This window comes from Acomys minous, assembly GCF_964271855.1.
Source record: "Acomys minous genome assembly, chromosome: 20".
Lineage (NCBI taxonomy): Eukaryota > Metazoa > Chordata > Mammalia > Rodentia > Muridae > Acomys > Acomys minous.
In genome coordinates this window covers 8,303,024-8,373,144 of record NC_140502.1, presented here as the reverse complement: position 1 = coordinate 8,373,144, position 70,121 = coordinate 8,303,024, and the positions used below count along the sequence as shown (strand labels likewise).

The following is a 70,121-nucleotide window of genomic DNA, read 5'->3' as shown; positions in this document are numbered from 1 at the left end:
TATCTACATAATAATAAATAAAATCTTTAAAAAAAAAAAAAAAAAGAACCAGAGCCAGAAGGATGGAAGACTCCAGAGTCCTCGAGAGACTGTGTTACTTACACTGATGAAGGAATGGAGGCCCCCAGGGGTCAGTTAGTTACTTGGCCCGGATTATAGAGCAAAAAGGGGGACAAGGGCAAGTCAGGGATACCGGAATAAGTAGCCCCTACCTATCCTTTGGTCATCGCTGGGTTACAGATGATGAAGTTGAGGGAACAGTGGTAAAGGCGATTCATTATCTTGTAGCCATCTAGGTTGCAATGCTCCAACAACTACTTCCTGCCTGGGAAAACTAGTAAGGCCCTTACACCTCTGTCAGTCTTAGGCCCTCTCTGGAGACTCTGGATTAGAAGTCCCATCGAGGGCCCAGTGTGGTGCTCAGCACACAGTAGGTGGTCCATATGAGCGCAGCAGGGGATTTTTACCATCTCAGAGGTGCACAGTGACCTGACCTAGCTCCCAGGAGAAAGGAGAAGGTAAGGGGCCTGTGTGTGCACTGGAACTCACGTGTTTTGCTGCCTCACTTCACTAAATCCTTACTTAAAAACAAAACAAAAAAGTGAGAGACATGAAATGATCCTTTGTGGAGACGCTGGGGCACTGGAGTGATGGGACAGAAGCTGGACTGGGGGTAGGAAGGACAAAGTCCTCAGAGTCGCATTGCTGGGAACAGTAGTAGCTACCAGACACCATTTTAAGTTCACTTAAGTTAAAATTAAAAACACATCCCCCCCACCCCATTACATCAGCCACCTTCTGAGTACTAGCAGTTACACGTGGCTGAACGCCGTCCCACGGACCAGTATACACACGTAATGTTTTCATGTTTCGCGTATGATTCCATAGATTCATGTATATTTGCACTGGGATCTTGCCTCTGCCCTTTTGTAGGAAAAGGATAGTAATTCTCTCATGGACTCACTTTGTAGACCGAGTTGATCTCGAACTCACAGAGATCCGCTTGCCTCTGCCTCCCGAGTGCTGGGATTAAAGGTGTGCACCACCACCACCCGGCTTCTCAATCATTTCTGATTGCTTTTTTTTCACCTGGGCAATGAAGCTGAAGGCCCAGCCTTGCAGGGTTATAGCAAGAAGTAGGCTGTGCTAACGGACTTTGGGTGCTGGGATTTAGCATGTAAAATGTGCTTATAGTAAGCCGGGCGTGGTGGCGCACGCCTTTAATCCCAGCACTCGGGAGGCAGAGGCAGGCGGATCGCTGGGAGTTCGAGGCCAGCCTGGTCTACAAAGCGAGTCCAGGACAGCCAAGGCTACACAGAGAAACCCTGTCTCAAAAAACCAAAAAAAAAAAAAATGTGCTTATAGTGTTCACTGCAGAGAAGAAATATGATTCGCCCAAGACACACAGCACAGGCGGAGTTAGCGGCCAGAGTGCTGGGCACCAAAGGTCTGCTGATCACCCTCCAAATTTGGGACATCCACAGAAGCTGATCCCACCCTGAGCACAGGCTGTCAGTCACTCCTTCAGAGCAGCCCTCTTAGCGCCAGCCCTCCTCCCTTGTCGCAATGTGAGCCGGCCTCACCTTTCTTGGTAGTTCGCTGGAAGATGCGTGTGTTCTCCCCCGTGGTGAAGAATTTGAAGTAGGTGCAGTTTGCTTCTGTGGGGTTGCAGGAGAGAAAAAGGGGGGGGGGGGGAGGAAGGTGACGACGTGAAGATTTGTGTAAGCTTGAGGCTGGATAGTTCCCAGATACTACAGAGGACTGAAAACAGTGTTAGTATGGCTGACACACAGGCTGGGAAAATGGTTCTGCGTATAAAGGGGCTGTTGCTGAGCTTCATGACCTGAGCTCAATCCTTAGAATCCACATGGTAGAAGATTCCTGTGGGTTGTCCTCTGCCCTGAGCGCGCGCACACACACGCACGCACGCACGCACGCACGCACGCACACACGCACACGCACACGCACACGCACACACACACACACAGAGTTTTAAGAGCGGAGTAAATAAAGAAATGCACAAAGATGGAAAATGACACCAAGATGTCAGTACCACTTGCCACATCACTAATGACGCGAGACTGAGATTTTAATCCCAAACCCTATAGTCTTAAGTCTTTGGCACAAATGAGCCATTAACCTCTCTGGCCCCTCTGATTCTTCCTCTTTAAATAGGGTTGAGAATCTCTCTCTCTCCTGGCTCCTTCAGGTGGGTCTGAGGAGCAAGCAGACTGGAAATGAGTTATCCTTTTATTCAACAAAGGACACCGAGATGCAGGTACCAGGAGGCTAAGAGACTCAGGGGGGAAGATTCCTCTGCCCTATGCTGCGTACACAAAGGGCTCCTGCAGGTTAGCAAGTGGGGAGAGAATAACTCCATCGAGAAACAGGGCAAAGGATATGAATAGTTATTCACGGGAGGGCAAGGTCTGGATAGTTCACAAGTGCGCGACGAGAGAGACTCTGCTGCAGCGGGAGTCAGAGAAGCGCAACTTGAAACCAGCAGGGAGGCTACCACTTCAGACCAATTAGATGGGCAAATATTGAGAGGGCGGCGTCGAGCGTTGGAAGGATAAGAGGGAGCAGCTGGGAGTGCAAACCGTTGCTATCTATGTGTGAAGGACTTTGACATACTCAGAATGTGAAGTACAGGTGTAGAGCAGGTGACAACGGTCCCGTCAGGAGTGGGGCGTGTGGACGGATGAGGGACAGTAGGAGCTGGGGAGATGGCTCAGTGGTTAGGAGCACATACCACCCCTGCTGAGGACCTGGGTTAGGTGCCCATGTCAGGCGACCTACAAGCAACTAAGTACTAGAGGACCCAGTGCCCCTTTCTGGACTCTGTAGGGACCTGCACACACAGGCACCCATCGTCCCCACATACACACGTAATTTAAAAGTGAAAAGAAAGTGAGTCAAGATTTTTGTCATATAGAAGCCATCCTAATCTAAACATACAGAACACATCTCGGCCACTAAGTGATGTATGTCTATGTCCTATGACACAATCATTTCACTTCTGGATATTCCAAGAAGGAAAAAAAAACTCATATAGGAATATAGATATGATTTTTCTCTATGGCGTTGTTTACTAAGCTGGAATAGGAATTAACCTTGTGTCCGTCCCTTGGGCACAAGGCGACTGAGACAGATGCCCTCCTGAACATTTTTGGGGCCTAGAATTGCTATGAACTACAAAACCATAAAGCAAACAAAAGAGATTTTGAAAGCACAGCGCTGAGCAAGAAAAATCACATTGAAGGCAGCATAAAAACCACATGATGCCATTTCTTCAAAACACACATATATAAACTCAAACTCTCTATGTATTTCCAAGTCAAAATATCTGTGCATGGATGGAATGTCAAACACATCAGAAGACTGAATTAGAAAAGAATTTTTTTTTTCAAGACAGGGTCTCCTTGTGTAGCCTTGGCTGGCCTGGAACTGGCTATGTAGATCAGGCTGACTTCTTCTACCTCCCAAGTGCTGGGACTAAAGGTGTGTACCACCATGCACAGATTGGGAAATAATTACTTTATTTATTTATTTTGGTTTCTCGAGACAGGGTTTCTCTGTGTAGCCCTGGCTATCCTGGACTCGCTTTGTAGACCAGGCTGGCCTTGAACTCACAGTGATCCACCTGCCTCTGCCTCCCGAGTGCTGGGATTAAAGGGGTGCGCCACCACCGCCCAGCAGGAAATACTTATTTTAAATAGGCAGATGTGGTGCTACTTGGGGCTACATGAGACCTTGTCTTTTAAAAAGAAATTCTTTAAGACAGAGTATAAGAGCCGGGCATAGTGGCGCACGCCTTTAATCCCAGTACTCAGGAGGCAGAGGCTGGTGGGTCGCTGTAAATTCAAGGCCAGCCTGGTCTACAAAGTAAGCCAGGACAGCCATGGCTACACAGAGAAACTCTGTCTCGAAATGCCAGAAAAAAACAAAAACAAAAACAAAACAAAACAAAAAAAGACAGAGTATAAGGACCTTGCAAAAGTGGACAATAATTTTATGTAAATATTTTATGTAAGCATATGTAAGATTCACACAACCTCTTTGTTAGTTTAGATATGAAAAGACTGAGACTTAAAAACAGACGTTCTAACTTCCTAAGCTGACTTTGAACCTGCTGTGAAGCTAAGGATGGCCTTCAACTTCTGAGCCTCCTGCCTCCACCTCCCAAGTGTTAGGACTGCAGGTGTGCACCACCATGCCTGGTACATGTGGTGCTGGGGACCAAACTCTGGGCTTTGTGCAGACAAGGCAAGCACTCTACCCATTACCCACATCCCGCTCCTAAAGTGCATTCTACAGTCCGACCTGTCCTTTTATTCTACATATAGGGAGACTGAGATACAAAACAGCAGAAGGGACGGTGCGGAACCACAGGGAATAGAGAACATTGGAGAAGGAGCCAGCCAGTTTGGGGAAGTGGAAATCGGACTTTAGACATCGGAGGGGACAAGTGGATAAGTTCACGTCAAGTGAGGGTATGGGGCATGCTGGGTACCAGCTCGTGGAAGTTTGCGGCTTCCAGGTCAAAGCAGCAGCAAGTGTCAGCCTGTCCTATTACATCAAGAGGCTGAAAGAAAGATGCTCTTTGAAGCCTCTAGTAGGGCATACAGTCTATACCCATGAAAGAACTACAGAGTCCCTTCTGGGGCTGGGTGTGGTGTCTGGCATCCTATTTGGCTGCTAGTAACAGGACTTTGTGTCCATGTCCCCTGGAGGATAGGGCAAACTCACTTGGGAAGCAACAGGGTGAGTCATTCTCTGCTGGCCAAGGGACATAGCGGCTTTCTTTTAGTTTTCAAAGGAAGTTACTTCTTTGAGACAATGGAGTCAGAAGGAGGTCTTCTCATGAGGCAGAACTGTGGGGAGCTGGTAATGGCTTTGCAAGAAAGGCGAAGTCCTCTTGTTTTGTTTTTGATATAAGGTGTTATGTAGCCTGGTCTGGCCTACAACTCAGTATGTAGCCGAGCTGGCTTTGAACCCCTGGTCTTCCTACTTCCAACTCCTGAGTGCTGGTGTGTGTCACCATGTGAAGTGGCAGAAGGCAGCCTCTCCCAAAGAGTGAGGTCTCTGAGACCATCTTAAGCTCTAGTGACAGACAGTAACAGAGACCCCTGAGTCAAAGCCCATAGAACTAACCGGAGTCTCAGGCTGAGAACTAAGAGGTATGGTGGCAATCCATCACTGAGTCCCTCACTGGGGGATTCCAGGCAGGTGCTGTACCACTGAGCCACATCCCAGCCCTTCGCTGGGGGATTCTAGGCAGGGGCTCTACCACTGAGCCATACCCCAGCCCCTCACTGGGGGATTCTAGGCAGGGGCTCTACCACTGAGCCACACCCCAGCCCCTCACTGGGGGATTCTAGGCAGGGGCTCTACCACTGAGCCACACCCCAACCCCTCACTGGGGGATTCTAGGCAGGGGCTCTACCACTGAGCCACACCCCAGCCCCTCACTGGGGGATTCTAGGCAGGGGCTCTACCACTGAGCCACACCCCCAGCCCCTCACTGGGGGATTCTAGGCAGGGGCTCTACCACTGAGCCACACCCCAGCCCCTCACTGGGGATTCTAGGCAGGGGCTCTACCACTGAGCCACACCCACAGCCCCTCACTGGGGGATTCTAGGCAGGGGCTCTACCACTGAGCCACACCCACAGCCCCTCACTGGGGGATTCTAGGCAGGGGCTCTACCACTGAGCCACACCCCAGTCCCTCACTCGGGGATTCTAGGCAGGGGCTCTACCACTGAGCCACACCCACAGCCCCTCACTGGGGGATTCTAGGCAGGGGCTCTACCACTGAGCCACACCCACAGCCCCTCACTGGGGGATTCTAGGCAGGGGCTCTACCACTGAGCCACACCCCAGCCCCTCACTCGGGGATTCTAGGCAGGGACTCTACCACTGAGCCACACCCACAGCCCCTCACTGGGGGATTCTAGGCAGGGGCTCTACCACTGAGCCACACCCACAGCCCCTCACTGGGGGATTCTAGGCAGGGGCTCTACCACTGAGCCACATCCCAGCCCCTCACTGGAGGATTCTAGGCAGGGACACGACCACTGAGATATGACCCCAGCTCCCTTTTTGCTTTTGGAGAAAGGATCTCACAAAGCTGCCCAGGCAGTCTCTGAAATCCCTCTGTATCCCCAGGCTGCCCTTGAACTCACCATCCTCCTGCCTCAACTCCTGTGATTACAGAATTGTACCACCAAGCCCAGCTAGCATCCTGTCTTTGTTTTCATTATCTCGTTTTTGCAAAGGTTTGGGATCACCTTGATCGTGGTCCCAAACAGTGAGCAACAGCAGAAGGGGACTGTTTAAGATAGCCGATCGGGACAGACAGGTAGCTCAAGACACAGTGTCTGGCATTCCCACTCCACTGTCAAAGGCTTAGAGCATCCCATTCTGGCTTCCATATCACATCAGGGAAAGTAGAGGTTGAGGAATGAAAGAAAACCCAGCCAGAGCTCTTGAGGGGTCCTGAGACTCTCAGTACACAATTGGGGGGGGCGGGGAACAGCATAGCAGGGACCTCATCAAACAAATGATATCCCAAGTGGGTTTTGATGGGTGTCAAATACTGCCCTTGAGTCAAAAGAGGTAAAATAAGCACCTCTCCAGTTCCTGGGGGGAGGGGAGGAGGTATGGAATGTCCCGCTTGTCTAAGCAAAGGGCATAGCATGTTCTGTCGGAGAGTGAGAGGCACAGCTGAGAGCAAGGGAACCACCATGAGGGGAAATTAAGGGTGTGGGGGTGTTTGCAAAGCAAGGGAGACGGGTTGGGATGTCCACACTGACCATATAGAGGTGAGAGGGACTGGAAATAAGCATTTCTAAGGAGGTACAAGATGCACCCACAATTTTGAGCGGCACCTGGCACCTGGCAAGAACTTCATTTGACTGTATCCGCTAACGGGGAATCGGCACAGATTTTTTTTTTTACTTCCTGGTGGGCGTAGGGTGGTCTGTCTCCACAGAGGCTCGTAGAGTGGCAATGTGGGATGTCTCCCCAGGCTTCTAGTTAAGGGCACAGGCTGTCTGTGGGTGCATGGCTGTCTGGTGGGGAATGCAGGCAGTTCTAGGGGATCCGGGTTGGCGGGGGTGGGTACAGGCTGTTCTGAGGGTACCAGCTGGGTCTAGGAGGCACAGGCTGTCTGTGGGGGTACAGGCTGGTATGGGGCACAGGCCATAGCTAGAAGACAGACGTTAAGAAACCAGTTTCTTTAGGGGATATGCTACTTAGGGACATGGGCTATGCCTGAGCATCTTTCCTCCTCCTCATAGCCCCTCCCGCCTCCCCTGCCTCCTACCCCCCCACCCCTGCCCCGCCGTTTTCTCCAGTTTCTGTGAGCACAGACTGATTTGGGCACAAACCCTTTCTCGGGTATAAAACTTGTTGATTTTCCTAGAACAGGGTTTTTCCCCCAGACATAAATTTCTTTCTCCCTGACTGTGGGACACAGGCCTGGGCTCAGGACACAGCCTCTCACCTCCTGGCAGCTCAGCTGGGCCACAGGTCTCCCTGCCCGCAGGCACGTCCGCCTGCCACAGTCGCTTGACGCACACCTTCCACAGCCCCAAATGGGCAGCCTCACAGACGGCGCTGCCGTTGGTCTTGTACGTATTGAGTTCCACCCAGAACTCGGTGCCCACCGACAGCACAGCCAGGGTGGCACCCACGGCAGCCAGCAGCAACACCAGCTTGATCTTGCCCTCACGCTCCGGAGTCAAGCCGAGATTCTGTTGTCCCTGGGCACGACGCCGGCCCACAGCTGCCCTACGGCGGTCCTCCTCTTGCATGAAGAAGTTAGACCACATCATGATGCTGGGAGGGATTGGGGCTCAAGCGAGCTTCAAGGAGTCAGACAGACCTGTCCGTGCAGGGGAGGGGGGGGGGCTGAGGGGCAGGGCACAAGGCCTGGACTTTCAACCGAAGTAGGGGGCTGAGTGTGTCAATTAGATTGGGAATAAGCTGAACTTCAAATGTGAGAGTGGAGGGCTCTGACTCTCAGAAGAGAAAAAAAAAACCCAAAAAACAAACAAAACCCTAAAAACTAAAAACTATATTCTTGGCCTAAGGATGCCACCTGGACGTATGCGCGTGAATTTGGCATGGGTTAAGTCTAGAGGAAAAGCCAGGCTCTCTCTGAGGTTCACCTATCCAAGCGGGGACTGGGGAGCTCCAGGGGGAACACCTGCTGTTGATGGGGGTCTCCAGAAAGCCTCAGAATTTTCCCAAAGAGGGCAAGGTGAGGTCTTTCGTGTATTTAAAAAGAGATGGTCTAAGTTTCTTCAGGCTCAGAGTTTGCGAAGGGAGGAATCGGAACAGTTTTGGGTTATACAGAGATAAGAGTTGGGGTTTCACAGAAAAAGGTACAAATCTCTCCAAGTCCCAGAGAGGGAAGGAGGATCCTCTAGTATTCACAGCAGATCGGGAGTGGGGGTGGGACTGGAATTCTCGCGGGGGGTGGGGAGGAATGGGCAAGCCAGGACTATTCAGAAAAGAGCCCAGGTCTCCACAGTGGCTGAGAATCACGGTGAGGTCCAGAAAAAAAAAGCTGGGAGTACTCTCTGGGGGCCCAGGAGAAAGCCCTGGGGCCCCAACAAGGCTCAGACCAAGGCACTGTGGTCCACACTCTGGCTCAGAAAACCAGAGCAAAGTATCCTGGGGGTGGGGTATAGGACCTGGAAAGGACTCTCAGTCTGTCGGTCTGGAGTCCCTCGGCTCCCCCTCCCCCAGGCTCCCAGGGCCTGCCCGGCCAGGATCGCTCCAGACTCAGCTCGGGGCCCCGCGCTCCCCTCGGTCTTCCCACCCAGGTCTCCCGGGCACGGGCCCCTTGCGCTCTCCTGCCTCCGCACCGCGCCGGCCCCAGCTCCGCGATGCCTCCGAAGCGTCCGGTTTTGCTCGCCTCCGCCCCGTCGGCCCTCCGGACCCGCTGCGCTCGCTCCCTGCCTCGCCCCATCCGCCCACCCCCTCACCCCACCGGCTATTTCGGGCTCGACCCGTAAATAACACCCGCACCTGTCGCGGGCGCCTGTTGCCATAGGGATCCCGGGTATTTTAAGGGGACAAGGGACGGGGGAGGGAAGCCTCTAAGAAGGAGGGGCTGGGGGCCGGGTCTTCAACTAGCCGAACCTAGGGAAATTTGTTTCCCTAAGGGTCGGGGTGGTGGGGGTGGTGGGGTGGGAGCATTGCAAAGTTCATACGCCAAAATCTGGAAACCGTAGAGCTGGTAAAGTGCAGAGAACTTGTGTCTTGAGCAGTCCAGGCTGGACGCTCGCTAGCCCAATTAGTGGCTTCTGAGGGCCAGAGGAGAGGGAGAAGGGTTGGAGGTGGGGGTGGGGTGGACCCTTGAGTCTGAGGGAGGAGGGCTTGAGTATGTACTCCTGAGTTTCAGGAGAATGGCCTCAGTACAGGATTCTGGTCCTGAGGGAGGAAGGCCCCTTCATTCCGGGATTTGAGGGAGGAGGGCTGGGACCTGGACTCTCAGGTCTGAGGGAGGAGGCTTGGGGCCTGGACTCCTAGGTCTGAGGGAGGAGCCTTGGGGCCTGGACTCCTGAATCTGGGAGCAGAGTTTTGGAACCTGACCTCTTGAGTCTGGGCCAGGGTCGGGAATGGAGATAGGGGCTCCAGGGTCTTAGGGAGGGGGCCAGTGCTTTGTATTTCCAGAAGAGTTGTCTGAAGCGACACTTCAAGGCCTGGAAGAGGCCACTGTGGCCAGAAACCTGGGTGCCAATAGATTAGCGGCAGTGTTAAGAGTTCTCCACTCCTCAGAAGGCAGGAAAGGCAGACCTCGGGGAATTGCGGGCTTGGGACACCAGAAGCAGAAGATTCGATTTATTAGACTTGGATGCCCTTGGGGGACCTTTTCCTGCAATTTCAGCTTCCCCCGGAGACGGGGGGCCCCGATTCTTACCCCTCACTCCTCCTCACAGCCCTTCTGTGGACCACCCACGTGGGACGCACCTTTTAGCAACTCCTTCCTTCCCCAGGGGGCTCCTCCAGGTGGGCCTGGTGCCATGACCAGGCCCCCTGGGACATCGTTGCTACCCTTGCTGGCCTTGCTCCTGACTTCGTGGTCGCAATTCATACTACCACGGGAGATGATTGCTTGTATGTGGCTCTCCCCCATCAGACTGGCCCAACGGGGCACAATCCTCTGCAGGATCCATTTCAAGGCCCAGGATTACAAGAAACCTTAGACAGTTCGATTGGGTAATATGAATGAATGAATGAATGAATGAATGGTATGGGTGAATGCATGGCCTGGTGCGTTGATACGGCAATTCACACAACTTCTTTTCCCTAAAGATGTGACCGTCCCTTCCTCAGTGTCTGTGAGGCCCACGAGAACCGTTCTCGGTACTCTGTATTCTACTTGGCTAAGCTACCTGTCTCCCTGGTCCTTGCCAGGGTGAGCACAGCTCTGAAATGACAGGGCCTGACATCTCCAAGTCCCCAGAAGGCATGCCTGAGCAGCGAACGAGTTTTTGGTTTCTGAATGAGTGAAGGACACTTCAGTGGACTCCTCTGGGCTTGCGGGGCTCCCGAAGCAAGCCCCTACAAGCGTCGGCAGGAGGAGTGTCGTTTTTTGGACTTTGCCAGCAACTGAGCCGGGTCTCCCCACTTCTGAGCCCTGGATTCCCCCCATCTTTCTAGGTCCCATCTGCGGTAGTAGCTCTCGAAGTTCAGAGTGGATCCGGGTGTCTTCTTGCCTGTGTTTTCCTTCTCTCTCATTTTCCTTCTTTATTTTGAAATGGCAAAAACGGCTATTTCGTGGGGGCGTGTGGGGCATGGGGCATGTGTGGAGGTCAGAAGCAACTTGCAGGGTTCGGTTCTTTCCTTCTACCCCATGGGTCCCCGAGTGAGGCTCGAACTCATGTTGTCAGGCTTGACAGCTAGTGTGCCACCTGCTGTCTCACTGGCTCTCCTTAAAATACTTCTTTTTTATTGTTTTAAGAAAATGTCTCTCTCTGAAACTCAGGCATGCCTTGAACTGTGGCAATCCCCCTGCTTCAGCCTCTCTTGGTTCTGGCAATGATAGGCATGATACATTTTTATACCAAAATAATAATTGCTTCTGTACGGTCTCCCGATGCTGGATCAAGGCTTCTATACCTGAAATTGGGCTGGTCACCTCTTATTGACCTTATCGCCCCTGTCCACGTTAACAAACCTTCTGGACTTCTGTTATCTTTTTTCCAGCTTTCAGCAGCGCTGGGCACAGATGGGAGACTTCCTGCTTCTTAAAATATTATGTACTTTCCACCCTTCTTTCTTTCTGTTCTTTCTTTGGTGCTGGGGATTGAACCTGAGACACACGGCCAACCCCTGCCCCCCACTGGGGGATTCTAGGCAGGTGCTTTACCCCTGAGCCACCGCACCCACCACCACTTCTTTTGCCCTGTGAGAGGACCTGCCTTTCACTTCAGCCTACCCCTCAGGTCACTGCCTCTCGTAGAGATGACTTAAATGTTCCCAAATTTCTGACCTGAGTCATAACTCTACCCACATTACCTTTCAAAGCTATCCCCATTCTGTGGCATTAAATGTCTTCTGTTTGCTGATGTTTACCCAAACTTGTATTCCCAGCTCTGCCCTCTTCACCACTCTCATCATGACCAGCCACCCGATACCCTGACTTGGATTTCCAGAAGCAATCGCAACTGGGCACGGTCAAAAGAGAACGCTTGGTTCCTCCTATCTAAAAATCTTCTATTCAGTATACAACGGTGCAACTTCTAACCCAGATTTCTTTCTTCTTTTTACCTTGATTTCTTGGTGTTTCCTCACCCCCCACCTCCCTGCAAGACCTAGCTCGCCACCACTGTAGACACAGTCTGTAAAATTCCACGCCCCTAATGCTTGCTCCCCTTTTGATTTTTTTGTTTGTTGGTTGGTTGGTTGATTTTTGTTGATACAGGGTCTCATGTAGCTCAAGCTGGCCTTGAGCTCACAATCTTCTTGCTTCCGTCTCCCAAACACTGATTATAGGTGTGATCCACCATGGCTTTTATACAGTGGTAGCGATGCAAACAAGGGCCCCCAGCTTTGTTTGGAGACAGAGTCTCATGTAACCAAGGATGGCCTTGAACTCCTGATCTCACTACCAGCTCCTGAGTGCTGGATTACAGGCATTCACCACCCCCACCCAGGCCGCTTTCTGGCAGTGACGTCATCCCTGGCACAGTAACAAGATTGTTATTGTTGTTTAAATAAAACTGTGACCCCAGAGTGCCTGTGCTTAGACCTCTCCAGGTGTTTCCCATCGGAGCTGGAGCAGAATATGAGTTTTCTACCAAAGCTGCAAGGACTCATCAGTCTTTTGTTCCCTAGGCTTTGGAATTTGTGCGCAACTTGCTCAGCCTTCTTCAAAACCCTCATCTCAGCCAGCTTATTTTGAATGGCTCTGCCCTGTCACACGGTTACTATACCCTCTGCAGCTTTTGTAGTTGGCTGAGAAACTCTCACCGTGCAGTCCAGGCTGGTTTGGACCTACACATTATACCTACTTAAGTTTCTGGAGGGCTGGGGTTTTTAGGTATGGACCAGCATTCCTAGCCCCTGCTTTTGTTTGTTTGTTTTTCTTTCTTTGGTTTTTCAAGGCAGGGTCTCTCTGTGTAGCCTTGGCTGTCCTAGACTCGATTTGTAGACCAAGCTGGCCTCAAACTCGATCCGCCCACCTCTGCCTCCTGCATGCTGGGATTAAAGGCGTGTGCCACTACACCTGGCTCTTTCTTGTTTAAATACTTTTCATTATGTGTATGTGGGTGGGGAAGGTGCATGCACATGAATGCAAGAGTCCACAGAGGTCAGAGATTCCCACTGGAGCTGGGGTTACAGGCAATTGTAAACCACTTGATGAGGGCCCCGGGAATTGAACTCAGGTCCTCAGGAAGAGCAGTATGTGCTCTTAGCATTGAGCCATCTCTTCAGCTTCCTCCTCCTCCTCCTCTTCTAATATTCTTCTTCTTCTTTCAAAATAAAATATCTCACGTATCCCAGGCTAGCTTCTAATTCCTTCTGTGGTCAAAATTGACCTTGAACTTTTGATGCTCCTGCCCCCATCTGCTTGAATTCCACAAATGCAGGCACCACCACACACAGTTTATGAGTGTTGGGGATTGAAACCAGGACCTCGTGAATGCTAAACAAACAAGCACCCCACTGTCTGAGCCACACCCCTGCTTAGCCTTCATGTATGTACACACCTCTTGGAGAGGTCCAAAACCAGCAGACCTTTGTCTACTGGCCACTTGCTATGGTCTGACTATGAAATGTCCCCCATAGGAGATATTAAGACTGTGGGAGGCAGAGGCAGGCGGATCGCTGTGAGTTCGAGGCCAGCCTGGTCTACAAAGTGAATCTAGGACAGCCAGAGCTATTACAGAGAGAAACCCTGTCTCAAAAAATAAACAACAACAAAAAAAACAAAAACAAAAAAGAAAGAAAAAGAAAAAAAAGTGTGGTGGCACACCTTTAACCCAAGAAGTAGAGGCAAGCCTATGTTGAGTTCCAGGCCACCTTGGTCTACACAGTGATACCTTGTCTCCAAATAAAATAGAAAATTTAAAAGACAATAGACCATTGCAGTATGCCTCATGATCTTACCTGTCTCTGTTTCTCTGAGGTTTAGGTTTTCTGTTCCTGTTTTGTGTCTTTGTAACATCTTACCTTTGATTGTCAAACTTTCATCTGCCACTCTTGTGTTTTCCCCCTCTCCGGATCACCTTTGTCTTTGCCTTCTCACTCTGAAGCACACCTGATTTTGATCTCTTCTGCCCTCCCTCCCACACGCTCCCCCAATCTCTCTCTTCCTCCTGGCTACCCCACCACCTCCCTTTCGCGCTGGATTTGACCTATGGACTACAGATCCCAGCATGCCTCAGAACAGAAGTGTCCCCCTAACCTCTCACAATCCCTAGTCACCCTCCCTACACTACACTTCCTAGGGTTGTCTCTTTCTGAACTGACCTCACAGACTTCCTCCAGCGTCCCCGACTCGACCTCCCACCTTCTAGTTCTTCCACCTGAGCCCCAGAAGCAAATCTCTCTCCTGTTTTGGGGGACAGTATTGAACATGGGCTGGCCTCGGTCTCGCTGTATAGCTGAGGGATGGCAAGCCATTCATTACCACGTCTACTTTATACAGTGCTGAGGATTGAACCCAGGCCCTCATAGATGCTTAACAAGCACTCAGCCGACTAAGCTGTTCTCAGCTCTTCGTGCTTCCTGTTGGTTGGTCCTACCTTGGCCTCCCAAGCACTAAAATTACACTGGTCAGGAGGGTTCCTAAAAGCACATTTCTCGTACCCAGCCCCCCCAGGCTTGCTCTCCTCAGACTACTCCTGCAGTCCCATGCTGCCACTACTGGTCCCATCAAGAACCACTTCTCCCCTCATGGCCTCTGAGGTTGCTTTCCCTTCCGCTTGGAAGCCCTTTGAGGCAGGGCAGAGAGGAAAGCATGTTTAATCTCCAGTCTCACTGCCTAACGGGCTGGTACGCAAACCAGTTAAGGGCTGCACTGCCTGCTGAGTGACTGTCAAGCTACTCCACTTGTGTCTACCCTAAAACCCCTACCCAGTTCAGCTCGAAGGCAACCAGGGCCCTTGACCTAGAGCCCTTAAGGGCATCGTGAAGACTCTGGCGTGTAGACCCACTACCTCACCTCCCAACTTTACACTTGGATTTCAGCATCGCAGAATCATTGTCCTTGTCACAGCCCGGACCCACCCATCCCCACCTGCACATCCTGCAGTTTTGCTTCCTTGGGTTTTCTCCCAAATTGCCTCTATCTTCATCAGCACATACCAGACACCTGCTGGTCCTTTTAAAACCCAGACATCACATACTCTGGGATGTTTCAGTTCCTCCTGCACTGGGGGGCAGGGAGGGGGGTGGTTGGCAGCTGATCACTCCTGTCCTGTGTTCTTGGGTGATCACCGTGACCCTGACAGAGCACTCACTGCCCTGCCTGGATTGTATGCTTCTGACGCTGAAAGCGGTGATCTGTCACCCCATTTGCCAACTCACACAGCACAGAATGCTAGTAGTTGCTTGGGAGTTTAGGTGAGTGGCTGAATGAACAGAAAACAGACCCAACCGCCAGAATCCAGTGAACCAGATGCCGCGCCTGAGATCCAGAGTTTGCGTAAGGGCATTTTGCCTCCCGCATGGGGCCTCTGCCTCTTAACTCTTACCTCGGAGTTCCTGTCTTTGTGTTCTGTCCCCGCATTAAGCCACTTTGTGGTCCTTTTACTGACTTCATAATAAATTCTCACTTAGTCTCCAACCAGTCTGTCTCCAGGCTCGCCGCCCAACCATACCTGACTCGGTACACTTCAGGACATCCTGGGAGCTTCTTCCTGTCCTGGGAACTTGACATGTTAATTTTTCTGCCTGGCACACTTCACCCCAGGTTTGACTACCTAGTACCATTTTTTTTAAAACAATGTAGTTAGCTGCTCACCCCGCCCCCAAAATGAGTTAATTACCTCTCCCTGTGGCATTTCAGACCTCCACCCCCCCATCATGTGCCTTTATTATTTTTTTTTTCCTTAAGGTGCATTGGTGTTTTGCCTGCATGTATGTCTGTGTGAGGGTGTCAGACCTTGGAGTTATAGACAGTTGTGAGCTGCCATGTGGGTGCTGGGAATTGAAACCGGGTCCTCCGTAAGTCTCCAGGCAGTCATGTGTCTTTTTTAAAAATGCAAGAGTCTCCTAGTCCAGGCTGGCCCAAATTTCAATAATCAGTGCAGGACGACCTTGAACTTCTGGCCGTGCTTTCACCTTCCACCTCCCAAGTGCTGGAATTACAGATGTGCCCCCCACTACACCCAGTTTATGCAACGGTGGGGATGGAACGCAGGGCTTGTGTTAGGCAAGTGGTCTACAAAGTGAGCTACGGCCCCAGTGGGCCTTTACATCTCTAAGTGTCATTTACTGGATACATACATGACTCTGTGAAGACACCAGGGACAATATTTTCTTCCCTACTGACTGTTCAGCGGTGAGTACAATGCCTAGTGGTTACACGCGCGCTCACACACACACAAAATTTCCAGGAATGGACGAACGGATGCGCCTGCGTTTATGTCCTCTCCTCCCTTGCACCACCTTCTGTACCATCACCTGGTACACAGTTGGTGCATAATAAGCCCTTGTCGAAAGATGAATGAAAAAGTGAACTAAATGTCAGCGCGTCCCTTTGGCCTCTGCCTTCTGCTGGCCTATGTCTCTTTTTACAGAACATGTGTGTATATATAGTTGTAGATGTAACTCTATATTCGTGTGTTATGGAGCCCCTCTCCAGGAGTTGGGCTGGGCTGGGCTGGGAGTCCCTCCCCTTCCCCCCCGCCCCGCCCCCACATGCACACAGCAAAACATTTAAAATGAAAACATCTCAAAACTGCAAAAAACACCACGGCCCTCCCTCCCACCCCTGAAATCCGCCCCCCCACACAAAAATAAAAGACAGTGCTCCAACGCCGGAGCCCCTTTTCCCGTCCCGTCCCCCTCCCCAAGGGTCCCTGCTTCTGAGCGTGACGGGGCTCCCCACGCCCAGGGGGATAGAGGGTATGGAGGGGTGCGGGGAGGGGCTAGAAGGCCCAGCGGTGTCCAGCGCGCTTGCGGGGATAGAACTTGGGGTGAGGCATTCCGATCCGGCGGCCTCGTTGCACGCGCGCCCGCGCACGCGCCCCGGACTTTGCCCGCCCCCCCAGCTCCTCGCGAGGGCGCGCGCCCCCTACACGGGCGTGGTTTTCCTGTTGAGAGTGTTGGTGTTGGACGCGGCGGCCTCTTTGGACAGGGTCCCCGGAGCGGGCGCTGCAGGAGCGGGCGGCGCGGGTGCGGGCGCAGCGGGCGGCCCGGTAACCGTGACCGTGACGCCGGACGCCGCCTCCTTGGGGAAGGCGTTGTGCAGCGTGAGGAAGCCCGCTGCGCTCCCGCGGTCCCGCTCGGAGCCCGCCCCGCCGGCCCCCGCGGCCCCGGCCGCCCCGCCATAGGCGCCCACGCCGCCGCCGCCGCCACCGCCGCCGCCGGCCCCGGCCCCAGCCAGCCCGGCAGCCATGCTGCCCTTGGACGGGTCGCGGCTGAGCGTGTACATGGAGATGTCCGTGGAGGCGAAGCCCGGGCCCCCGGGGCCGCCGGGAGACGCATCCCGCGACGGCGACGCCTCGCTGGAGCCTCGGGAGCTGGAGCGGGAGCGGCGGCGGTAGCGGAAGCGGTAACTGGGCAGACGGAGGATGGCCGAGGGGCCGCTCCCGCCACTGCCGCCCGCGCCGCCGCCGGCCTTGAGCAGGTCCGAGCGAGATTGGCAGTGCGCCTCGCGGCTGCGCTCGATGTAGATGTTGACGGCCAGCACGCCGATCACCTCGGCCAGGATAAAGGACAGCCCGCCGAAGTAGAAGGACCAGCCGTAGGAGTAGTGGTTTTTCTTCTCCTCGTCCCTCTTGGGGCCCGGCTCGCCCGCGTTGGCCGATATGTACACGATCACCCCGATGATGTTGCTCAGGCCTGCATGGAGACGGTTATGTGGGAGCCACGAGGCCGTGGCCGCCTTAAACCCCCAAGTGTCTAAGCCAGGTCTCCAAATGGGCTAAGTTCCACCCTAGGAATCTAACCTCTGAGACGTACTGGGCTAAAAAAAACTACTTCAGGAGTCAGAAATCTTAAGTCCCGCTCACTTGGTCTAAGCTCCACACCCCATTGTCCTAAACTTTGCCCTGCCCCATTGCTCTAAACCCTACCCCGCAGTCTAAGCCCTGCTCGCTAAACTCCACCCAAGAGTTTAAGCCCCACTCTTAATTTAGGGTCACTGGTCTGAACTTGACCTCTAAGTAGTTTTAAGTACCACTCCAACAGCCTAACTCCACCTCAGGGATTTAAGCCCAGCCTCCAATCGTCAAAACCCCAGCAGAGGAATCCAAGCTTGGTTCCCATTGGTGTAAAAGCCATCTTTGGGAATCTAAGTCCCATCCTCGCTGGTCTAAACCCCACTTCCGAACTCTAAGCCCCTCCTCCACTGAGAGAAGTACTTGCCTTTGGAGAGCTAGCCTCTGCCCTTTGTGTTAGCTCCATCCATCCCTTAGTTAACCTTGTTGGCCCTTCTCTTACCTGGCCCAGACCCTCTCTCAGTTACATTGGCCTCACCTATATGTGTCTAATTTGCACCCCTGTGTGATCCAGGCCTTGTGTTGAAGAGTTTTGACAATGGCCCATACCTGTCTTAATAGCCTTGACTCCTCCCCCAGGTAGGTGACACCCAGGCAGTACAGGCCCTGCCCCTTCTTGGTGAGCCTCCATTGGCCTAAACTCTGCCCCAGCACACCTAGGCCCTCTGGTCTCAAATCTACTTTTTGTGAGGTAGTCCCAGACTCGGTTTACAGGTCCTGTCCAAAGTATAAACCCCCTATTTTCGACAGGGGGAGACAGGATCTCTCTGTGTACCCTTCGCTGTCCTGGACTCCCTTTATAGACCAGGCTGGCCTCGAACTCACAGCGATCCGCCTCTTCATTAATCTCCCTGTGCCCACTGGTCTGAACCATCCGGCAGAACCTAAGCAAGGCTCACTTCCACCTGCTTAAACTACATCCCTTGTGAAGAACGGGAGTCTTCTGCATTCTAGTCCTATCTTTCCCTTAATGAGTGTGTCTTGTGTCTGCTACACTAGACACAGGTTTGGGGTTTGTTTGGGTTTTTTTTTTAGGGGGGGTGTTCTTTATTTTGAGATCTCTCACAAAGCCTAGGCAGACCTCAAGCTCTCTACGTAGCCAAGGATGCCCCTGACCCTTCTGATCCTCCTGGATTCTATTCAGGCAACCACTACATCGGGTCTATGCTTGGCTGGGGGGGTGTGCATTCAGTCACATCCACAACCCAAGGCCGTAGCTCTTTGCGGTAACCAACTAACGCAACATCATCTCTTACGCCTTGCATAATCTCTCTCCTTTTGGCTTTTCCAGAAAATGGCCTTGCACCTCAAATAGACAAAGCCTAGCCTATTCCGCACCTGGCGCCTTCAGTTTCCTTTTCCTGGGTCTAGGGCAGTGGTTCTCAACTTTCCTAATGCTGAGACCCTTTAATCCAGTTCCTGGTGTTGTTGTGGCTCCTCCCCCCCCCCACCAACCATAACACTATTTTTGTGGCTGCTTCATAACTATAATTTTGCTACTGTCGTGACTCGTAATGTAAATATCTGATATGTGACCCCTGTGAAAGGGGGTTGCGACCCACAGGTTGAGAACCTTTGGCTTAGAGGGGTTTTAAGGACCAGCCTCTTTTCGGGACTACACGCCCACTCCCCTTCCCCCACCCCCCACCCCGCCTCCAATGCCTAGCTTCCTAAAGCCAGTCCCACCCTCCCCCCCCCATCCTTAGACTCCAAGTGTCTCAGGTCCCCTCCCCCTTCCCAGACGCCTCCCCTTAAAGTCTCTAGGGTAGCTGGGGAAACTCCTTGCCTCCCACTTCACTCACAGACACCAGTCTATGCAGGCTGAAAGACTAAACCTAAACCTTAGCCAGGCGGAGGTGGTGCAGCTCGAGAAGAGCCTAGAAAAAGCTCCAGTCCCCAGGGGGCGCTTGGGGCAGCCCCGCTTTGCAGTCGCACGTGCACAGGCACGGGCAGACACGCACGCGCGTCAGTGAGCGGGGATGGGGGGTCCCGCCATCCCTTCCCTCTGCCTCTCACCTGCTGCCACAAACAGGATCCCTGCGCCCAGGATGATGTTTCTTTTGGACTTGTAGACGCGGGAGGCAGCCACGCACACGCCCCCGAGCAGCAGCAGGATGGCGCTCAGGATAGGGAAGATGCTGGAGGCCCGGACCACTCCTGAGGGAAAGAAAGGAGAGAGAGAACGGGAGGAGAGAGCGAGGGCGGTCAGGCGGGCCATTGCGTCCTGGGCCCACCGCGCCTCCTGCCTGCTTCCCTCTCCACTTAGCTAAATTTAGTTCGCTAATTCTACCACTCTAGTTCTTTTTTGACTCATTTCCCCCTCCTGATTGTAAAGTTTCTTTCTTTGATTTTTTTCCCAATCTCCCCTCCCTTCTCTCTGCATCTTTATCACATTTCTCCCACTCCTTTCTCTCCTTGTCTTCATCCCTGTCTCCCTCCTTGCGTGTTCACCCTTCCCCTCCCCCCTTCTTTTTCTTTATTCCTCTCACTCCCTTTCCACTAATGCCTCGACAGATTCTATGATTTCTGAGCCCCGTTAAAGCAGCCAATCATCATTAAGGCTTTGCCACGTTTCCCAGGATAACAGCCCAATCGCACCACAAGCTTCTCCACGAGAGTAGTCAGTCTCGGCCGCAGATTGCCCGACCCGGGCAGCAGCCAATCTACAACCCTTTACTACATAAAGTTGCCGGGCCATAGACATCCATCCAGCCTATCACCATCCAGGATTCCCCTCCGTTCCGCCCCGGCCTGCCCCTCTGGGCCGTGGAGCTGAGCATCTGGACTTGGATTGGCTGAGGAACTAATCAAGCTCCGCCCAGTCCCTTCCTCCGTCCCTCTCCTTCCAAGTATCCGCAGCCTCCTTGCTGATCCCACCCGGATCCTCGAACCCCCACGTACGGAGCAGGTACTCTGCGCTGTCGTGGTCGTAGTCCGTGTCTTCCGGGAAGTGGTTGATCTTCACGCAGACACCTCTTTTCAGTCCTAGAAAGGGGATGGGGACGGTGGGCGTCTTCAGAGTTAGGGGAGGGGCGACCCTAGTGTTGTGGGAAGGGAAGACCCTCCTCTACTCAATGCATGTTCTTGTCCGACCCCACTCCCGCCCCCGCGTTCTTTTTGGGCTAGGTAGGAATCCTAGTACCCCAGTTGGTGTCTGGGCAAACTTTGCATCCCTTAGATCTGTTTCTCACCTGTGTTAAGGATTTTTTTTTTTAACCGAAGGAGGGTGGGGGCGGGGTAGAAATAGGAAAGGACAGGCGTGTGGCACAAGGTGTACTAACTACGCCAGAGGTAGGAACAAGAGGATGGGAGGTTCAAGGCCACTGGGCTACACAGAGTTCTGAGGCCAGCCTGGGATGCTTAAGAGGAACTAGGAGAAAAGGGGAGGAGGGAAAACGAAAACACCTCGGAGGCTGACATCCTTCCAAAGACCCACTATTAGAGACCTTTGCCCTCCATTCGTGTGGCTTCCCATTTCCCTTGCAAGGAAGTCCGTGTTGGCCGCCGCCATGTCGAGGCATACTTCTACACTAAGCTTGTTGAGAGGATTGGAAAATGCATGGAAAAACCGGGGACCCCGAAAACAACTGCATTTCCTGAGAAACCAAAGATTATCTTGCAGTGTCACCCTTTCCTCTCTCCGATCCTCGGGCTCCCACCCGGCTAGAACCTATCTATCTCATTTCTGGGAACAGGTTCTGTTTGACTGCCCGAGGCACACAGCTCGAGAGAGAGAGAGAGAGAGAGAGAGAGAGAGAGAGAGAGAGAGAGAGAGAGAGAGAGAGAGAGAGAGAGAAAGAAAACTGCATAAGAACATTTATTCGAGAGAGAGAGAGAGAGAGAGAGAGGGAAAGAAAACTGCATAAGAACATTTATTCTCAACTCCAAGCTCCCTCCAACCTGTGGGTCTTTGCAGATGTGATAGTTACTCTGAAGAGACAATTCAAGGGCACACACACAAACTGGACCAGTTCACTTTTCTAGGGCTAACAGTTCTCTCAGCTGCGCCTTGTAGTGCGTGCATCAGAGAGACTTTTGTCTCCTGAATAAAGTTCTGAGTTCCTACGGTCTGACGCCGTGTATCTCTACCTTGTGCATCCCTACCATTGCGTGGTTCAGTGCCTGGCTTCCAGGATGCCTTGAGGGAGGGAGGGAGGGAGAGAGGGAAGGGGGGAGGGAGGGAGGGAGGGGACGGAGGGAGGGAGGGAGGAAATAATGAGTGACTATAAAGATAGCAGAAAGAGGTAGGACACAGGGGAAGAAATGGGAATAAACAAAAGAACCGGAAAGCCAGGTGTAGTGGCGCACACCTTTAATCCCAGGACTCGGTAGGCAGAGGCAGGCCTATCTCTGTGAGTTCAAGGCCAGCCTGGTCTACAGATTGAGTCCAGGACAGCCAGAGTTACAAGAGAAACCCTGTCCCAAAACAAAACAAAAAACTGGAAAGAATGAGTCTGAGAAAGAGTAAGCTGTGAAACCCCAGATGTTTTTAAGTGTTTGCTTCCTGTGTGAACACACTTGATATGCAATGAAAGGCAAACGTAGAGGCTTAGGAAGTGGCTCAGTGGGTAAAACCACTTGAGGTGCAAGCGTAAGGATCTGAGTTCAAATCCCAGCAGCCACTTAAAGACCCAGACACTGTCACATGTACCTATTACTCCAGTGCTGGAGGCAAGGGCTCAGATGCAGGAGGATCATTGGGATTTGCTGCCTGCCAATGTAGCTTCAGATTCAGTGAGAGATTCTGTCTCAAGGAAGTAAAGACTGAGAGTGGATCCAGCAGGACCTCCGATGTCCTCTTATGGCTTCTGCATGCATTCACACACACACACACACACACACACACACACACACACACACACACACACACGTGTGTGTACTACTGTCAAGACTGACAACCTAGGTTTGATCCCTGGGACCTACATCATAGATGAAGAGAACATCCTGTGCCCCTGATTAATTAATTAAGCTGTAATTAAAAAGAGATAAAGCAGGTATCATGCACAGACCAAATGTTTGATGCTAAAAAAAAAACAAAAAAAAACCACTTTAGCCGGGTGTGGTGGCGCACGCCTTTAATTCCAGCACTCGGGAGGCAGAGGCAAGCAGATCGCTGTGAGTTCGAGGCCAGCCTGGTCTACAAAGTGAGTCCAGGACAGCCAAGTCTAATACAGAAAGACTCTATCTCGAAAACAAAAACAAACAAACAAACAAACGAACCCGCTTTGGTGGCTGGAGAGATGGCTCAGAGGTTAAGAGCACTGTCTGTTCTTCCAAAGGTCCTGAGTTCAATTCCCAGCAACCACATGGTGGCTCACAACCATCTATAATGAGATCTGGTGCCCTCTTCTGGCCTGAAGGTGTACATGCAGGTACTGTATACTTAGTAAAGAAGTAAATCTTTAAAACAAAAACAAAAAATCCACTTTGAGGTCTGGAGAGAGGGTGCAGTGGTTAAGAGAACTGACGCTCTTCAGAGGGCCCTGGTTGGGTTCCTAACGCTCACGTGCCATCTAACAACCATCACTAACTTCAGTTCCCGGGGATTCAATACCTTTTTCTGGTTTCTGTGTGCAGTGGGTATGCATACATACATACATACATAGAGGCAGAACATACATAGACAGAAAATAAGAATAAATCTCTTTTTTAATCCTACTGTTTTTGTTGGACTATACCATTCTTATTCTGTGACATATATATGTATATATACACACACATATATATATACACACACACACACATATATATTAATTCCTTCTGAGTCCTCACATATAAAAATCAAAAGAATAGGACCTAGCTCATTGTCTTGATGATGTGATAATAGGATCCAGATAAAAAGATTTAATACTCTTTGCCTGGAACATAACTGAATGTTATCCATTATACCCTGTGTTGGTCAGCTTTGTGTCAATTTCGCACAAGCTAGAGTCATTTTGGAAGAGAAAAGGCTCAACGGAGAAAATGGTCCCACCAGATTTGCCTGCGGGAAAGTGCATGGGGAATTTTCTTGGCCGATGATTGGTATGGGTGCCACCTCTGGGCTGCTGCTCCTGGGTGCTATAAGAAAACAGGCTGAGCAAGTCCCAGGGAGCAAGCAAGCCAGTAAACACTACGACTCCCATGGTCTCTGCTTCCGCTCCTGCCTCCAGGTTCCTGCCTCAAGTTCCTGCCTTGATTTCCCTGGATGATGGACTACAGACTGTAAGATGAAATAAACCCTTTCCTCCCCAAGTTGCTTTTGGTCGTGGTGTTTAATCACAGCAATAAAAACCCTAGACAGGAGGCTGGAGAGATGGCTCAGAGGTTAAGAGCACTGGCTGCTCTTCCAGAGGTCCTGAGCTCAATTCCCAGCAACCACATGGTGCCTCACACCCATCTATAATGAGATCTGATGCCCTCTTCTGGAATACAGATAGGGCTCTCAAATACATAAAAATAAAGAAAGAAACCCTAGACAGTGCTCATTGTCCAGATGTGGGAAACAAGGCACAGAAAGGCTTAGCAGTTCATCACTGGTGGATGAAGGAAGCAGAAAGCATCAAACACACACCACTAGACTGCCAACATCCTGAATGTCCATCACTGCATCTTCAATAGCCCAAATACTGCATCACCCACAGTAAATGCTTAATACATACTTGTAATGAGGGGCTGGGTATGTAGCCCCGTTGGTAGAGTGCTCGCCTAACATGTACAAGGCCAGAGGTTCTATCCCCAGCTCCACATAAACTGGACGTGGTGGCGCACGCCTTTAATCCCAGCACTTGGGAGGCAGAGGCAGGTGGCTAGCTGTGAGTTCGAGGCTAGTGAGTTGGAGAAGTGAGTCCAGGACAGCCAAGGCTACACAGAGAAACCCTGTCTTGAAAAAACCAAAACCAAACAAACAAACAAACAAAAACAGAAGTTCAAAGATAACCTTGCTTATATAGCAAGTTGGAGATCAGCTTTTGGTACAAGACTGGAAAGAGAAAAAAGCTCGTAATGAATGAACAGGCCAAGATGCAAATAAAAAGATTTTGGGGTGACAAGGAAGCATGCCACTAAGCCTGATGATCTGAGTTCCATCCCTAAGACCCACCTAGTGGAAGAAGAGAACCAACTCCCCAAATTATCCTCTGATCTCCAGATGTTCATTACGATGCACATACCCAAAAGTGACCATGCACACAAGTGCGCGCGCGCGCGCGCACACACACACACACACACACACACACACACACACACAAAATCAATAAACATAATGCAAAATTTCTTTAAAAGATGTTAGGGGCTAATAACATGTCTCAGCAGTTAAAAACATGTCATAGTTTTTGGAGAGGACCAGAGTTCTGTCACTCAGCACCCACATATGTAGCTCAAGACCACCTCTAACTCCAGCTCCAGCAAAATCTGGCACCCTCTTCTGGCCATCATGAGTACTGCACTCTCTCTCTCTCTCTCTCTCTCTCTCTCTCTCTCTCTCTCTCTCTCTCTCTCTCTCTCTCTCTCTCTCACACACACACACACACACACACACACACACACACACACACACACCACCCCTAAAATTTAAAAACATATATTCAACGTCACTAGTCATTTAGTGGGAAGAGAAGGGTCTCACTGTGTAGCCAAGGCTAGCCTCAAACTCATCACTGTCTCTCTTCATCCCCCACCCCTGAGTGCTGGGGTGGTAAGTGTGCATTGCCACGCTCAGCCTCAGAGATCTCCTGGCGTCCATCAGGGTGACAGAGGGCATAGAAGAAGGCAGTAAACGTGAGGAAAGTGGAACTCATGTGTACCATTGGCAGGAAAACAGTGTAGTAGTGCTGCCACTGTGGGACAAAGTACGGTGTGTGGGGGTCCTCAAAACGTTAAACACGGGGGAACTGAAGGGATGGCTTAGTGGTCAGGAGCACTCTGTGCTCTTGCAAATTACGTGAGTTCAGTTCCCAGCACCCACATGGCAGGCAGTTCACAACCATCCCTTACTCCAGTTCCGGTGGATCCGATGCCCTCTTTTGATCGCTTAGGGTGCCCGGCAGGCATGTGGCACACAGACGTTCATGCAGACGACACACTCGTACACCTAAAATGAAATAAATAGATCTACTTTTTAAATACAATAAAAAAATCAATCATGCCACGTGACCCAGCCACTCTTCCTCTGGACTTCAACCCAAAAAGAGCTGAAAACAGCGGTGTGAAGAATAATTTGTGGATCGTGCTCTCAGCAGCATCAGTCCTGGTAGCCAAAGGGTGGGAGTAAAAACCATGATGGTGGGCTGGAGAGATGGCTCAGAGGTTAAGAGCACTGCCTGCTCTTCCAAACGTCCTGAGTTCAATTCCCAGCAACCACACGGTGGCTCACAACTGTCTGTAATGAGATGTGGGGTCCTCTCCAGGTGTGTAGGTGTACATGCAGGCAGAACATTGTATACATAATAATAAAGAAATAAATTAAAAAAAAAAAACAACCATGATGCCTTGCAATCCGAGCACCTGAAAAGTTGGATGCAGGAAGACTGGGAGTTCAAGGTCACCCTAGGCTATATATGAGTTAAAGACCAGCAGCACCTGCCTACTACCTTGTGAAGATAATTCAAAATTCTCCTAAGATGAACTCACAAGACAAACTAGATGAAATGTCTAAATACAATGGTGTATTCCTCAGTCTGTAAAAAGGAATTATGCTGGTGACATAGCTCAGTGCATAGACTGTTGGCCTACTACACCAGAGATCCTGGGTCTGATTCCCTAGAACCTTCTAAACCAGGCTGATGGCACATAAGCTTGTCCTCCCAATAGGAGCATCATGAGTTCAAGGTCACCTCAGGCAGCTCCTTGCTCACCTGGACTACACAATATTGTTTTCAGAACCACTCCAAGCTGGGCATGGTGATACAGACCTTTAATCCTAGTATTGTGGGGCGGGGGGCAGGAGGCGGAGGCAGGAGGATTTCTATAAATAGGAGAACATCCTGATCTACATAGTGAGTTCCAGAACACAGAGAGACCACGTCTCAACAAAACAAAACAAAGGAAAACCACAAACAAGCAAATAAAACAACAAGAGGAAAATTCCATTTGAAAAAATGGAACTGTGGTGCCGGGCGTGGTGGCGCACGCCTTTAATACCAGCACTCGGGAGGCAGAGGCAGGCGGATAGCTGTGAGGTCGAGGCCAGCCTGGTCTACAAAGCAAGTCTAGGACAGCCAAGGCTACATAGAGAAACCCTGTCTCGAAAAACCAAAAAAAAAAAAGGAATTGTGGCATGTATAAAACCTTCACAATAAAAACATCACTGTGAGCCGGGCGGTGGTGGTGCACACCTTTAATCCCAGCACTCGGGAGGCAGAGGCAGGTGGATCACTGTGAGTTTGAGGCCAGCCTGGTCTACAAAGTGAGTCCAGGACAGCCAAGGCTACACAGAGAAACCCTGTCTCGAAAAAACAAAAGCAAAACAAAACATCACTGTGTATCATTAGCAAATGCTAATAAAAAACCTTTTTGTTTGTTTGTTTTTTTGAGACAAGATTTCTCTGTGTAGCCTAGGCTGTCCTGGAGCTCACTTTGAAGACTAGACTGGCCTCAAACTCACAGAGATCCACCTGTCAGTGCCTCCCTGAGTGCTGGGGTTATAGGCATGTGCCACCACACCTGGCTCTAATTTAAAAAGGGGGAGAGGGAGGAACCTAGAACTTTGAGGTTATGACACTAAGTGAAATAAGCCAGCGGCACAAACAAAAGCTGTATAATTTGGCTGTCGAGATGGTTCAGCCTGTAAGGGTGCCTACAGCCAAGCCTTGGGATCTCAGTTCAATCCCTGAGTCCCACATGATAGAAGGCGAAGAAAAAAAAAAAACAAAACAAAACTTTGATTGTGAGTGAGACCACCATCTCCCTGAGCAATGAGCAGAGCAAGAGATCCCGAACTATATAAAGTGGAGAGGGTAGGAAGGACAGCAAGATGGCTCAACGGATAAGAAGGCACTGTCCGTGCAGGCTGATAACTGGGTTGGGTTTTTTTGTTGTTGTTTTTTTTGTTTTGTTTTGTTTTGTTTTTTTCCCCCCAGGTTTTGATACCAGGAATCCACATGGTGGAAGGAGAGAACTGGTTCTGATCATAAGTTATCCTCCACACAAATGTAGATAAAACAGACAGGCAGACAGACAGACAAACAGACAGACATAGCTAAGTAGAGAGAGCGCGCTGAGTACCAGCTTGCGTGCATCAATCCATTTGCCCTCTGCTCCCGACCGACCGTGGCTGGGATGTGACCAGCTGCTTCAAGTTCTCGCTGCCTTGGCTCCCCAACAATGCTGGACTGTAGCCTGGAGTCAGGGGGCAACTCAAGAAACTCCGCGAGCCGGGCGTGGTGGCGCACGCCTTTAATCCCAGCACTCAGGAGGCAGAGGCAGGTGGATGGCTGTGAGTTCAAGGCCAGCCTGGTCTACAAAGCGAGTCCAGGACAGCCAAGGCTACACAGAGAAACCTTGTCTGGGGGGGGGGGGGAAGAAACTTCGCACCCGTTAGGCTGATTTTCTGGAGTATTTTGTTACAGCAGATGGGAGGCAAAAACTAACAGACACAGGAAAGTCTGCCTCAAAAAAAAAAGGGGGGGAGGGGTTGGTAGGGGGGTGGGGGATGAGTGAGTAAGATGGCTTGTCGTAAAGTCACTTAACCTGAGGACCTGAGTTCGAAACCCAGGTCTCACATGGTAGGAGGAGACAGCAGGCTCCTACAAGTTGCCCTGACACCTGCACTCATGCAAAGACACAAAAATAAGTCAATGAGATAAAAATAAAATAAAATAAGGAATCTAACACATCGTTAATAACAATATTCTCTTGGCTAACCATGTACCTGTCACAGCTGAGCATTAGACGGGGGTAGGGGGGTGGGGAGGGGTCCATTAACTTACTCAATACTTTGCACAGCCCTCTAAAGTCTACAGTAACAGGGTGATCCTTGCTTTACAAATGAGGACACAGAGGCACCGAGTGCTGAAGAAGCTGCCCCACGCCACACAGATGCTGCATCCTAGGGAGAAGTTTCGATTGCAGCCAAGTCCAGGACGTCACAAAGTTCCTAGCTAACTTCTCAAGACTCCCCTCCCAGACCTGCCGTGTCCCGGCAGTGCAACTCTTGAGAAACAGAAGGCAGCCGATCCTCAGTCTCCTGGCAGGGAAATGACGGTGGAACTGTGGCTCCCCAAGCCTTGGGCCTGCCTAATGTACAAGAATGGGACGGTTAAGGGGCAGCGCACAGCTGTGGGCAGGACACTGAAAAGAAGTCCAGCGTGCTGCGTCCCTCACATGCCTCACGCTGCAGGGGCCCCAGCCTGAGTCACTTTCCCTTCTCAGGCCTCCAGCTTCCTGCTCTGACCTTCCCTGTGGTACAATTGCTGAGACCCAACGAGATAATAAGGCAGGCAAAGTGCTGAACACAGGGGTTTGCAGAGTCAGCGGCGATAAACGGGGCCATGGGTCTAGACTGTTGGGTCCCCGGGGGGAGGAGCTGGGAACGTAGCTGAGAGTTCCCAGAAAGGGGCTGGAACATAGCTGGCCAGTGTGGATACCCACCGCCCAACAAAGCAGTAGGCATGGACGATGAGGGGGAAATACACTGGGCTTCATAATAAGAGGAAATGAGGGAGCATGGAAGGGAGGAGTAATGTTTTTACTTTTGATCATAAGAGATATTTTGGTCACACTTGCTTAAATATTAAGTTCACCTGGTTTTGGGTTTTACGGCTGGGCATGGAGACCAAGTGCAACACCAGGGAGCCTCCCCAGTAGATTCTAAGAAAGTACCCTACCACCAAGCTCCCCACCCCTAGCTCCTTACTGGGAGATTCTACGCAGACACTTTACCATTGAACCACACTGCCAGACCCCTTGCTAGTGAGTTCTAGGCAAGTGCTCTACCACTGAGCTACATGGCCAAGCCCTTATTGGTGAAGTCTATGCAAATGTTTTACCACTGGACCTTGCCCCCCCCCCCAAGCCTTCATGGGGCTTGGGGGATGGGGAGGACTCTAGGCAGGTGCTCTGTACTGAGCCACACTCCCAGCCCCTCAATGGCGGATTCCAGGCAAGTGACATACCACTGGGCCACACCCCAGTTGTACCTTTTATTTGTTTTTAATGTAGCTACTAGAAAAAAATTAATTATATGATACAATTTATATTTCTGTTGAGGAATACTGAATGCTTAGGGAGGAAGGATTCTGGATTTAATCCCTTGAAATACTAGTAATGAAAGAGTCATGAGCTGGGCGTGGTGGCACAGGCCTTTAATCCCAGCACGCGGGAGGCAGAGGCAAGTGGATCGCTGTGAGTTCGAGGCCAGCCTGGTCTACAAAAGCAAGTCCAGGACAGCCAGGACTAACCCTGTCTAAAAAAAAAAAAAAACAGAGAGAGAGAGAGAGATACATAAACAACAGTGCCAGGATTGCAGCACCTGCTGGCCTACTATGTGCCTTACTCATATCAATGCAGAATCCCCCCAATCTAGTGAACAAGACATTATTAGGATCTTCCTTTTGCGATAACGGAAATGAAACTGGGGAAAGTTGAAAAATCCATACAGCTCAAGGTCCCACTGCTCTAGGCTGCAGACAAAAGGCAAGCCCCTCTGTCTTGCTTTAGGGTTTAGGGTTTAAGTCTCAACAGCAACATCCTATCCCATTTCGGATACCACACAGGAAGACAGAGACCGAGAGACCCAGATTCCAAGACCCACTGAGGGTCTACCTTCTATACACTTGAATCCCCGGTGGGCTGGAAGCTGGTGGGGTTTTGTTTGTTTGTTTGTTTGTTTGTTTTTGTTTTGTTGTTGTTGTTGTTGCTTTGTTCCAGACCTTAGTGTCGATTCAGATGCTACGGTGTGTCAACTGTGTGACTCTGGGCGAGACACTGTGCTTCTCTGAGCTACTCCTTACTCTTGGGGGTAGTCACAGTCGCAGTAGCTCTTTCCCAGGGTTATTTGAGTGACACATGAGTGGCAGTTACAGTAACAGTCAAGTCAGCCTTTACAAGCCAGCTCCTTGGCACACTAACCTCCTTACAGCATTACCTACTTCCCCAGTTTTAACTCAACACCTGATCCTTTCTCAACTATCTGGGGAGGCGTTTCTCTAGCCCCCTCAGACTTTAACCCTTTATGCTGTCTGGTTCTGTTTGTCAACGGGACACAACCGAGAGCCACCTGAGAGACACAACGAGGGAGTCCTTAGATCGGGTCAGACTGTCTTAATTGAGGTGGCAAGATGTGCCCACTCTGGGTGGCTCCATTCCTTGGGCTTTGGGGTTTTGGATTGTATATAAGAGAAAGCTGAGTACTAGTGTGCAAGTCAGCAGCTTGCATGCATTCATTTCTCTCTGCTCTCGACAGTGGATGTGATGTGACAAGTTATTTGAAGTATCTGCCTTGATTTCCCCTACAACAATCCACTGCGACCTGGAGTTATAAGATAAAAAAGTCCCTTTCTCCTTTAAATATTTTTTACAAAGTATTTTGTCATAACAACAGAAAGGAAATTAAAATACCTTTTGACTGTCAGGGTTTTGTTTTGTTTTTTGGTTTTTTGGCTTTTTTGCTTTCTTTCAGGACTAGGTCTTGCTAGGTGGCCAAAGCCCATCTGAGATGTGGATCCTGCCTCAGAGATCCTGCCATGGCCTCCAGAGTGCTAGGATCATACAAGTGGGCCACCATGTCTGGCTTCAATTTTTTTGTTGTTGTTTGATTTTTCTTGTGTTTGTGTGTGGGTCATGCTAAGGAATACTACTTCCTTTGAGAGAGGGCCTCCTGCTAGAGGCTAGGCTGGCCAGCCAGCATCAACAATGCTCTCGTCTCCTCAGTGCTGGGATTACAAGCATTTGCCATCCTGTCTGGTTTTTTTTTGTGTGGGTTCTGGGAATTGAACTCAGGTCCTTGTGTTTGCCAAACAAGCCCTTTATGAACTTAGTCGTTTGTTCTTTTTCTCTTAGATGTGCTGCTGCTCATCACACTGAAACCTCCAGCCAGGTTGCTTCCCTGATTCCAGCCTCCCAAACCACATCTCTCATCGCCTAGAACAAGGAGAGGAAAGGACCAAAAAATGGGCCAAGCCAAACCTAACTGAGACTGGCTCCTTCAGTTTGTAAAGGAGAGAGAGAGAGAGAGAGTATCATGGAAGAGCGCGATTTCCTGGCATGTAAAATGGCATGAAATTCAGCCAGACCTTCTGACACAGACCTTTTATTACATCTACTTGGGAGGCTGAGACAGAAGGATTGCAAGTTCAAGGCCAGCCTAGGAAACTTAGTGAGGCGCTGTCTCAAGATAAAAAGAAGTTTGAGGACACAGCTCAAGAATAGAAGAATGTCGGGCTGGAGAGATGGCTCGAAGGTTAAGAGCACTGGCTGCTCTTCTGAAGGTCCCGAGTTCAATTCCCAGCAACCACATGGTGGCTTACATCCACCTGTAATGAGATCTGGTGCCTTCTTGTGGTGGGCAGGCACACGGGTGGGCAGAAGACTGTATAAATAATAAATAAATCTTAAAAAAAAAAAAAGAATAGAATGTCTTCCTAGCATGCACAAGACCTTGGGAGAGGGAAGCCAGGTGTGGTGCTCATGTCTATGATCTCATCAGTACTTAGGCTGCTGAGGCAGGAGGACAGCTGTGAGTCCAAGGCTAGCCTGTGCTGCATCACATAGCTCTGTTCCAAAAACAACAAGCCAGGTGTAGGAACTTATGCTGTAATCCCAGCATTTAAATCCCAGCATTCCATAATCCCAGCATTTGCTCTTCCAAAGGTCCTGAGTTCAATCCCCAGCAACCACTAGGTAGCTCACAACCATCTATAATGAGATCTGGCACCCTTTTGTGGTTGACATGCAGGGTACATGCAGGCATAACACGGTATACACAATAAATAAATAAATCTTTTTTAAAATGAGAGAGGGAGAGAGCACATTTGGGTGATGGAAACAGTTCGTTGGGTACAAGTGCTTGCAGCCAAATCTGATGACCTGAGTTCTACTTTGGAACTTACATGGTAGGAAGAGAAGACAAAATTAACTACCACGAGTTATCTGCTAACTTCAACATACGTGGTCATGGATGCATGTGTGTGCAACACACACACACACACACACACACACACACAAGTAAATAAATATAAAAGAGTCTGCATAGATTTCCTATTTTAAAATCAAAGTTAACGCCATCCGTGGCTACATAGCAAGTTAGAAGCCAGCCTGGGCTATCTGAGACCCTATCCCAAAGCGAAACACACAGAAAGGAGCGATGGAGAGGGAAGGAGGAGGGGAAGGTGCGAGAGGGTAGAGAGAAGCAGAGGGCATGCGATTCAAAGGCCAGTGTCCGCGAACGACGCTCAGCTGCACCGCACCCACATTCTCCTTGTAGTAGGGCTGTTCCTGCTAGAAGTGGCAACACTGACCGTGTGCCCCGCAAAGCCTGAAATAATCGCCGTGCCGCATGCATGCCGTAAGCCCTTCGGGGTACCGCCTCTCCCGGCATAGGTATTATTTCTTAGCAAGCCATTCTAAATCTGACACGCTCACAACTGAGCCCATGATACGCCTCCTTAAGGATGAGCTAAGTAAGAGAAAGTAAAGGAATTTAGACACGATGCTTGTGCTTCCCCATCTCAGCGTGGGGGAGCAGATATTCCCCCCCCCCGCGCGCGCCTTCCCCCCTCCCCCACTGCCTAGCGCTCTGGCCAAAGCTGCAACACCACCTCGGAGTTCTCACCTGCCCTGTGGTGATTTTTATCCCCCAGGGGAATGTAGACAACTTACAGAGACAATTTACAATTTTGGTTGTTACAACTGTTGGGGGTGGGGGGGGATGGGGGGCGGGACTAGACAGAGGATAGAGAAGCCGATCAACATCCCACGATGCACAGCTCAGCTCCCCCGACCTGCCTCCTCACCCCCCCCCACTCCCCCCACCCACCCATCCTCAGTCCCAAAATGTCATCGAGGGCTGAGATTCAGAAGCCCCCACCTTCCAGGCGGCCCTCGCCCTTCCCTTTCTCTCAGATCCCACAACTGCTCCAACAGCAATGCCTTCCCACGGGCAACTTTGGAATACGCTATGAATCCAAGCCGAGGCTCCCACATCCTCTGTCTCTCCACCCTCCCCTCAGCCATCTCTCGGCAGCGGCAGCAAGAGCCAGCCTGCTAGAACTTAGAGCCAGCTCGCATGGCTTCTCCGTCTCCGTCCGGAACATTTAGTGGCTCTTACTGCCAAGCGAAAGCCGAATGTTCTGTGGGATACGTATGAACCTGTGAGATCAAGAGCCTATTATCTCTTTGACCAGACATTCCTCCCTTACTCACTGTGTCACAGCCACGCTGGTCCCCCACTGGCGGCCAAACACAGGGCAGATTCACGCTCACCTGGGGGGGGGGGCTTTGCAATACCATATCCACAGCCCATAATGCCCACGTGTCTCCAAGGACACTTCTTTCAAGCCACCAACCAAAGTCAACTGCTGGGTGACAATTCCTCCCAGCCTCTTCCTCTTCCTCCTCCTCCCACTGAGACAGGGTTTCTCTGTGTAGCCCTAGCTCTCCTGGCCTCAAATTATACAGTCAAACTATAGACCAGGCTGGCTTCGAACTCAGAGATCTGCCTGCTTCGGCCTCCCATGCGCTGGGATTAAAGGTGTGTGCCACCACCGCCTGGCTCCTCCCAGCCCTTCCTGATGAACTCAGCGTGTACAACTGTAATGGTTCCCTCTTCACGTTTCTGCGTCTTCCTAATTGTTTTTATTCTTGTTATTCTTTCTCTCTCTGTCCAGAATGAAAGATACTTAAGCCAGAGATCTGTATGTTTTTACTCATCGTTGCTCTTGACTCAACAAAAAGAACCCAGAGAACCGTGGAGATGGCTGGGTGGATAGAGGTTCTTGCTTGCAAGCCTAAGAGCCTAAATTCAATTCCATGAACTGACATGGTGAAAGAGACAAACGAGACCCCCACACTCCTCTGTTCTCCTCAGACCTCTACATGCACACCTGAGACACACATCCAGCCTGGTCACACACACACACACACACACACACACACACACACACACACACACAAAATTAAAAGGTTCAAGGGGCGGGAGAGATAGCTCAGCTGTTAAGAGCACTGGCTGCTCCTCCAAAGGTCCTGAGTTCAACTCCCAGCAACCACATGATGGCTCACAACCATCTATAACGGGAGGGGATGCTCTCTTCTATCTGATGCTCTCCTCTGTCATGCCAGCATACGTGCAATAGAGTGCTCATATATGTAAATAAAGGAATCTTTAAAAAAAAAATAAAAAACAAAAAATTTATCTGGGCCGTGGTGGTTGCACGCCTTTAATCCCAGCACTCGGGAGGCAGAGGCAAGTGGATTGCTGTGAGTTCGAGGCCAGCCTGGTCTACAAAGTGAGTCCAGGACAGCCAAGGTTACACAGAGAGACCCTGTCTTGAAAAACAAACAAACAAACAAACAAAAAATTAAAAGGTTCAGAGCCTGCTACCCAGTTTAAGGGCAATAAAAACTGATGGATAGATAAACATGGATAAATGAGTGAGCCAGTGGATGAATGAACAGCATACACTGCAATCGAGGAGGGTTCAGGTGCAAACTCCCATATTTGGCTCTGTGCCTCATGCCTGGTCAGGCCAGAGAGTGGACGCGAGTGACATAGCCTCCGGGGGATATGGCGTGGGGCAACAGAGTAGAAGAGAAGGCATGGGATAAGAGTGAGCAGAAGTGAAGAAAAAAAAAAAGTAAAAAAATAAAAAATAAAAAACAAAGCAAAACAACAACAGCAACAACAAAAAAGAGTGAGCACAAGTGTCTACGTCAGCTGAGTGACGCCTTAACCAGATCTGAAAAAAGTGTCTGCTACTCAAATTGGGCCGGTAGGGGTCAGTTCAGAACCCGGGGCCCTTCAGGTCAGATCTTCTGTGATGGCTCGCCAGGAGCCAGAAGTCAGAAGTCAAGATCTTCACAGAACACTCACCCTGCTTTGAAACACTGGCAACTGACTTTGGTTTTCAGTTTGAAATCCTCCACGGACTCCTCTTCAAAGCCCGCCCATTCCTCACTTGAGGTGAGCGATCTGACGGGACAGAAGAGTCAGGTGTGGAAAAGAAGACAGATGAAAAACCAAAGTGAGCCGGGCAGTGGTGGTGCATGCCTTTAATCCCAGCACTTGGGAGGCAGGGGCAGGCGGTTCGCTGTGAGTTCGAGGCCAGCCTGGTCTAAAAAGTGAGTCTAAGACAGCCAAGGCTACACAGAGAAACCCTGTTTCAAAAAAACAAAACAAAAAACAAAACAAAAAAAAAACCAAACAAACAAAAAAAAAAAGAAAGAAAGAAAAGAGAAAAGAAAGAAAGAAAAAACTTCAGCCTATTGGTAGTAGACAGGGAACTTCGAGGTTGTATCCTTAGTGCCGCAGATGAGGGCGATAAAGTGGACAGACAGTGGTCCCACCAGCCCCTCTATATGCATCAAAGGTATACTTGAAATGTACACGAAAGGATGACTGACACGGAGGGTGCCCTAGCAAAGGAGCCAACAGGGGAGACAGCAGGTGTGTGTCTTGGAGAAAGAGGGGCCTGGCCAGGGGAGGGGTTTGAGCCAGAAAAACAGCACAAAGAAAAGAAAACAGGTTGGAAGGAGAAAGGAGAGTAGCAAGAGCCAAGAAAGAAAGCGCCCCAGGAGATTGCTTGAGGGAGGCATACAGCTGTGGAGGCCAAGTCATAAATGAGAACAAGAAAAGACCACGTCGTACACTTGGGAGAAGTCCAGATGGGAGAAGATCTGAGGGCTGCAAGTGAGGAGAAGCAAAGAAGAAGAAGAGAGACCAGGGGAGGTCGGAAAGCTTAGCAGTGTTTTAATTCTGGGACCCTACCGAGCCAAACAGGACGGGAAACGGTAAGAAAGGTAAAGGCTGGTGAGATGGTTTGTGGGTAAAGGTGCTTGCTGCTAAAAGCATCGCGAGCAAGTTCCCATGCTTGGAACCCAGATTATCAACTCCTGCAAGTTGCCCTCCGACTTCCACATGCACACTGGAGCTTGCACGAAAGGAAGGAAGGAAAAAAAGGAAGGTTGGTTTTACGGGGACTGCAGAGACGTCTCAGCACTGAAGAACGCGCCCTGCTTTTTCCAGAGGACCAGACTCCAGTTCCCAGCGCCCATATCAGGCAGCTAACAATCTTTTATGACTAACTCTGGGTGTGTCAGGGGCCCTCTTCAGGCCTCCACTGGGTACTTGAACACATGCAAAGTGTGCAAAACCACCGACACATACAAATACATATATGCTAATGCCACACGGCTCACAACCATCTATAACTCGGGTTCCAGAGGCTCCAACACCCTCCTCTGGCCTCGAAGGACTCCAGGCATGCATGTGGTGCATAGTTGAACATGCTGGTAAAAACAAACAAACAAACAAACAAACAAACAAAAAACCCCATCAGATAGATACAATATCAATTTTTTTTTTAAAGAGAGAGAGAGAGAATCCCAGGAGAGGGTTGGGCAGGAGAGCAGAGGGGTTCGTGGAAATCACAGCACCTCCAAACTGGGAAGCACACCCTCAAGGCCTCGGAACGGAGACTCAGAAACACTAGCTGTCAATTTGTTGGAGGCACAGGTTTCAGCAGAGGTGGCCAGCCAAGGCCCTTCCTGCACCCTACCTTCCAGGCAGCATATCCGCCAGAGGCCTGAGTGCGTGAGGCCTCCAGGGTCCTTCTTCTCTGAGGAGCCACCGCCCCCACGATGGGGCGGTCCATCGTCCCCTGCCGTGAGGTTGGTGGTGTTGCAGATGAGAGCCCGTGTGTAGAGCCAGTAGTCGGTGCTGATGGCAATGGTCATGAGGCCAAAGGCCGCGAAGGCTCCAACGGTGGTCAGCAGTACCTGAACGCCCTTCTCACACCACAAACCCCTCTCTTCGTTCCATCGTTTCAATGACTCCAGTTTGACTACGGGCAACCGGGGGGCCGTGGGCCACCACCGGGGCAGCGGAGGCGGGGCCGTGCCGGCGGCTGGGGGGGGTCACAGCACAGGCAGAAGCTGGGGGGGGGGGCCTCGAGGGGCCAGAAGGGAGGGGGGGAGGGCCAGCGAGCAGGTGGCTGCAGAGGCGGAGGTCAGAGTAAAGCCATGGTCTCCAGCTGGCGGAGGCAAAAGAGAGGGTGAGTTAGTCCTGTGAGATGGCCCTTTTCCCCTACCCCCATGAAAACTGAAAGATTACCCCTCATCAGCCATATACTCAGAGGTCATGACCCAGGCCCCTCGGGTTTTCTGCTGTGATCACCACTGTCCTCTTTCGGATCCACCCCTCGGTTCAAACCCCACTGCTATCTCCTCCTGCCTCTGTTCACTCCGTAGACTCCCCATTATCAGCCTTCTCACAGCAACACACACACACACACACACACACACACACACACACACATACACACACACACACACACACACACACACCCCTGCACCTTGTAGGACCACTGCTCAGGAAAGGATGACCCGTATGTCTCCAATTTTGCCTCCAGTTTCTCTCCAATTTAGGAGCCACGCTGTCACCTGGAGATGCAGTTGGTAGGTGTTGGCCTAGCACACATTAAAAACCCGGGTTTGATTCCCAATCACAATATAAACGGGGCATGGTACTAAATGCCTGTAATCCCTGCCTCGGGAGGTAGAGGCAGGAGGGTCAGTTCAAGGATATCCTTGGCTACACAGCCAAGGCCAAGTTGGAGGCCAGCCTGGGCTACTTGACACACTATCTAAAGAAAAAAAAATGCTCGCTAATTCCGTGGTTTTCGTTTTCTAGTTTTTTTCTTTTCTTTTCTTTCTTTTCTTTTTTTTTCCCCTCCTCTTTGGCAGGATACCTCCCTCCCTCCAAATTCCTGTTTCTGTCACTCAATGACACTGGGCATTTCTCCTATAATTTTCTCTACTTAGGAAGAATAAATCCCTCCATCTCCCCTTAACTTAAGCAAACAAACAAAAGTCTTCCCAAGTGACCCTCACTATTCACAGGAGCACAGTATCCCCTCCATGGCCCCAACACCTCCACCGTTTCCTCTGTTTGGGGCCTCTCTTCTCTCTCAGTCTTTGTGTCTCGGGAACTGGCTTCACACCTCGGACACATCTTCAAAAGTGCCAGAGGATTGAATAAAAACCCGGTGGCCTGGACTCCTTCCTACCTGAGAAACCCCAAAACTTAATGGGTCCGAGAAACGGTCAAGGCCCTTGGGCAGTTTCCAAATCCCCTAGATTTGGAAGACTTGTACCCCCCCCCTCCACCACTCGGGCCCCCTCCTGTCCCTCCTGCATCCTCCGTGGCTCATTCATCCATCTCCTTTCCAACCCCAGTGACCTCCCCTCCTCTATGTTTCTGACTCAAAGAAAACTCCTCGCTCTCAGTCTTGCTTAAAAGTATTTGGAACCTGGCCTCTGTTCCCCCTACAACTAACACAAGCTCACCATCCCTATTGCTTTCTCTTCCATTAAGAAAATTTCACTCTGTGAGCTCCGCAAGGTTCCGTCCATACCCAGGGCAATTGCTTCTCCAGACCCCAGCCTCCTCCCATTCACAAATGTCCTCCTAATATCTAACCTGTCCAAAAACATAACTGCCCTCCCCTGTTCTGCCCAGCACGCCTTGGCTCTTACTGTCCGCAGAGATGCTTCACCACAGCCTCAGTAATCTACACCACAAGGGATCCCCCAATTCCAGATCCTCCCAGGTGACTGTACCCCACACTCTCTTCCATGTATTAGAACATGCCCTCTCAACTTTAAAAAAAAATCATAGAGAATCCCCTTCCCTTTTGCCTATTTCTTCCACCCACCACAGCTTCCAGCATCTCCCACTTAGGAAAAATCCCCTCTGAGGAAGGCATGGCAGGCTTCTCTGGAGCATCCCTGGCCCCTTCCCCATAACAATTTCACCTGTGCAAGAACTTAACCCCCACCAACTCCAAAAGAAGAAGAAGAAGAAGAAGAAGAAGAAGAAGAAGAAGAAGAAGAAGAAGAAGAAGAAGAAGAAGAAGACGACAGAAAGCAAGCTACAAAAACTACAACTCTCACTCAGGGATAACTCATTCCCTGCCTGCCCATTCACTTCTATGCTCTACGAGACCCCACGATAGTGCCTCTTCCTGCCGTGTGTTTCCCTCACCTGTTTCAACCTCTTCCCTTCACTTCTTCTCCAAACCCCCCTGTAGGAAAGAGTCTGGAAGCTCCGAGGACGAAAGGCATCCACTAGAAACCCCAGGTCCTAGTACAGGGTGACCTTGGCCTCCCCAGTTTCCTCTCTGGCTCCACCGCCCCCACCAGCTGGCCCTGGACTGGGTCTGCTCCTAGGAGGGGGGGGGGGGATGTTGAGAAAGGTTGTCTATGGGGGGTGTCTCCATGGTAACGGGGCCTAGTGCCCCACACGTGTGCTCCTGCCTACACACACACACACACACACACACACACACACACACACACACACACACACTGCCCCTTCCTGGGCCCATTGTCGGCTTTCTAATTTTCCAGGCTGGCCCCTGACCCAAACCGAGTTTCTCTCTTCCTGCCTCTGGACATGCCGGTGCCCCTCACCACTACCACAGCAGCCACCTCCACTGTCTTAACAAATTGTTCCTTCCACACACATGAGCTCTGACCCCAACATGTACCTTTTCCCCATGCCTGGTGGGCCCTACAACCTGGGATAGAGGGAAAAGGGACCGGGAGGGACTTCCCCCCCCCCCCAACCAATAAAGATTTTAAGAGCTTTTCATTTTTGTCCATTTGAGAGACAATCTGTTTGGCTTTGGGGCACTCTTCCTTGAGTCCATCTGCAAAGGAGAAAGAAATAGAGGACCCCCCCAATTCTAAAGCTTATGGATAGAAGAGAAGGGGGTCACAGTCTTCCATTTGAGGGGCTAGCTTCTCCCCCCCCCCCCCAGAATCAAGGGGATTCACAGAACCTTAATTCTACACCCACCCACCTCCGATTAATAAAAAGATCTCTCACCTCAGTTAACGATAGGTCAACTCTCCGATGCACTGGGGAGAGACGTCTAGCCCGTGCTGCCAGCAGCCTCCCCCCCAGAAACACCTCTGGGCTTCCAGTGCTTGCAGCTTCCCCCTCCCCCAGCAGCAAGGGACCCAGGCGTCCGACCTGGTTGAGGGGATGGAGATGAGGAGGCGTATGAAGAACGGGGGTTGTAGAGTGAGGGGGAGGGGATCTGGGGTAGCTCAGAGCTTGGGCCGTCGGGACGGGAGGGGTCGGGATTAAAAAGAAAAAAAAAGGTGAGGAGACAATTTGGTTCTCGTGTCGCTGGGTAAAGTGCGGAGCTGGAAGAGAGAAGGAGGGAGGAGGGAGGGAGGGGGAGGGGAGCTGCTGAGGGATGGGGGAGCCTCCGAGAGGAGAGGGATGTGGGGGGAGCGGGAAGGGAAGTGGTTGGGGAACAGGGTCTGAGCGGCAGAAGGAAGCTGAGGAAGAAGAGAAGCAGATCCAGAGAGGGAGGGAGACGGAAAAGAGAGAGAGAGAGAGAGAGAGACGAGGAGAATCGGAAAGACAGAGAGAGAGACCCAAAGACTGAGAACAGAGGTGGGGGAGGGAAGAATTTGGGGGAGGCAGTGACTGGTAACAGAAGGAAGTTGAGGAGACACACACACACAGAGAGAAATATCCAGAGAGAGAGAGAGAAGGGGACAGAAGCAGGAAAAGATGCAAAGAGAGAGCAGCAAGAGAGAAGGGAGAAATTGAAGGGTAGGGGGAAGCGAGGGGAGGGTGTGGGGAAGGGAGAGGAATAGGGGGGTCGGGGTCTGGGCAACAGAAGGGAATAGAAATAAGAGATAGTGATCCAGAGGAAAGGGAGGAGAAGCAGATGGGAAGAGAGACACTAGGAAGAAGGAAAGAGGGAAAGGAACAGGGGAAGGGGAGGACGAAATTGGGGATGGGGGCAAGGGGGGGAGAGAGAGAGAGAGAGAGAGAGAGAGAGAGAGAGAGAGAGAGAAGAGAACACAGAGAGAGATTGATTATGGGAAAGGGGACCAGCTCAGATGCACTAGGAGGTCAGAGATAGCGGACACCTCTGCCCCCTTCCACCCGCGCCCCCCCCCCATTCTCCTGATCCCTACCCCCGCCCCCATTTCAAAGCCAGCACCCCCACCCCCACTAGCCTCCATCTCTTCAGCATGGCTTGCCGCCGCCACCGCCTCTTCCTGTTGTCATAGCAACAGGATCCAGGCGCCCAGCCAAGGTTGGCAGCGGCGGCCGGAAATGAGGGGAGGGCCTTTTTAAAAAGACCCCAGGAATGCTCTCCCCACTTTTTCCCCCACCCCCCCAAAAAAATCAAGGGAAAGCTGAACTTCTCAGGGTCTTTTCCCCTCTTTCCCCAAGTAGCGGGGCCAGAGATTTCTTTTAAATGAACCACAATTCATTTGCAAACATAGCAAGCATTTTGACTTTTACCAACGATTTTCTTTTTCTTGGTACCCTCTGATTCTACCGTACCCTAACGGAAAAGGAGGATGTCGTTGGTTTCTCATCAAGAAAAGAATCAGGTTGGGGAGCAAAGAGGATAGATAAATGTATACAGGACTGGGCTGGAGAAGTAGGCAACAGTTGTGAACATAGCTGTCACTTTTAGAACTAACCAGTGAGTATAGGATGGGCCAATGTGAGTTAGAAAATAGATGATTTTAACTTTGGTCTTGGTTTGAGTTTCAGGAATGTCCCTTGGCTTCTGGGTGACCTTGGACTAAACATTTCCTGTCCTTCTAAACTCAGCCATTCTGGGGACCAAAGTTACCTTAAGATGAAAAACCTGAAAAGTTGCCTCACATTTTTAAACAAACGATGTAAATTGAGCAAGATGTAGCGGCGCGCATTTGTGATCTCAGGAAGGTAGGCACAGGAAGATCAGGAGTTCAAGGTCATTTTTGGCAACGTAGGGAGTTTGAGGTCAGCCCTAGCTACGTGGAAGAGGCGCCCTGGCACTATGAAAAATCTTAAGAGCTAACCAACCAAGGTTTGCCTCTGTCTTGGGCTTGGCAGCTGAAAAACCATTTTATCTCAAGAAATCCGTTTAAAAATCTTCGTGAAGTGGGTAGGCTGAGACTCTGAGATATGGGGCCACTCACCCAAGACCACCCAGGGGACACAAGGCAAAGCTGGATTGAAGCTGCCTTTTTGCCGAGAGAGGCCAGCAATAGGTGAGTTTCAGAGACTTTTTTTTTAATGTGTGTGTGTGTGTGTGTCTGTGTGTGTGTGTCTGTGTGTGTGTTGCATATGTGTGCTGTAGCATTCATGTGAAGGTCAGAGGACAGCTTCCAAGAGGTGGGACTCAGGTCATCAGGTTTGCAAGGCAAATGCTTACACGGGCCAACCCATCTTGCTGAGTCTCAGAGTCATTTAAACATATCTTACCTGGGCGTTTCTGTCTGGGAGTTAGCAGAGGAGGAACTATGCTCCTCTCCACATCATTACCTGATGTATTTTGTATCTCTTGGTACCCAGTTTCTCAAAAATGCCACTAGTCTCTTTCTTTCTTTCTTTCTTTCCATTTTTGTTTTGTTGTTTCCGTTCAGTTTTGTGGGTTTTTTTTTGTTTTTTTGTTTTTTTTTTGAGACAGTGTCTCAGTTTGTAGCTCAGGCTAGCCTGGGACTCACTCTGTAGCCAAGACTGGGCTCAAACTCAAGGCAATCCTCCTGTCTCAGTGTCAACAGATATGTATCGGGATGCCAGCTTTCGTTGGTACTGTTTTTACCTCAGCTCATTTCCTTCCCACCATGCCCCGTGACGTGACGGGCTGGAGTTTGGGAAAGCATCCTAACACCTCTGGTTCAGAAGCAAACAAGCTCTAAACGAAGGAAGGGGCCTGGAATCCACTTGTCAGTTCTGGGTATATTTGTTCACCGTCTTTTGCCAGGGAGAGGACTGTAATACACACCACAAATGACGACCGATACAAACTGAACGCTTACTTTGCAGACTCAAGACCTTGCAGGCATTGGGTCCATGAGTGGGAGAAGCAATTCAGAGGTTACTCCCATTCCGTTTTATTTTATTACTAATTTGTTTGTTTGCAGTGTATATGTATGCACACATCATTGCGTGTTCGCACAGGTGTGTGTGTGTGTACACGCGTGTGAGTGAGTGTGTGCGTGTGAGTGCGCGCGTGTGTGCGTGTGCGTGTGCGTGTGTGTGTGTGTGTGTGTGTGTTGTGTATCTTCCTCCCTTGCTTTCCACCTTATATTTTGAGACAGGGTCTCTCACTGGCCTGGAGCTTGAGGAGTCTGTTAGAGCGGCTGGCTCACAGAACCCAGGCATCTTCTTGCCTCCTCTTCCCTAGCACGAGGTGATCTGCATCCTCTGCCACACTCAGATGCTTGCACAGGTGCTGAGAATCTGAACTCAGAGCCTCACGCTTTTGCCGCATGCCTTTCCCTGGCCGAGTCACCTCCATAGCTTCTAGTTTTTCATTTATTTATTTATTTATAAACATTATTTATTTATTATTTATTTATACAGTATTCTGCCCACATGTGTGCCAGAGGAGGACATCAGATCACATTATAGATGGTTGTGAGCCACCATGTGGTTGCTGGGAATTGAACTCAGGACCTCTGGAAGAGCAGACAGTGCTCTTAACCGCTGAGCCATCTCTCCAGCCCTAGTTAATTTTTTTTTTAAAGGCAAGTTCTCTTGTTGTCCCAGGCTGGCCAGGCATTCGCTGTACAGCCGAAGATGACCTTGAGCTGCTGACCTTCTTGTCTCTGTTCCCTGAACTTTGGGATTATGGAATTATAACAGCATTCCTAGTTTTTAATCGCTTAATTAATTATTTTGTTTGTTTTCTGTTCTGTGCAGTTTTTTTTGGGGGGGGGCTGGGAGGAATCTGCATGCTATAATGTTTATTTATATGCACACCAGAGGACAGCCAATGGGCGTGGGTTGGTTCTCTCTACCATGTAGATCCCAGAAGATTGAGCTCAGATCATCAGGCCTGATGGCAAATGCCTTTTACCCAATGAGCCACATGAGCCCTTTTTTTTCTTTTTCTTTCTTTCTTTTTCTTTCTTTTTTGAGAAAAGATTGGCTTTAAACTTATATCAGCTCTCCTTCCTGGGCTTCCCAAGTGCTGGGATTACAGGCATGCATCACCATGCCTAGCTTAGCTACCATTTTAGAGACATGAAAACTGAAGGTGAGAAAGAGAAGCATGTCAGTCACATAGCTTGACAGCCATGTCAGCTAACATCGAGGTTGGGTACCAGATAATGGAGTACACCAGGGTTTCCCAGCAGCCTTGGTGTGAGTGACGTTTGCATCAGGCGCCGCTCCCTGGGGTGAGGAGTGAGGGGTATATTTTAAATTGTGTGAGACTGAGCAGTAACCCTGGCTGGCACCCACTAACAGCACGGATAAGCACCCTCTGTCAAGTTGTGACAGCCAAAGTCTTTAGACACTGCCCCAGGTCCCTTGAGAGACAGAAATCAGCCAGTGAGAAACACTAACTTAAAGTAATTAGCTACTGGGTGAGGGGAAGGGAGTGCCAACTTTATTTTTAATTTAAAATTAAAACCAATTTCCTAAGCAAAACAGTATTGCTAGTAACTACTTTTTAAAGAAAAGAAGTAAAATAGTACATGAGGGATTTTAAGAAAAACAATTGAGCCAGTTATACCCCAAATTCTACTCCTTTTGGAAAAGAGCTGTTAGAAAGTTTTTGTTTTCCCCCTTGGTTGTTGCCGCTGTTGTTACTGTTCTAGAGTTATGCGTTTTATCTTATGCATACGAGCGTTTGGCTTGCATCCTCCGTGCCTGCGCACCACACCTGTGCTGGATGCTGGAAGAGGTCAGAAGACGGAGTCTGACCCCTGGAATTGGAGGCACAGATGGTTGTGAGTCACCATCTGAGGGCTGGGATTTGAACCTGGATTCTCTGTGGGAACAGGAGTCACTCAAAACCACTGCGCGGTCTCTCCAGCCTCGTTTTGTGTGTGTCTGTGCGTGCGCGCGCGCACTTGCCAGTGCAGTTGTGGACATCGAAAGAGGATTTGGGGGCTGGAGAGATGGCTCAGAGGTTAAGAGCACTGGCTGCTCTTCCAAAGGTCTTGAGTTCAATTCCCAGCAACCACATGGTGGCTCACAACCATCTATAATGAGATCTGGTCCCCTCTTCTGGCCTGCAGGTGTACATGCAGTTAGAACATTGTGTGCATAATAAATAAATAAATTTAAAAAAAAAAAAGAGAGGATGTTGGGTATCATCTATCACGTCCTTTGAGACAGGGTCTCTCCCTGTACCTGTGTGTGGGGCTTACCTGCTCTCTGCAAGCCAACAAGGTTGAGAGATCCCCACCCCCCCAGTCTCCACTCATCCTGGAGCTGAGGTTGCAGAAGTTTGCAAGACGCCCAGCTTGCTGAGTAGGAGGCAGGACCTGAACTATGATGCTCGTGACTGTGCAGCACACACCCTTAATAAGCTCGGAGCCATCTCTTTGTCTTTGTTAACGTTTCAGATTATGTCTTTTCTTGGGGCCTGGTGTGGTAGCACTCACCTATCATCCCAGCACTGAAGAGGCACAGGAGAAAAGATCTGTGTGTTGGGGGCTGGGGGGAAGGGGTCCAGGCCAGCCAAGGACTACATAGTGAGAGCCCATCTCAAAAAACAGAAAAAAAATTTTTTCTGACTTTTTCTTTTTTTTTTGAGATTTATTTATTTATTACTATGAATACAGTGCTCTGCCTGTGTATATATCTGCAGGCCAGAGGAGGGCCTCAGATCACATTATAGATGGTTGTGAGCCACCATGTGGTTGCTGGGAATTAAACTCAGGACCTCCGGAAGAGCAGCCAGCACTCTTAACCGCTGAGCCATCTCTCCAGCCCCTGACTTTTTTTTTTTTACGTTTCTAAATAATAATTATCTATGCATGTGTCTACATGATGTATTCTTTATAGGTTTTTGTTTCTCTGACAGATAAGGATTTTACTCACAAGGAACTCACTTTTTCTCCCTTTACATATAAATATTTTAACATTGCTGTTTAATTTTTATATGTTAAACAATACTTCATTAGAACATTTATTATTCTGGTGACTGAAGAGAACACATTTCATATTTATTTATGTATTTACTTATTTTCATTTTTTTATATGTTTACAAAAGTTCTTTTTTGTTTTGATTTTTTATTTTATTTGTTTGTATATATTTTGGGTTTTTTTTTTTTTCAAGACAGGGTTTCTCTGTGTAGTCCTGGTTGTCCTCAAACTCGCTCTGTAGACCAGGCTGGCTTGGAACTCATAGAGATCTGCCTGCCTCTGCCTAAATGCTGAGGTTAAAGGTGTGTGCCACCATGCCCAGCTCCCTTGAACTTTCTATGTAGGCGAGGCTAGCCTTGAACTTGTGATCCTACCGCCTCCACCTTTCCAAATGCTGGGATTACAGGTGTGCACCACCCCACCTACAATGCTGTGGACTGAAGTCACTATTTTGTGCACACTATGCAGATACTCCACCTACTGAGCCACATTCCCAGTACCTCTGATGTCTTTTAAAAAGCAAGCTGTCAGCCAGGGGTGGTGGCGCAGGCCTTTAATCCCAGCACTCGGGAGACAGAGGCAGGTAGATCGCTGTGAGTTCGAGGCCAGCCTGGTCTACAAAGTGAGTCTAGGACAGCCAGGGCTACACAGAGAGACCCTGTCTTGAAGAAAAAAAAAACACAAAAAAACAAAAACAAATCAAAAAGCAAGCTATCAGAATCAGAGAGACAGCTTATCAGGTAGACACATTTGCCATTTGCCATTTGCCATGAAAGGCTGATGGCCTCAGTTCAGCCCTCAGAACCCATGTACGAAGTCAGATGAGGTCACTCACCTCTGAAATCCTAGCACTCCTATGGTGAAAAAGAAGAATTGCTCAGAAATTCACAGGCCAGCTCACCTGGAATATAAAACAAAAGAGACCCTGTTTCAACAAGGTGGATGGGCTATCAAAATGTTGCTTGTAAAAACACTGGATGCACAAGCCTCATGACCCAAGTTCAAGTCCCAGGACCCAGAGTAGGGGGAAAGAAACAATTCCTTAGAGTTGGCCTCTGATCTCCACATGAATAACACACACACACACACACACACACACACACACACACACACACACAAAGACTGATGGGGTTGAAAACCAGATTGTTTGGTTGATTTCTCTCTCTCTTTCTCTCTCCCTTTTTTAGACAGGGTTTCTCTGTGTAACAGCTCTAGCTGTCCTGGAACTTACTCTGTAGACCAGGCTGGCCTTGAATTCACAGAGATCCACCTGCCTCTGCCTCCCAAGGGCTGGGATTAAAGGCGTGCGCCGCCGCCGCCACCACCCGGGTCCAGATAGATGTTTTAAGTTGATATATATGATAGATATTGATTTACATTCAGAAATTTAGATGCACCAAGATAGGAAAGATGTTTTCTTCAAGGCTGCCAAATACAAATAGCCAAAACACTAAGAACGTAACATTTATATAATTCCTGATTGTTTCATGGCTCTTCCTTCTGTAGGTAGTTGATTGTATATATGTGTAACAATATAAATGTATATGTAAAAAACTAAAAAAAGGCATAAAAAATAAATGGAAGGCAAACCACTAGAAAAGAAAGTGGATGCAGTAGAGAAATTACGATAGCATTCACTGAATGGTTGCTACATATTAGTAAGTTTGATAATTCCTTTTCTTATTAAATATGTTTTTTTTTAAACCTGATAAATGGATAGATGGAAAAAAGAAGAAGAGAACTGACTCTCAAAACTGTAAACTTTAACTTCCAAATGCATGCTGTGCCATGGTTGCACGTGCGCACACAGACACACAGGCACACACACACCACACTATAGAGAAAGCCATGGTACAGAGAATTTTGATTGGCAGCAAGAAAATGAGGAACTTCTTCTGACTACAGTGAGTTCTGTACAGCGTCCAGGAGCTTGGTCATCTCCCCAAGCCCAAGCTCCAGATAAGAACAAATCAATCCGTGGTTTTGGGTCTGAGAGACCCTGGGCAGATCGAGGGGCATCTCCCTCGCTCCCGATCCACAGAACCCTTTAGGGTGATCGGTAGGTGTTGCTTTAAGCTATAGGCCTTCTGCTGTTTTGACAGATGACTAATCTACCCTGTGAAGTATCACACTGTGAAGGTCACACAAGCTGCTCAACCACTATTGCTTCAATGCTGCCTTGAAGCTTCCTGTTCCAACAGTCTGGCCATATATATCTAGGTCTTGCCTGGTCTCCGTTCCGGTCCCTTGGCCCTGCTCCTCCTCAGGCTTTGCCACCAACCCGGACCACTAGCCTCTCAATGTCTTCTGTTTACATGATCCCCAAACACCCTCGGCAGCATCACAGCTGGCCCTGTCCCCCTCCCTCTTACACTTCTGCATGGCTTCCCTGTCATCCTCAGGGGAAAATTCAGTCTCCTTAGCTGACTGTGTGACAAAGACATCAGCCTCCAGGCTGGCCCTTTCTCTCCTGCATCTGACACCGCACTCGCTCACCCACCAAGGGGGCCTTTGTCCACTCTTTTTGCTGTTGTTTGATTTTCAAACAGTGGTTAATTCAGTTAGGGCGTGTGTGCTGCGTGTGCAAGTCACGTTGCCACTGTGGAGGTCAGAGTACAACTTTCAAGAGAGTCAGTGCTCTGCCGGGCGTGGTGGCACATGCCTTTCATCCCAGCACTCGGGAGGCAGAGGCAGGTCGATGGCTGTGAGTTCGAGACCAGCCTGGTCTACAAAGCGAGTCCAGGACAGCGAAGGCTACACAGAGAGACCCTCTGTGTCTCGAAAAACCAAAGTAAATAAATAAATAAATGAGTCAGTGTTCTCCACTATGTGGGTTCCAAGAAGTAAATTCAAGTCATTGGCTTTGTGGTAAGTGCCTTGACACACTGAGCCATTGCACTGGCCTTCCATCAGGCTTTTAAAAATTATTTTTTTTAAAAAAAATTATATGTAGGTGTTTATGAGAGTGGGGTATATGTGATTTCTTCTGAGTGCAGTTTCCTGCAGAGGCCAGAAGATGGCATTGGATCTCCTGGAGCTGGAATTAAAGGCCATGTTGAACCAAACTCAGGTGGGCTGGAAGAGCAAAGTGCTCTTTTTTTTTTTTTTTAAGATTTATTTATTTATTACATATACAGTGTTCTGCCTGCATGCCAGAAGAGGGCACCAGATCTCATTATTGATGGTTGTGAGCCACCATGTGGTTGCTGGGAGTTGAACTCAGGACCTTTGGAAAACCGGGCAGTGCTCTTATCCTCTGAGCCATCTCTCCAGCCTGAGCAAAGTGTTCTTAACCACTGAATTATCTCTCTACCTCCCTTCAATCCACTCTTTAAAAAAATTTAACCTCAGCTGGGTGGTGGAGGTGCACACCTTTAATCCCAGCACTCGGGAGGTAGAGGCAGGCGGATCTCTGAGTTCAAGGCCAGCCTGGTCTATGGTCTCCAGGGTGTTCCAGGACAGCCAGGGTTACACAGAAAAACCCTGTCTCAAAGCAAACAACCCCAAAACAAAAGAAAGATTCAAGCTCATGCTTGCTGTGGTGGTACACACCTTTAATCCTAGCACTTTGGAGGATGAGAAATTTAAAGCTAGCATTAGTTGCATAGCAAATTCAAAGTCAACCTGGGCCATATAAGAGCATGTTTCAGGAACAAACAGGGATGGAGACATTTCTCAATGTTTAAGAGCACTTACTGCTCGCCGGGCAGTGTTGGCGCACGCCTTTAATCCCAGCACTCGGGAGGTAGAGGCAAGTAGATGGCTGTGAGTTCGAGGTCAGCCTGGTCTACAAAGCGAGTCCAGGACAACCAAGGTTACACAGAGAAACCCTGCTCTCAAAAAACCAAAACAAAAAACAAAAACAAAAACAAAACGGTCCAGTGAGATGGCTGAGCAGGAAAATATTCTAGGGGCCAACCCTGACAACATACATTCAGTCCCCAAGGATGCACCGAGTGAAAGGAGAGAACTGACTCTCAGAATTTCTTCACCTCTGACCTCCACAGGTGTGCTGTGGTGTGCGCACCTCCCCTCGAACTAACAAACAAACAAAATATTTAAAATGAAAAAAAGAGACTCACAGGCGCACACCTTTAATCCCAGCACAAGGGAGGCCAGGGCAGACAAATCTCTGTGAGCTTGAGGCCAGCCTGGTCTACACAGTGAGTTCAGGACAGTCCAGGCCTGTTCCACAGAGAAGCCCTGTGTTTAAAAAAAAAAAAAAACAGAGAGAGGGAGAAGGAGAGATTGATTCCCCTTCAAGTTCAACGTTCTTGCTTCCAGGGAGCCTTCCTTCCCTGACCTCTGCAGCCTGTGTCTGGACTTTCTATGCTTCTAACTTGCCCTATGCTGCCTCCACCAGCAACCAGGTACCCCACCACCCTACCTAGTGGTTTGTTTGTTGTGTGTGGGGGGGGGGGAGTCTATCATGCCTGTCAGTATAGGAGCTGACCAAAGACAGCAATCGGACTCACTTTGGCCCCACCCCCACAGCCAGTAGACTGGAGACCTCTGTTCATCAATTCTGAGTGGGTGGGTGAACGAATGAATGAATGAATGAATGAATGAATGAAGTTGGGGAGTGAGCCGGCCTGTTCTCTGCAGTCCTCACCCTGTAGCATCAGCTCTATCCTCCCATCACCCAGAGCCTCCAGTGGCTCGCTTGCATCCTCTCCCCAGGTGTTTGTCATCAGCCACAGCTGGGGCCTTTGTGTTTCTGGAGAGGAACAGAGAGCGGCTGCGTGGCTCTCCTTCCCGCTGCAGCGGGGGAAAGGCTGATGATCAGCGCTTCGTGAATGTCCTCACTCAGGGTGAAGCGGAAACGTCCCAGCTCTGGCGAGTCAGGTGGTCTGCATTGCACATGCTGGTTTCCCCCACCCCACCCCTGCCCCCGGTCTCCCCCAGGGCACCAGAGCCAATGCCTCACCCTCTCCCCACTGGACCTCTTAACCTGTGTGTGTGGGGGGGAGGGCGGAAGGTTGCCTGAGGGAGCCCCCTCTGAGTGGGACATTCCACAACTGAGATTCAAACCGGCACAGGCAGAGAGTGATGGAAAAGCCCTGGGACGGTCCAGGAAGTGCCTAAAATCAAGTACTGGAGGTTTGTCGCTTTTTATCTGATTCTCTGAGGGATCTCTAATGCCTGTATTAACAACAACAGCAACTGCTGGAAGTGTGGCTTAGTTGGTAGAGAGGGACCGGCTAGCTTGGATGAAGCCCTGGGTTTTACCCACAGAACAAAATAAAGCAGGCTAGCACTTGGCAGGTAAAATTGAGAGTGTTAGAAGTTCAAGGTCACCTTTCCAATACACAGTGAGTTTGGGATCAGTTTAGGCTACAAGAATCCTGGTTTTTTTGTTTGTTTTGTTTTTGTTTTAAGGATAGATAGATACATACATACATACATAAATAGATACATAGATAGACAGATAGATAGATAGATAGACAGATAAGAAGACAGACAGAAGACAGGTAGACAGATTGACGAATAGGTGATAGATATGGCAACAGAAAGATTGGAAGAGCCAGTGGGGAAATATAGGTGAGTGAGTAACGCCTGCAGCCAGTAATCGGAACGTCACTAAGGTTGCACGGTGGACCAGAAGAGTCTTAGCTGCGGACGGAGGGTAATGCCTACCAACACGTTCGCAGGATCCCTATCGATGCCAGTCTGCCATCTTATCTTGTCGTCCCCTGGAGGCAAAAACCATCCCAGGTGAGAGTCACGACCTAGAAGAAGAAACTGCTGAATGGTGGCACCATCTGAGGAGGTAGCTGAGACTAAAAAGAATTTTAAAAAAGGAAAGTCATTTTGTTTATCTTTCATTTTCCTTATTTTATTTATTTATTTATTTATCTTGGTACCGGAAGACACCAATGCTTTGTGATTGTTCTACTGCTGAGCCAAATCTGGAGCCCGTCACTTGTTTATACTAGGCTGTAACCATGCCCTCAGTCCCTCAATAGCAGATTCCAGGCACTCCACCTCAAGCAAAGAACATTAAAAAAAAAAAATCTTCCCTTTATAGCCTCTCTGTTCCTGAAACAGTAATAATAATAATTAATAGTAAAAACAATAAATGTTATTAATTATTATTTCTATTTAAGTGCATGCATGTGTCTTTGTAGGTTAAGTGTAGTACCTTTAGGGGCCAGAAGAGAGCTCCAGGCAGGGCGTGGTGGCGCTCGCCTTTCATCCCAGCACTGGGGGGGGGGGGGGGAGGCAGAGGCAGTGGCAGTGGAATGGCTGCGAGTTCGAGGCCAGCCTGGTCTACAAAGTGAGTCCAGGACAGCCAGGGCTACACAGAGAGGCTCTGTTTCGAAAAACTGAAAAAGAGAAACTTAAAAAAAAATAATAAGAGAGCACTAGATCTCCCTGATGTTGAAGTTACAGGCAATGGGGCCAGGCAGTGGGGTGCTGGGGACCCCTACTCTGTCTTCTGAAAGGGCACTCTTAACTGCTGAGCTCTCTCAAGCCCTGAAAATGTCTTTTTTTTTTCAATTTGTAAAGTATTTGTAAATACTTATTTTTGTTTAATGTACATATACGAGTGTTTATTCACATTTAATGTTTGTGTCAGAAGCCAGAAGAGGGTGTCAAGTCCCTCAGAGGGTTATGAGTGCTGAGAATGGAACTCTGGTCCTTATGACTGAGCAGTAAGCACTCTTAACCACAGAGCCAGAAAATTCTGCGTGCGTGCCAGTACGCATGCGCGTGGAGGTCAAAGGACCACCTCAGGTATGTACCTGAGGGTAATGTGTACCTATTTTCCCTTTGGGGATTTATTTATTTTATTTCTATGAGTGTTTTGCCTACATGCATGTATGTGTGCCATGCGTGTGCCCTGGTGCCCTCAGAAGTTAGAAGAGGGTGCCACATTCCTCTGGAGCTGGAGCTCCACAGATGGCTGTGAGCCACCGTGTAGCAACACTGTTCTCTCACAAAAGCAGCGGGGGTGCTCTTTTTTTTTTTTTTTTTTTTTTTGGTTTTACGAGACAGGGTTTCTCTGTCTAGCCTTGGCCATCCTGGACTCACTTTGTAGACCAGGCTGGCCTCGAACTCACAACGATCCGCCTGCCTCTGCCTCCCGAGTGCTGGGATTAAAGGCGTGCGCCACCACGCCCGGCCAGCGGGGGTGCTCTTAACCGCAGAGCTATCTCTCCAGCCCCAGGATTTCAAGTTTGAAGCTAGCCCAGGCTATTCCGCAAGTTTCCGTGCAGCCTAGACTCCACAGTAAGATAACTGTCTTAGCAAATAATTAGACCACAGCGTGCTTACATAAGCAACTTGCTTTAGTGAAAAAAAAATCTCTAGGGGGTTTCAAAACAAAAGAAGCATACGGAGATGCATTATAAAATCGCCTCAACTTCTGTCCTAACAGGAGACGGGGTGTGGGGTGGGGCGTGGGGAGGGCTGCTGTGGTGGTGCAAGCAGATCAGCCCAGCCACTTGAAAGATTAGGCGGACCCATAGCAAACTTGAGGCCAGCCTGGGCTACTGGGTGAGTTCAAGGCAATCCTCTGCAGATTAGTGAGACTGTGACTCAAAAGAAAAATTCACAGAGGAGTAAAGAAACAGCTTCTGAGGCAGAGCCCTTGCCTAGTATGTGTGGGAGCCTCGGTTCCCAAGTGGAGTCCCGTTTCTTCATTCTGGTATCTTCATACTGGTCCTGACACTGCTGTATTCTGTTTTGTAAGGAAATAGTAATATAAAGGGGGAATTAATTCATTTTGATCCTGTTCTATCTACCTATCTATCTTTGCTTTCTTAAATTTTTTAAAATATTTATTTATTTGTCATTATGTATACAGTGCTCTATCTGCATGTACACCTGCGGGCCAGAAGAGGGCATCAGATCTCATTATAGATGGTCGTGAGCCACCATGTGGTTTCTGGGAATTGAACTCAGGCCCTCTTGAAGAGCAGTCAGTGCTCTTAACCGCTGAGCCATTTCTTCAGCTCCCTGCTTTCTCAAATTAAAAAAAAAGATTTTAGTGAGTGTGTGTGTGTGTGTGTGTGTGTGTGTGTGTGTGTGTGTGTGTGTGTGTACTGTGCCTGAGGAGTCCAGAAGGGGGCATTAGGGGAGTTATAAGCTTGTCTGATGTGTGGTGCTGGAAACTGAACTCTGGTCCTCTGGAAGAGCAGTATTTTCTCTTAGCCACTGAGCAATTTCTTCAGTCCATAAATATCTTCTTGCTGCTGCTGCTGCTGCTACTGTTGCTGTTCATACAGGGGTGGGCACATGGAGGTTGGAAGACAACTTAAGACTGAGCTCCTTCCCACCATGTGGGTTCTGGAAACTGATCTCAGGCCTTTATGCTTGTGAGGCAAGAGCCTTTACCTAACCCCAAAGTGCTTTTGTTGGTGTTTTTATATGTGTGTGTGTTTTTGTGGTGTGTGTGTGTAGTGTGTGTTTGGTGTGGTGTGTGTATGTAGTATCTGTGTGTGTGTTTGGGTGTGTGTGTAGTGTGTGTGTGTGTGTGGTGTGTGTGTGTTTGGTGTGGTGTGTGTATGTAGTATCTGTGTGTGTGTTTGGGTGTGTGTAGTGTGTGTGTGTGTGTGTGTGTGTGTGTGTGTGTGTCTAGATAGTCTCTATTTCAAACTAGCCTCAAACTCCAAGTATAGCTCTGGCCTGGGACTCCCTGATCCTCCAGCATCTTTACCTCCTGAGCGCTTGGGTTATACGGATGTGCGCTACCACACTCAGCTCCTTTCACTGGTTCGATTTTGAACTCATAATCCTTCTGCCTCCATACTCTGGGTCTTGCAGCTTTTTTTAAACAGGTCCCAGAAATCCCCAGGGTCTCTGGGTCACAATCTGAGCACCACTAATGTGTGACACCCTTCTGTAAATAACACTGTGTGAAGACGGGGTCAGGGAGAGAAGCACTGGCTTCCCCGAAATATGAAGGCATACCCTTTCATGGGGGAGTAGTCCAGGCTCAGGGATTCCCCAGGATTCCATTTTTCGCGTGGTGATTTTTCTAGCTGTGTGACGAGGAGAAAGTTAATTAACCTCTCCAGGCCCCAGGATCTCATTTACAAAATGAGATGCTAATAAGTGCCAAACCTTCCCCGGGGTTATGGGACATAAACGACTTGAAGCAAAGTGGCCAGTGACAGGAAGCGCTTGCTAAATTATGCAACTGATTTATGCAAACTATTGTTATTAAGTGGCCTTGGAAAATAGTCAGGAAGGGTTATATAACTGATATGAAACTGGCTCCCTTCCACATGTGTAGCTGGAAGGTGGAGAACTCTGTGCCTTCTGTGATGACTATTATATAAAATGCACACGTATGGGTGCTTCATGCCTCCTTGTGTGTGCACTTAAGCACACGCCCGTGTAGGCAAAAACACACAGAGCGTTCATTTCTCATACGATCTGTTAGAAGGTCACAGTACCTGCTAGAGATGCAGCTCGCTTGGTAGAATGCTAGCCTAGCATGCATAATGACCCGGGTTCAGTCCCTCACATCATATAAAGAGGACGTGGGGGTGACACATGGGACCTCAGGGCATGAAGGTAGGAGGATATCAGTTCAAGGCCAGCCTTGGCTATTTGATGAGTTAGAGGCCAGCCTGGGATATATGAGATTGTCGCAAAACAAAACACAACAACAACCTCAAAAAACAGCCCCAACAAACAGGGATCTGACAGTACCTTGGGGGCTTCTTGGTTTACTTTAGATACAAAACCTCACAACACTCCTCTGAAAATCAAAATACCTGAGTGGGGGAAGACAGTTCAGTTGGTGAAGGCTCTTGCTGATGGTGGGTGCACTGGATAGTTTTATGTCAACTTGACACATGCTAAAGTCATCTGAGAGGAGGGACCCTGAATCAAGAAAAAATGCCTCCTCCGAGCCTGTAGGGAATTTTCTTAATTTAGTGATTGCTGAGAGAGGGTCCCAGCCCACACAGTAGGTGGCGCCACACTTGGGCCACTGGTCTGGAGAAAGCTGGCTGAGCAATCAACAGAGAGCAAGCCAGTAAGCAGCACCCCTCTCGATGGCTGCATCAGCTCTGCATCAGCTCCTGCCTCCAGGTTCCTGCCTTGCATGAGTTCCTGCCCTCATTGCTTTTGACGTAATTTGGAGTTGTGACTCAGGCTGCTTTGGTGGTGGTGTTTGATCACTGCACCACTAACTCTATTCATGACGGTGGGGGGTGGGGGATAGTTTGTCAGTAAAAGTGCTTGCTGTATAGCCTGGTGACCTGAGTCCCAACCCTTCTGACCCAGGATGACAACTGTCCTCTGACCTCCACACGCATACACACATATTAATAAATAAATGATTTTTTTAAAAACCAAACTTTTCCCTATGGGATTTCTCTCCACCTTCAAAATGTAGCAACAATAAAGCAAGACGCAGAAGTTGTTGCTCCCCTTGTCATGACGCAACACCCCACGACTCAGTAAGAGGGCACAGTCCACTAAGGTGGGGGAGGAGCTTGAGGCAGCTGGTCCCGCTGCACCTCAGGAAGCGAGGGTGGGGGGCAGTGCGGTGCTGGTGCTGGCGCTCAGCTGGTTCTCCCCTGTTAATTCTACCCAGGACTCCAGCCCATGGAATGGCGCCCCCTACCTTCAAGGAGGATTTTCTGTTCTTGTATGATGAATACTGTGACCAAATGCAACTAGAGAGAGGAAAGGTCTATGTGGCTTACACACTCTCATCACAGTCGGCACTGAGGAAAGGCGGGGCAGAGGCGGGAACTAAGGCAGAGTGCAGGCTACTGGCTTGCTCCCCTTAGCTTTGCTTGCCCACAACACGGGACCACCTCCCGGGCAGTGGCACCTCCCACAGTGGCCTGAGTCCTCCTGTGTCAATCACTGATCAAGAAAATGCCCCACAGACCTAACGGCCAGTGTAACGGAGGCTCCCTCTTCTCAGGTGGCTCTAACTTCTGTCGAGCTGTATAGGCCTGGGCACACAGTCCTCCCTCCTGACTTGATCTAATTTAGATAATCCCTCACAAGCAGCCTTGAGGGCCCCTGATCTAGGTGATTCTAGGTCCCGCCGAGGTAACGAAAGTGAACTTAAGTTTCTGTTTTCAAGATTTTATCTTTCTTTCTTTCTTTCTTTCTTTCTTTCTTTCTGTGGTGTGTGTGTGTTATATGCCCTTGTATGTATGTATGTATGTATGTATGTATGTATGTATGTATGTATGTGTAGATGTGCGCACAAGAAGAAGCCAGAGGAAGAGGCTCTCTCATTGGCTCACAGAGCTGGGAGGCAGAAAACCCTAGTAACCCTTTTACCTGCCCCTCACAGTGCTGGAATTACAGGCCCATGTGGCCATGGCTAGCTTTTTCCGTGAGTGCTAGGAATTTGAACTCAAGTCCTCATCCACTGAGCCGTCTCCACAGCGCTCTGGCTTCATTTTCTTTTCTTTCTTTCTTTCTTTTTTTTAATGAGGACATAAACTTTAGGATTTGAGGTTGCTGTGTTCTGTACAGGTAGCCAGCACTTGTACCATCACCACCCATGCCCCGGGGCCCAACAGACAGTGCCACTTGACCAGCATGGCAGACAGCACCAATAGATGGGAGCATTTCTCTCCTGCCGAGCGAAGAAATGTTCAGACTCCTTCTAATACCGCGTTCCAAGCAGCCGCTAGGAATTAGTCTCAGCAAAGAAGCTGAACTGTATTTGCCATTGCGAATCTCAAGCCTGACCTTCAGCGATTCCTGGAATCATGGGAAATGAGTCAGAGTGTTATTACCCCCCCACCCCCAACCCCCGGGAGTCAGAACCCCCACTCCCCCCCCCCCATCCCCACCCCCAGGAGTGGGACCCTGCTGAATCTGAGTTCTTTCCTGAGGACCTCCCCAGACCACCCTCCCGGTTCCTCCGGAGGTGGGGGAGGAAGGGGAGGGGGATTTGGAATCGCTCTAAACCATCCCCCTCAGATTTTTTTTTCTTTTCCTTTTTAGATAGAAAAGAAAACCGCAGCCTAAGAAAATTAAAAGGACCCACTCAAGGTCACAGCATGAGTTTGCATAAAATCGGCAGTGGTAAAATGTAGCAGCTGGGGATGGCAAGGCGGTAAAGGAGAGGAAAGGGGCTTGCCACCAACGCTGACAACCTGAGTCCAGTCTCTGGAACCCACACGGTAGAAGGAGAGACAGATCCCTGAGAGCTGTCCTCTGACCTCCACATGTGCACCGAGGCATACATGCCCCAATATTATTAATTAAAAGAAATTTCTTTTTGAGACAGGGTTTCTCTGTGTAGGCTTAGCTGTCCTGGACTCCCTTTGTAGACCAGGCTGGCCTCGAACTCATAGCGATCCACCTGCCTCTGCCTCCCAAGTGCCGGGATTAAAGGCTTGCGCCACCACCGCCCGTGTGCATTTTTCTGTAACAGCTGATTGACTGTGAATCAAGGAAAGCCCAGGGAAAGGCGCGGCTCACATGTTAACAGCTGAGCACACTCAGGCCCCTCTGCCTCAGTTTCATCACCTGTAACACGGGCCTTATTGGAAGCCAGAACTCACAGGATGGTGAGAAAAACCAATGACTGCATGAATAACACATCTTTCCCTCAGTATGGCCGTGGTTGTGACTCAGGTGTCATAGCTGCAGGGCCATTATCATCGCTCCCTTGGGAGGTTAAGCAGAGGAGGCAGACATCATACTTCCTTGCCACTGTTTTTTAAGATTAAGCTTATTAGGGATGGGGGGGGGTAGGGGTGGGAGGGGGTCTCTGCTGCCAGTGGAAGAGCATCTGCCCAGAATCCCCAAATGAGGGGCTAGGGATGTGGCTCAGCTACAGAGTTCTAGATTTGCAATAGGGGGTGCCCTCTTGTTCCCTGAACTCAATCTCAAAGAGAGAAAGAGGGGGAGGGGTGGAAAAAGGAAGGAGGGAGGGAGGGAGAGAGGGAGAGAGTTCAGCTATAAATTTGTCAGATATCTTCACTATTCTCAGTCTCTTAATATGGTGGAATCACAGGTCTTAGAATCCAGTTTTTGGTGTTGTTTTTGTTTTTTAGTTTTTTTTTTTTTTGTTTTTGTTTTTGTTTTTTTTTTTTTTTTTAGATAGGGTTTCTCTGTGTAGCCTTGGCTGTCCTGGACTCACTATGTAGACCAGGCTGGCCTCAAACTCACAGCAATCCACCTGCCTCTGCCTCCCAAGTGCTGGGATTAAAGGCGTGCGCCACTACGCCGGCCAGAATCCAGTTTTGAGTCTCCCTCCCTCACCTGGACAAACTGTGGTAATTCCTGCCCACTGACTACTGTGAATGTCAGCTCGGAAGCATCTGCCTCATGGTGCCTGTACCATAAATGGTTGTGGTTGTTTCTCAACGTAGCACAAGTGCCCAGCACTCGGGGAGCCCACTGCTGTCTTGTACCGGGGAAGGAAGCTCGGGTTTGGGAGGCAGACTGACTTGATGCCAGTCAGAAGCCGTCAGTTTGTACGCATGCTCCCAGATGAGTCAGCCACCTCTTTGGCTGAATGGGCACAGAGAGACTGGTAAATCCAACAGGGGGCCCTGGGAGGAAAGTCTCAGATAGAGCGGGGTGGGTATGGTAGCAGTGCTGTAGGCAGTTAGACTGATATCAAGATACCTGGTTTGGTTGTTGTTTTAGTTGGCTTCTGTATTGACCTTTATTGTCCTCATACATGGACTGAATTATCAGGTGATGCTTAAATTAAATAACCTATATAACTTAATTTTGCAGCTCCCCCTCCCCCAGGGAGCCCTTAAACTCTTTTACAACCATGATGACCTTGAACTTCTGTTCTCCTGGTACCACCTCCTGAGCACACAGCCATGGCCTGGCAGCCAGGGGTTTCTCTGTGTAGCCCTGGATGTCCTGGAACTCACTCTGTAGACCAGGCTGGCCTCGAACTCATAGAGATCTACCTACCTCTGCCTCCCACATTCTGAGATCAGAGGCAGGACCAGTGCCTGACTTCCTTTTTTTATTTTATTGTTATTATGGGAGGGAAGGAAAGGGGTCTCAACTATCCCATGCCACTCTGTGTGTGTGTGTGTGTGTGTGTGTGTGTGTGTGTGTGTGTGTCAACCTGCAGGAGTGGGTTCTCTCCTCCCTTGTGACATCAAGCTTAGGCAGCCAGCTGAGCCATCCTGGTGCCTTTGTTTTGCTTTCTGTGAAAGTAAGGTTTGCCTAGACCATCAACAATCCTCCTGCCTCTGTCCCCCCCAAATCTGGAATTACAAACCTGGTCATGTGCTGTTCTGTTTTTTAAGACAACCTGGTATTACCAGGTAGTGCTGGCTGTCCTAGAACTCACAGAGATCTGTCTTCCTCTGCTTCCTGAGTGCTAGGATTGAAGCTATGCACCACCACAGCCTGCAAGATCTAGTCAGAATAACAGTACTTTCCCTGCGGGGCGGTGGTGGCGCACGCCTTTAAATCCCAGCACTCAGGGAGGCAGAGGCAGGTGAATCGCTGTGAGTTCGAGGCCAGCCTGGTCTACAATGCGGGTCCCAGACAGGAAAGGATACACAAAGAAACCCTGTCTCGAAAAACAAAACAACTAAAACAACAAAAACAGTACTTTCTCCCTTAGGCAAAACCAAAACCACGAGCCCCTGGTTTCCAATCCCCTCCCTTTGGTTAGGCAGAGAGTGTTTGAAATAAAGTTTATGAAGTTTCTGTCGATATTTACATATGATACACGGTAAATAACAGAGCCAGGCCCCCCACCCCACCGTTTCCCCACCCTTATTGCTTCCCTCCCCCCTATTCCCCCAGACTCATTAAAAATCGCTGCGTAAGACAGGTTATAACTGCTGCGGTTCTCCCTCCCCCCTCCCCCTAAGATGCAAACTAAAAGCCCCTCGTCCCTCCCCTGCCCCCTCCCCCCCCACCCTGGGGCCGTTCTGGGTTCCGTGTGTTAACACTGTGCTACCCCGCCCCTCCTCCCCTAATAAAGGGAGTGGGATGGGCGGTTTTCTGGGCGACTTCCCCTCAACCCCCCCAACTCTCTCCAAGGGGGGGCGGATGGGCCCTTGAAAGAGGCCAGAGTTGGGGGTCGGACATGGGAAGAGGGACATGGATGAGAGGGAGTACCAGAAAATGGAAGACAGAGGTTTTTGGGGGGTGTTATAACCCCCGCTACTGCTCCTCCCTCCCCGACGGGACCTCGAGGCGGGGAGAGGGCGGGCACAGGTGTGGAGATAGCATGAGGGGACCTCCCTCCACCCTGGGGTCCCCATCTTGTTGGTGTGAGAGGCTGGATGCACCTAGGGAGTTCGGATGAGCAGGTGGAGGGAAGAAAAGAGAGAAATGGGTAGTGGGTGGCGGAGGGGAAGGAAGAAGAAGGAAGAAGAGGAGAAAGAATTCATTAGAAGAAAGAAGGAAGGTCACCTTCTGGAGGAGAAGAGAAAGCGAGAGAATGGAGTCTCCCGGAGGCAAAGGAAAAGGAAATGTCAAGGTCAGTGACAGACATATACCTGCAGCCCCTGACCCAAACAGCGGAAGTGGGCAGAGCAGGCTTATCCCCCTACCAGGGACCTGAAGGGCACATGGTATTGTGCTAGGAGAAAAATGGAGGGGCAGTTCCAGGGCATTCAAATGGTTGCCACACCCACTCTTCAGCCCAGTACCCCTACGGGGGAGAGTCCCGGCGGGGTTCAGGGGAGCTAGGTGCAAGATACCATCAGAAGATAGTAAACCGGGTTGGAGCTAACGGGTGGGGAGGGACCTAAGGGAAAGAGGGGGCGGGGGCGAGCCCAAGGTGATGGTGTTGGGAAGGAATCGTTGGGAAGTGTAATGAACCAATGAGGAGAGGTTGGAAAGAGGGTGGAGCCATTGAAGTGAAGATGATGGGTAGGGGCCTGTAGATGGCACAGCATCCCTCAGCCAAGAGTCCCTTTAAGGGACCGGGGCTGCATGGGAGAGGCACAGGGGAGGGAAGGGAGAAAGAGGAGGAGGGGGGGAGAGAGAGTGGGAGCCCCCCCCCGGCCTCAGCATGGTGAAGTGGAGATGTGGAGGTGATCCGGGTACTTGATGGCGGGAGGGTAATTTTGCGTCATCTGGATGGAGACGTCGCTAGAGATGTCGGAAGGGCTGCGGCCTCGACGCCACGCCTCTGGCTGCAGGAACTGGCCGGAGTAGTCGGAGCAGTCGCTGAGTCGCGGGCGGTAGAAGGCGGGATGCGGGCGATACATCTCTTCCTCCGCGTAGCGCTTGGTGAATAAGTACACGGACATGACTCCAGCTCCCTGTGGCAAGGCACGGTCAGAATCCCAGAGGCAGCCAGCCCCCTGCCGCCGCCTCTCCCAGAGCCCAAGAGCCCGCTGCATATCACTCGACCTCAGCAAAACTCAAAAGGCCTCAGCTCTCATTTCCTCTAGGATCACCCCCGCCCCGGAATTGGAAAACCCAGGTCACTTCCTCTCCAGGATCCAGGGGTTAGACCCACAGTCTAACCCACCTCCCTCCTAATACAGGCACATCCCCAGGCTCCTCTTCCTCCTGGACCCAGGAATCAGACTGCCAAACAGGCTTAATCAAAGTAGAGAGACCGGTCCCCTAGACTATTCTTAACCAGGACCAAGGGCTCCCCCAGCCCCTCTAAAACCTCACGGGTCCAACCTACCGGCTTTCCCTCAGTTTCTTCCCTTCTGAGACCCCCCAAGAGCTAGGACTCATAGACTCTTGTCCACCTTCGTCATAACCCATAGCCTTCCTTTCCTCCTGGGCACAGGAGTCAGATCGTCCTCTGTTCATAGAGTCTTGTCTCTGGCCTCCTCCTCTTCCAGAACCCAGGACTCCCACTTCTAGGACCTCAGAAGGTCCAAACCTCAGGTTTTTTCTCTCCACAAACCCAGAAAGCCCTCTCTTCAGACCCCCCTCCCATCGAACTCTAGACTCCCAGGAGCTGGAATACCCTGATACCCCATTTACCCACCCCACCCACCCCACCCCTGCCGCGCGTCCTCTGGGCCCAACACATCACCTCTTTGAGAAGGAAAGAGGAAGCCGCGAAGGCAAACGACCACCCGTAGCGATAGTGAAAGTACTGCTCGGAGCTGCTGGGCCTGTTCATGACCTCGTCATTGATGCTGGAGATGTACAGAACCAAGCCCACCACCAAGGAAAGGCCTGAGGGGAGAAAGGTGCCGGGAACATGAGGAGGGAGCACTCCCAACCGCTGCTCACTGCTTCCCTTTCCCCTCTGCCCCATATCTAGGATAAACCTTACCCAGCTCTCCCGGGTACCCTGTGCAATGCCCTCAGCCCCTCAGTGGGGGATCCTAGCCAGCTGCACTATATCTGAGCCACCCCACCCCACCCCTCCCCCCAGTCTCTCAGTGGAGGATTCTAGGCAAGCACTCCACGGCTGAGTCACAAGTGTAGCCCCTTACTGGTGGAATCTAGGCAGGAATTCTTTCACTGAGCAATGACCTCTGGCCCTCCCTGGTGGATCCTAGGAAGGTACTCTGCGTCTGAGCCATGTCCCCCCCGGCTCTCACATGGTGGGCTCGATGAAAATTCTACCGCTGAGTCATGGCTCCACACTGGTGGAATGTAGTAAGTTCTATGACCAGGCCACGCCCTCTGGCCTTCCCGCTGGTGGATCCTAGGTAGGTACTCCACAGCTGAGTAGTCTGTGTTCAGTCCAGGCACGAGCTCTATCGCAGCCCTCTTTTTACTTTGAGACAGGGGTCTCAGTAACTTGCCCAGACTGGCCTTGAACTTTTGATCCTCCTGTTGTAGACTCCCAAGTAGCTGTGTCTCCCAGGTCGGGCTTCACGTCTGTGTTTTGAAGGACCTCCTGTTTGAGGCCCTTGGTTGGGTGCAGAGAACCCAGAGATGAATCTACCAGTTGCTCTCACCCCACCCCATACCCGCAACCTCAATGCAACTGCCGAAAGAGATAGAGGACCGGACAGTGACCCCCTATTATATGCACGGTGCCACGCACTACACACAAAGTTTATCTCACTGAGCACCACGGGGTCCAGAGGAGGCACAGAGCCATCTGGGGCAAGAAGAACAAGGGGATTAAAGAAATATATCTTTGTCAAAGAGGATGAGACCCACAGAAGGTTAAGAGCAAAAATAAGGTGGAGAGCAAGACCATGTGTCAACCTCTGGTCTGTGCATGCGCGCGCGCACACACACACACACACACACACACACACACACACACACACACACACACAAGAGTATGTGTTCTTAGGCGGGCCGGAGAGATGGTTCAATGGTTACGAGCACAGGCTACTGCTCTTCCAGAGGACCTGGGTTCAAACACTCCGCCCCACAATGGCGGATCATAATGGTCTATAACTCCAGTTCAAGGTATCTGGTCAAATCAGCCAAGGGATAAAAGTCCCAATAATACATGAATTTCTTTATGTGAGTTGTACCTCATGTTTAAAGTCTATGAATTTCATACCCTATGAGATGGCTCAATGGGTAAAAGTTCTTGCTGACCTGAGTTTGATCCCCAAGGTATACATGGTAGAAAGAACTGATTCCCACCGGGCATGGTGGCGCGCACTCGGGAGGCAGAGGCAGGCGGATCGCTGTGAGTTCGAGGCCAGCCTGGTCTACAAAGTGAGTCCAGGACAGCCAGGGCTACACAGAGAGACCCTGTCTCGAAAAACCAAAAGAGAAAAAAAAAAAGAAAAGAAAAGAGTACTCATTGCAGAAGATCCACGATGGCTCACAGCTAACTGTAACTCTAGTTCCAAGGTATCTAATGTCCTCTTCTGACCTCCATGGACACTGCCCACACATGGCGCATGACATACATGCAGCAAAACAAACAAAAAGTACAAGTGAATTCATCCTTTACCCCAATCCTGACAATATCTCTCCAAAGACACGAATACCACATATACACAAGCAAATTCTTTCCCTCCTTTCTTTTTTCTTGGATATATATATATATATGTGTGTGTGTGTGTGTGTGTATTATATATATAAAATGATTGATTATATATTGATTATATATCAATATTGATTATATATTATATATATAATGATTGAAAAATATGGGAAAGTGTTGAGTTGGGCAGTGGTGGTGCACGCCGTTAGTCCCAGCTCTCGGGAGGCAACAGAGACAGGCGGATCTCTGACTATGAGGCCAGCCTGATCTACAGAGCAAGTTCAAGGACAGCCAGGACTACACAGAGAAACCCTGTCTCAAAAACAAGAAGGAAAGGAAGAAAGGAGCAAGTTGGGTATAGTTCACGGTATAGTTCACAGTAGAGTGCCTGCCTAGCACACACGAAACCCTGAGTACGGTCGCCAACACTGTGTGTAGCCAGGTGTAGCGGTGCACACCTGTAATCCCAGCACTGGGAAAGTAGAGGCAGAAGGACCAGAAGCTCAAGGTTGGCCCAGGCTATATGAGAGTTTGTCTCCAAAATCCATCAATCGTTCAGCAAATAAATGTAAAGGAAGCTGGGTGCTGTGGTAGCACACACCTTTAATGCCAGCACTTGGGAGGCAGAGGCAGGCGGATCTCTGTGAGTTCGAGGCCAGCCGGATATACAAAAGGGAGTCCAGGACAGCCAAGGCTAACACAGAGAGACCCTGTCTCAAACAAACAAACAAAAATAAAATGTAAAATGAATGAAAACACAAAATGTGCATGAGAATATATAGACAGTAGTTTCTGTTTGCTTGTTGTTTTGAGACAGAGTCTCTCTATTTAGGCCTGGCCATCCTGGAAATCACTATGTAGACCAGGCTGGCCTCGAACTCATATTGATCTTCCTGCATCTGACTCTCAAGCACTGGAATTGAAAGTGTGGACCACCACACCTGCCTTAGAATGTACTTTCAAGCATGAAAGAAGGAATCATTTTTAATGGTACTTACCACTGTGTGTTAGTGGATGGTGTGCAAGGAGGGAGGTGTTATGCCTAACACAGCAAACATACAGCACTTAAAGGACAGCTAGTGGAGGCCATCCTTTCCCTCCTCTTTTACGTGCTTTCTGGGGATCAAACTCAGATCCGACTTCAGAATAGATGGGAAGGCTGGAGAGACGGCTTAATGGTTAAGAGCACTGGCTGCTCTTCCAGAGGACCTAGGTTCAATTCTCTGCCCCACAATGGCAGCTCACAACTGTCTAGAACTCCGATCCTGGGGATCTGACGCCCTCTTCTGGCTGCTGTGGGCACCAGGCACACACGTGATGCACAAATACACATACAGTCAAAACACCCATACACATAAAAAAACAATTAAAAAAAAATAGAGTAGGGCGGGCTCACGAGATGGCTCAGTGGCTAATAGCACTTAGCGCTCTTGCAGAGGGTCTATATCTGAAAGGTCATGGCTAGGCTGGTCCACCGTGAGTTCAAAGCCAACCTGAGCAACCTAGTGAGACCATGTCAAAAAGATGAACAAGAGAAGAAAGAAAGAAAGAAAGAAAGAAAGAAAGAAAGAAAGGGGGCTGAGTGTGTGGATCAGTGGTGTAAAATGCGTACGTACAATCCCCCAGTAAGGAGCAGGGGATGTGGAAGCAACGGAGCAGTTGTCTAGCACGCATGGCGCCCTAAATTCTATCCTCAGCGTTGAAATGGGGAAGGAGAAAAAAAAAAAGAATACATGTACATCTGCTTGTTTTTGCAAAAATAAGCATAAGGAGAAAAACTGACTAACAAGTGAGGCTGATTGCATCAGGGAGTAGGTAGAGCAAGGAGACGGGGGAAAGCACACAATCCCGCATGATTTTCATCTCTGAAATTATGTTAATATTTTATACATTCAAAGAATAAAATCAAAGCCAGGTGTGGTGGCAGAAAGCTTGCTGAAGGCGGAGGGAGAGTTGGAGACCAGCCTAAGCTACACAGCCAAACTCTGTCTCAAAACAAAAGCAAAAGACAACAAATAAATACAAATAAAAGATTGGAGAACAATCCCAGTTACTTTTCATTCTCTTGGTTTCCTCCCTCCCTCCCTCCTCCACTGTCCTTCCCTCCCTCCCTCCTCCACTGTCCTTCCCTCCCTCCCTCCCTCCCTCCCTCCTCCACTGTCCTTCCCTCCCTCCCTCCCTCCCTCCCTCCCTCCTCCACTGTCCTTCCCTCCCTCCCTCCCTCCCTCCCTCCCTCCCTCCCTCCCTCCTCCACTGTCCTTCCCTCCCTCCTCCACTGTCCTTCCCTCCCTCCCTCCCTCCCTCCCTCCTCCACTGTCCTTCCCTCCCTCCCTCCCTCCCTCCTCCACTGTCCTTCCCTCCCTCCCTCCCTCCCTCCCTCCTCCACCATCCCTCCACCCCTCCCTCTTTTTTCTTTTTAAAGGTAGGATCTCTCTTGCTGTGTCTCACAGACTGACTTCAAACTGGTGATTCTCTGTTGCCCCGTCTCAAAAGAAACAAACAAGCAAAACAAAACAAAAGAACCCAAAACAAAACAGCGCTCGAGGGGCCTGAGAGATGGCTCGGCAGTTAAGAGCACTGTCTGCTCTTCCAGAGGACCTGGGTTTAGTTCTCAGTTCACAATCATCTGTAACTCCAGTCCCAGGGAACCCAACACCCTCTTCTGGCCTCCATGGGCACTGCATACTGTACATATGCATGCATGCTGACGACAAACACTGGCACACAGAAAATTAAAAATATGTTTTGGTTTTTTTGTTTCTGTTTCTTTGGTGTGTGTGTGTGTGTGTGTTTTGGTTTTGTTGCTGGTTTTTTGCGGGGAGGACGGTTGGTTTTTTAAGACAGGGTTTCTCTGTGTAGCCTTGGCTGTCCTGAACTCACTTTGTAGAACAGGCTGGCTTCGAACTCACAACGATCCACCTGCATCTGCCTTCCAAGTGCTGGGATTAAAGGCGTGCGCCCCCACGCCCGGCTGACAGCTTGCTTTTTAAAGGACATCAGAGGTACTGGGAATGTGGCTCAGTAGGTGGAGTATCTGCATAGTGTGCACAAAATAGTGACTTCAGTCCACAGCATTGTAGGTGGGGTGGTGCACACCTGTAATCCCAGCATTTGGAAAGGTGGAGGCGGTAGGATCACAAGTTCAAGGCTAGCCTCGCCTACATAGAAAGTTCAAGGGAGCTGGGCATGGTGGCACACACCTTTAACCTCAGCATTTAGGCAGAGGCAGGCAGATCTCTATGAGTTCCAAGCCAGCCTGGTCCACAGAGCGAGTTTGAGGACAACCAGGACTACACAGAGAAACCCTCTCTTGAAAAAAAAAATAGGAAGAAAGGAAGGAAGGAAGGAAGGAAGGAAGGAAGAGAGAAACTGACAATCCACTGATGTGGTATATTTTATATATATGGTAACAGTGGAATACATATATATTTCAATATGACTTGAGTTGGAGATGTGGCTCAGTTGGTAGACAACTTGTCTAGTAAGTGTGTGGCCATGAGTTTGAACCCAAGTTTGTGTGGGGGGGGGGGGAGGGGGTGTATCTAAATATATACTGACTGTTTGTTTGATATAGGATCTCCTTATGTAAACCCAGATTCTACACAGATTTGTTTTTCTTATTTGAAACAGGCTCTCACCTCGCCCAGCCTGGGTACAACTTGCTGTGTAGCTAAATACAACCTTAAATTCCCTGATCTCCTGCCCCCACCTCCTGAGTGCTGGGGTTACAAGTGTGCACCACCATGCCTGGCTTATGCATTGCCGGGGAGGGAAACCAGGGCTCATCCATGTTAGAGAAGCGTTCTACAAACTGAGCCACATGGTCGACCACAGATATGTTTTCTGATCTGCACATTGGTTTTTGGGTTTTGTTTTGGTTAGGTTTTTTTTGTTTTTTGTTTTTTTGTCAGCATGTCTGTCTGTCTGTACGAGGACCCCAGATCCCTGGAACTGGAGTTACAGACAGTTGTGACCTGCCACATAGGTGATGGAATTTGAACCCAGGCCCTCTGGAAGAACAGCCAGTGCTCTTAACTACTGAGCCATGTCTCTAACCTAGGTATGTATTTTTGTTTTTTTAATTGGGCAAATGAAATGGCTCATTGGGTCAAAGTGCCACACAGGCCTATTGGCCTGAGCCCAATCCTCAGACACAAGATGCAGATATAGACCTGACTTCTGAAAGTTGTTCTCTGACTTCCACACTCATTGGCACAAGCATACCTGCGTTTGTGCAAACACACATACAGTAATGTGGAGGCTTGGATAGGCATGGCCCCTATCCAAGTGTTTGGATGCTCGGCCATAGAGGGTAGCGCTACCTGGAGGTCTGGCCTTGTTGGAGGAGGTGTTGGCAGGCTTTGAGCTGTCTGGTGAAGCTACAGCCAGTGACAGTCTCCTCCTGGCTGCCTTTGGTTCAAGATGTAGAACTGGGCTCCTCCAGCACCATGTCTGCCTGCCCGCTGCCATGCTTCCCACCATGATGATTATGGACTAAACCTTTGAAACTGTAATCCAGCCCCCAATTAAATGTTTTTCTTTAAATGCTTTCTTGGTCATGGTGTCTCTTCA

General features: G+C 49.8%; 3 protein-coding genes and 1 long non-coding RNA gene across 8 annotated transcripts in view; 1 reads left to right on the top strand and 3 right to left on the bottom strand.

Annotated features, from left to right (window-relative positions):
• The window catches only part of CACNG6 (calcium voltage-gated channel auxiliary subunit gamma 6), a 14,570-nt gene extending 5,601 nt beyond the window's left edge, over positions 1-8,969 (bottom strand). For both annotated transcript variants that reach the window (XM_084769970.1, XM_084769971.1), the window contains exons 1-2: positions 7,509-8,969; positions 1,584-1,658 (exon numbers count right to left, since the gene is read on the bottom strand). In XM_084769970.1, the coding sequence (XP_084626096.1) occupies positions 1,584-1,658; positions 7,509-7,839 (406 nt within the window). In that variant the 5' untranslated portion in view covers positions 7,840-8,969. The remainder of the gene's footprint in view (positions 1-1,583; positions 1,659-7,508) is intronic.
• A 7,666-nt stretch (positions 8,970-16,635) lies between these two features.
• On the bottom strand, positions 16,636-41,893 carry CACNG8 (calcium voltage-gated channel auxiliary subunit gamma 8). 3 transcript variants are annotated; one of them, XM_084769966.1, is made up of 6 exons: positions 41,866-41,893; positions 40,712-40,858; positions 37,380-37,853; positions 20,593-20,676; positions 19,708-19,848; positions 16,636-17,533 (listed from the first exon to the last, which is right to left on the bottom strand). In XM_084769966.1, exons 3-6 carry the CDS (start codon positions 37,555-37,557, stop codon positions 16,764-16,766), a joined length of 1,173 nt encoding a protein of 390 aa, XP_084626092.1. In that variant the 5' UTR covers positions 37,558-37,853; positions 40,712-40,858; positions 41,866-41,893; the 3' UTR covers positions 16,636-16,763. The 3 variants fall into 3 exon arrangements, with proteins under 3 accessions (XP_084626092.1, XP_084626091.1, XP_084626093.1); XM_084769965.1 differs by lacking the exon at positions 41,866-41,893 and having other exon boundaries at positions 40,712-41,658; XM_084769967.1 differs by lacking the exons at positions 40,712-40,858; positions 41,866-41,893 and adding an exon at positions 39,866-39,965.
• Positions 41,894-41,947: 54 nt separating this feature from the next.
• Positions 41,948-52,752, top strand: LOC311590711. Its single transcript, XR_014776966.1, has 4 exons — positions 41,948-42,900; positions 51,020-51,105; positions 51,416-51,580; positions 52,387-52,752. It is a non-coding gene; the product is annotated as an uncharacterized lncRNA (long non-coding RNA).
• An 8,914-nt stretch (positions 52,753-61,666) lies between these two features.
• CACNG7 (calcium voltage-gated channel auxiliary subunit gamma 7) overlaps positions 61,667-70,121 on the bottom strand; it is a 36,585-nt gene continuing 28,130 nt past the window's right edge. For both annotated transcript variants that reach the window (XM_084769968.1, XM_084769969.1), the window contains exons 5-6: positions 63,672-63,817; positions 61,667-62,934 (exon numbers count right to left, since the gene is read on the bottom strand). In XM_084769968.1, the coding sequence (XP_084626094.1) occupies positions 62,677-62,934; positions 63,672-63,817 (404 nt within the window). In that variant the 3' untranslated portion in view covers positions 61,667-62,676. The remainder of the gene's footprint in view (positions 62,935-63,671; positions 63,818-70,121) is intronic.

Excerpts from the sequence above, each read along its gene's own strand:
- CACNG8 (XM_084769966.1), bottom strand. The coding sequence starts at position 37,557 with ATGACCATTGCCATCAGCACCGACTACTGGCTCTACACACGGGCTCTC. Across the intron at positions 20,677-37,379 it reads GCGGATATGCTGCCTGGAAG|GACTGAAAAGAGGTGTCTGC; the intron begins GTAGGGTGCAGG and ends TCCCCTTTCTAG. Across the intron at positions 17,534-19,707 it reads GATCCTGTTTGTGGCAGCAG|GCCTGAGCAACATCATCGGG; the intron begins GTGAGAGGCAGA and ends GTCTCCATGCAG.